This window comes from Triturus cristatus, chromosome 2_2 (genome assembly GCF_964204655.1).
Source record: "Triturus cristatus chromosome 2_2, aTriCri1.1, whole genome shotgun sequence".
Classification (NCBI taxonomy): Eukaryota; Metazoa; Chordata; class Amphibia; order Caudata; family Salamandridae; genus Triturus; species Triturus cristatus.
Window position 1 is genome coordinate 440,229,387 of NC_140582.1, and position 72,089 is coordinate 440,301,475.

A 72,089-nucleotide genomic window follows, 5' to 3' on the forward strand; every position below is an offset into this window, starting at 1 on the left:
CAGAAAGGTTAACAATGTATTATTAACTTTCAATCTGAAGTCCCTGCAAGTGCTATAAACACGAGGGACCAACACAAATAAGTCCTTTTTCGTTCAGGGCATCTCAGCTTAAAACTAAACCTTTACAACTTCCTTACTATTTACAGCCTTTAAGCACTTTAGAGATCATTTTCCCTCACTTTGTGTTTTCTGACTGTAGCTCTTGCACAACTGAATCCTCCCCACTCATAAAAAGACTGAAATAGAATAAAGTGTCACTGCGGCTATTTTTTAAATGCCAAAACTACACAATAAAGGCAATCTAATATGTGCCCTATTAGAGGATTAACATCCACTGTCAAAGTGGCCAAGTGAAGTAGACTAACTGCATAATTATTTCAAAACAGTTTGCAAAATCAAGAAGCCACACTGACCCAATGCCAAATCTGTGGTACAACCATGCTGTCAAAAACATTAAATTCATCTCTTGGTTAGCAGCAAGGTATTACGACAAGCACAGATTGAACAAGAAGGCTGAGTCCCATCTAAAGCACACAAGGAAGCTATATTGTGCAACCTTGTGGGCGGAAAAGGCTAAGTATTTGGAAAGTCAGTGGTTTGAGTATATACTCTTCTGGGTCATAACAATCAGGTGAAATGTTTGCACTATCATAATATCCTAAATAAATCACACAACCTAGGGATCAGTGTTACAGGAAATAATAAAGCCAAATGAGGACGGCACTTTAACTCAAACAAGGAAAAAACTATGGGCAGAGGATGTGGTCTAACGGATAGGGCGGTCAACCTCAAATCTGAGGAATCTGGTTCAAATCTCGGCAAGGACGCGCAACATCCTGTGATTCTGGGAAAATCCCTTAATCTCCCCGTGCCTAACAACAATAAATGTGTCCTTGTGTAACACAACTGGTGCGCATGTAAAGCGCTCTGATACCTGATAACTTTGTGTCAAGTTTGTGCTATATAAAACTCTGATGGAAAAAAAAAAACTAAACTGAATACAAGGCTTCAGAAGGCTCAATGTTGTTTTTTTAACAGCCCTGACTCACGCAGATCCCTCACCTGGATGGCCGATCCTCGCCCATTTCCAGGTTGACGACGCCACCCGGTGGATGAGTCACCAATTTCAATTCAGCTACTGCTATTTTTAGGTCTCGCCTGACCCAGCGCATGCGCTGGTCTGGCGAGACTTATTGAGAGGGCTCCAAAAAGTGCTACCAGGCCAGCCTAGGGCTACAGTGCATGTGCGCGGGCGCGCGCGCCGCGCTTTATCGCGATTACTTTCACTTTCACGGCCGCTTGTTTGTTTTTTGTTGCAGTTTTATAGGAAGCGATCTCGACCGATTTACATGAGCAGTGGTTTCACTGCACACGGTAACATTTATCTTTTTTGTCAGCTTGTCCATGACTCTTCTCCCCCATTTCCCGTGCTGTGCCCAACACCATCACACCCATCCCATTTGCCCACCCCATCACCCTCCGAGGTCGAGACCTCTTTCAGCTTTGTATTGATTCTCCCCCATTTTGTGTTTCGGCACCGGCTTCTGCCTTATAGCTTTGCGGCCTGGCCCTCTAATTTGCATACATTTACAATGTATTGTATTGGTAGCACTGTAAACCATCGCTGATTAATTTTCCTCGTTCTGTTCATTATTGCATCGTAAGCAAAAGCGAGGCTCTGAAAGGCGCATGTCTGGGCTTACCTTTTTGCAGCCCTTAGTTATCATAACAGAGGGACTGCAGCAGAGTGAATACTAGTGTCACAGGAGTTTCGGTTTTAGAGGACGCTGAATATGGAAGCCCCGCGTGATGCCATCATCTCTCACGGCCTTGTGAAATTTCCTTGTTTGCATCAGTCTGTCACCAATTGCAACCACGCTGTTTAGTGACTTACATTGTCTCTCGTGGACTAATGCCTGCGTTATAAAGCTTTAAGTGGAAGGATTACATATTCTAATGTAGTAGGCAATAAAGTAAGAAAATAATGGCTTATGTTTATTTAATACAGGTAGAGAATGTGGCCTTATGGCCAGACCTGCCGACATTGAAACCGGGGACCGAGGTTCTAGTCTGAGGCGTAGCCTCAACAGCCTTTGATTCTGGGCAAATCACGTAATCTACCAGTGTCTGAAACTCTACATAATTGAACTGGTGCTCATTTAAAGCGCTACAATATATACGGTCAAGTTTATGCTTTAAAGAAGTACAATTATTTCTAGATGAAGGTCATGCAAATTCTGTTAATGTGATTCCATCTGTTGTATTTGCGATTGAACTCCCTCTCTTTTTGATGTTCTATAATACTTGCTTTACTATTACAGCGTTGCCTTTCCTGGTGATAACTTTGCACATTCTCCTTCCTGTGGCGCAGCAGACGTTGCACTCGCTGTCCAATGTTCTTGGTGCACTTAATGGCTCTGTACACAGTGACTCTCGACCATGGCTCTCAACAAATCACGCTGAACAGTCTCCCCGTGCCAAAGCTATTTGCTTTGTCTACTAGATCAGATATGAAACATTTTGTCAACGTATGTTTTGTCGTCCCCAGGCTCCAGCGTCTGGTGTCCCTGGGTCTCGTCTGTCACAGAAACCAGTGCTGGTTTCTCTGAGCTTTTAGCCAGTAGACTGAATGGGTAAACTGTATAAATGTATACAGTATCCTATAGTGCAAACGAGGCCACAAAGGCAACATAGCGTTACTAAAGAGATGCATCTGCGGGAGAGAGAAATTGGGTGCAGTTGAAACACATTTGTAGTTAGGCATATAGTACATTTGGCCACTGGTGCTACTGTGCAGATAAATGCCAGAAGCCTCTCTACTTCCAAATGGGAGAGAGGGACCAGCTCATATTACCTCGCTCAGTGCAATTCATGATGCATGTTTTCGCCACACCACTTAGAAAATTCACCAGCTGCCACTGGTCTGTTTCTTCCCCATCCCTTCGACAAAAGCGGTGTCTTTATTATTCTTTATAGAACTAGCTCTCATTTTGAGGGATGTGATTGTTTGCAGTCTGTCTTTAGTTAGAGGAGTAACCACCTCAACCGCTCTACAAATGCCACCTGTCTAGCTGCTGCTGCAGCCAGGTTAGGGTGTTATCAGTAAAATAAAATATTTGCCTCATATCACACAATTTACTTACGCTCGGAAGCTGTGATTAATCCAGGTTTTTTGGCTTTACTTTCTGCCTCCTGATCCATCCACTTTATTAGCTTGCTTTTTGTTTAGATGTTTTCAAACCTGCTGATTGTAAACATCAAACCGCTCATGCATGCCCACAACCACTCGACTGCAGAAAAAAAACATAAGTAGGAAACATTGCCATTTACCTCGCCAGTAGCTCTAACTTTCACCAGTGCGAGACCTATTGCATTGCAAATGCTTGTTTAATATTTTCGCCTCCGGTTGCCCTCTTCCACCACTTTCATACAGATCTTTCCATCAAACTTATTACTCAGCTTGAATTCTTTCAGTAGACGAATATATTCAGTTTGGTCTTCCTTTTCTCGCAAGGCCCCCATGGACTCCTGCCTTGATTTCACAGTTACGCCCGAAGAAGGTGACACCCCGATATTGGGGGTGGCAACACCGAAACGCGCGTCGACGTGTCGCTTTGAAAAAAAGCCCCTGTTCCTTACATATGCATCTTATTGTTTGAATTAAGTACCATATATCCACATTGATTTGATCAACTTTTTTTACCAACTTATCCATGCTATTATTCTGACGTTTGATGTCAATCTTTACTAACAGTGGATTATGTACCAGGAATTTAATTGATTTATGAAAGGGTATATATACATATAAAAAAGGTTTTGTTGTGTTGCATCTGTATAGGGAATTGATATCACATTTGGGTACTATGCTCTATGAATGTTAAATGTGTTTTCACAGTTTGAATGGGTTATGTGAGTGCGAGAGTGTATGAATGAATTGTATGTAAGGTAGTCCATGGAAATTTTCACCATTGAGGGCCAATGTTATATTGTTGTATACATTTTAACATGATAATAGCAAAACTTAAATAAAATGTTTGATTAAACAACCATCTTTTCTTCCTTGGCTTGGCACATGGTATAGCTGGAGTGGTATATTCGATGACTTAATTGCGTTTTTTTGAAAATAGATAGGTAGTGCAGACTTGTTTCTTGATATTAAGAGAACTACAGTCTATTAGAGAAGATGGTGCACGTGACCCAAATAGTCTGCCAGGTTCGCTATTTAAAGCAGGCATAGAGTTCTGAATGCATTGGTTAACCCCTCTCAATTTGGCATCATTCTTAAATTCATATGTGCCCCAGTCATGGCGTGGCTCCATCCTTCACCCTATACACAACACAGGCAATAACATAGATCCATCAAATTATCAATTAATTGCATTATGGATATTGACACCAAACATAAGCTAACATTCTCCCAAGGGAACTGAAGGAAGGGGCTGAGAAAGAAAAACGATTATTGGCCAAAAAAGTAAATGGGGAATCACAAGCTCTACTTAATGCAATAGATGCTCTTTATTCGGACCCCTGGGTATGCATTCAACTAGGTGAAGACAAACAAATCACAAGACGAAAACACACAAACCAGGGCCTAAATCAGAGATGTGTCTTGGCACCTTTATTGTTTATACAGGTGACCTAGGGAGGGCTATGACAAGAGCAAATTATTTTCCTTCTAGACTTGCCTCACACAAGATTCACAATATTCAATATGCAGATGATTTGGTCATTCTAGACCAAAAAAAATAGGCATGCACCAAGCACTGGATGAACTGAACTACTATAATCGAACTAGCAACCTGATGGTCAATGTGAGTAAAACTAAGATGATGCTGTATGGTAAAAACAAAAACAGTCCTAGGCACTCTTGGACTTTGAGCCAGTAAACGATAGTACCTGCCCCAATGTATAACTATCTCCGGGTTTAGTCACTGACAAACCCATTATTCATGTAAACTATATCATGAAAAAAGCTAGTACTATAAAATTAGCTTTGTGTAAACTAAACACAGATTTGTATAGTCCATCAGCAGAAGCAATGAAAAGAGTCATCAAAGCTAAGCTGGTACCAGCAATCTCCGATGGTCATCATGCTTTTCCTTAAGTACTCACAAGTCCTGGATATATTACAATGTCTCACATAAGGGTGGCTATTTCATCTGCCAAAGTATAGTCAACGAGCCCAGATCTGCCTGGAGTTCGGACTCGTCAGGCCGGACCAGGAATGCAAGTCAGCAGTCATTAACCACCATCACCTAGTTACGAAGACAAAACCAGATACAATTAAAATTGTGAATCAAAAAATCTATAATCAAAGAATAATCCATGTTCGAGATACTTAGCAGTTGCCATTAAAGCCCTAAATCTGATTGAGGATAATCTTACAAGAGCCCTTTCTTGCCCGGCCTTAAAAGCCACATTAAAAGGCAAGTCCTGGCACTATCAAGAGAAGCAGACTTAAGAGAACCAAAATCAGTTGCAAACTGAGCTCCAATCTGCGAATCGCACTAAACAAACCCAATGCAGCCTGACCTAAGGAAGGCACTAAGCAAGTCCTGCATCCTGCATGCAAGAGCCATGGCTGAGCCCATTGATGAGTACAGCGCATCTGGGAGGAATACATCCACTGTTAACATGCACTACAGCTCCTGTAATTATAAAAGGAAAACTACTTTACATTTACGTTGCTTCTGCTATAAACGTCATTTAGGGGTCATCAGAGGTCGAAGCTGCAACCCATGTCTTGATTTATGTGACCCTTGGAATTCTCTTTGAGACCCCAGGCTTCAGAGATTGCAAAGGCAGTGGCAAAAACAGAAGGAAAACGAGCTTGCATGAGCCCTGTTTATGTTCTGTTGTCGAGCATGAAAGGGAGGTTTAAAGTCATTAAAGGGACGTGCATGTAATGCTCACTCAAATAAATTAACACGCTGCTTTCTTGTAGGCGTATCACGAAATCCCTATTTAATTTCGGAGGTGCCAACAGCAGCAGAGTTCCTTGCACTTTCTCCGCTGCTGTTGAACCTTGCATGCACTTTTTCATTGCCTCTACCTCCAGGAGAGGAGAGAAGAACAACTAATCTTAGAGCTCACGCGGCAGGATACACCTGCATCAAAGAGTGGAAAGGAGATGGAGGAAAGACTATGGCGGCTCGATTAAAACCTAACAAGCTGAAATCAAAAGAGCACAAGCACTTCACTTTGAAGAGAACAGTTACCACTCTGCTAATTCTTCTCGCGAAATCTTACGATTTGCTAAAACATTGCTTGAACCTTTTTCTCCAGGCACACTAATAGAATCAACACCAACGCAGTGCAATCAACTAGCTAAATTTAATAAAAAAAAACAATATATTTATTATAGGTTTCACCTTCCTTCCTCTACTGATATCCCCTCATATGATCATACTGATGCACCCTACTCTGAGAACACCCTGGAGGAATTCCCTATCATGCATTCAGACAAGCTCATAGAAATCTTATTTCAAGTAAAGTCAGGCTTCCCTATAGACCCGGTACCTCCACGCTTTTTAGCTAAATTTACAGATTTGTTACTTCCATCCTTGCTCGAGCTGATAAATCTCTCTCACAACGGGACAAGACCCTCTGCGGTGGAAACGTACCATGGTCAAAGCACTACTAAAAAACCCCAATCTGGATCCCTCGATGTTAGGCAACCCCCGTTCTATCTCCCTACTTCCAGGGATAAGTATAATACTCAAAAAACATGCCAACCTGACTCTCTCAATTGTTAGAAAATCATAAATTACTTCACCCTAACCAGACTGGATTTCGACCTCTCCATGGCATAGAAACGGCCCTTCAGACAATGGTCTAGGAATCTAAAAAACTTTTCGATCAAGGAGGATCAACGCCATCATTCTACTGGGCTTGAGCTCTGCACTGGATACGGTAAATTATGGCAGCCTCATAAAAAGAATAGTGAATGCTGGTGCTGGAGTCACTGGAAGAGTGCTTTTCTGGCTACAGTCCTTTCTGGAAGATAGGACTTTCCAGTTCTTTGAAGGAGGCAGCACATCCGACACCCTGCTGCTAAAATGCAGTGTACCTCAGGGCTCATCATTGAGTTCAACTTTATGAAATATTTACATGAGACCACTCGCAGATAGTGTTCTAACTTATGGGATCACAATAGTCACTTATGCCGATGACACGCTACTTGTTTTTTCTTTGAACCAAAACCAGAATACCCTTCATCCTCACTTGATTTATGTCTAGGGAAAGTGGCAAAATGGATGGAATATTCTTGTCTCAAGTTCAATGGAGACAAAACTGAGCTTATGTAGCTGGGTAATACCCTTAACTTGGATCTGGGACTGGACTGACCTAATTGTCTTGACCCTGTCCCTTCCCCTAAACCTACCAAAAGCCTTCATATGTGGCTAGACAAATCCCTTAAATTCGACCATCAAGCAGTGAAGCTGGTGGCTACATGCTATGGCTTTCTTAGAACACTTCACAAAATTCTTCCTCTTCTACTGTTTACTGCTAGGAGACTGATGGTCCAGGCTCTAATTCTTTCCCGCCTGGACTATGGTAACTCACTCTATTTAGGAGCACCAAATGTAACTACAAGGAAACGGGAGGTAGTATACAATTGTGCCGCCTGTCTGTTGCTTAACATACCCAGGACTCAATTGGCCAGTCAAGCTATGCATACCCTACACTGGCCCTCCATGGCTGAAACAATTAAGGGGCATATTATCAAGGACGGCATTAAAATTATTGCCGGTTTAGCGACAGAAAACTGCAGATAAAGCGGCGATAATGGGCTTGATAATATGCCCTGGAGAATTCCAATAGAAGCCCATGTTCACACCAGAACATGGACTTCTATTGGAATTCTCTGCGGCATTTCAAGTCCATTATCGCCACTTTAGTGGCAGTTTTCTGCCGCTAAACCGGCGATAATTTTTAACGCCGTCCTTGATAACATGCCCCTAAATCTCTATGCATTGTCCACTAGACACTATGGGGTAATGGACCTCTAATCACCAGCCCCTTGTTCTCCTTCTATTTTCCTAGAAGAATCTTGAGCTCTGCTAATATATTCTTGGCCACAGTACCTCGAATCAAAAGGGAAAGATATGGAGGTCGTTCTTTCTCATATAATGTTGCCCAGCTTTGGAACACACTCCCCCTGTCACTTCGTTCGACCAATCAGCTAGTCCCCTTCCGGAAAATGCTTAAAACCTGGCTGTTCCAGAACATCTCTTTGTAACATGATCCTCACTCTAATGAGATACCTCTGTGCTACACTTTCAGCGCTGGGATGCCTATGGGTAGCCATGTGCTCTGTAAGTGCTTATTGATCGGTTCATTCATCACGACTTATGCTCAGCCGTTTGGCTGACTTTCTCTGTTCTGCTCTTGCTCATGCGATGGATGCTTAAAATGATGGTTGAGCCTTTCATGTGAGGCCGTGTGGAACTGAAGACTAAGCCTTGGCATTGGGTGATGGGTATGGCCTTTGGCTGTGCGTGGGCATTTTCAGTTGTGTCTTGGCATATGGGCCTGTGCATAGGCATGTGAGGATGTGTCAATGCTGGCTGGATCTGGGTAGTCGGCTTCTACAAACCTGACATATCAAGGCATCACTCCTGGTATATAATGGCCTCATTCACAGCATATCACAGCACTATGTGAATATATATTTGTGGTACAAAAATAGGTTTGTAACTGCTCTAGAAATGTGCATTATTTTATAAATCTTACATTAAATGTTTACTCGTTCGTTTATTGTTGGTATTTGGAATGCAGCTGTCATAACCTCAAAGCCAGTATGTATAAAATCAAGTGACAACACTTTCTCTAATATCATCAGCATCAAAAGGTCATGTGAGGTCCCTTCCTGTGATGCCACTACCTGTGATGTCATTCATTTGCAGCTAACTGTTGGAATGATGTCATTTCCGCTACCTCTAGCATTTTGTCGAATTGACGTCCACGGCTGCTCCCCTGATTTTTTTAGAGCCACAATGCACTTTACTCAAACTGATATCTCGAAAAAATAGCGTCTCCCCCTGGAAGGAAGCCTTAACCTTTATTTTTAACAGGAGTGACTCAAGAGATCTTGCCCGGTTTGGAAAATAGATAAACATGATGTTTAATCAAATGAAATCTCTGAAAACCAGTAGCTAAGGTAAGCACTTGGGCTGAGATGCCACTCATTGATGCGCTCGTCTCAAGGTGGGATATTATGCTTCAGGCTGAATCTGTGGGACTGCCAGCTTTAAAGCCTGGGCTTGAATTTGAAGTAGAATTAACTGAGCCTGTTTGTCATACCGATTTTCATTAGCTCTAATTTTATTGTTTTTAAATCGATTGTAATTTTGTACTATCTAATTTATTTTAGTCTGGCTGTATTTGTTGTGACGATTGCAAATAACTGATTTAATAAACAATTCGTTGAGTCTTTCTTTTTGTAACCCCCACCCATTTCCCTTTCACAATGTTCATTAGCCTCTATCTCGTATGCCAAAATCTCACAGATTTGGTTATATATCTGGAGAAGTTGCCAAGTGACCTACTGCATATTAACTATTTTTTGTAGTGAATTAATTTAAGATTATACTTATTTTCACGGCATCTTTGTTTTCAGTTCTATTTTATGGCATAGTGCATTTTACTCGATGATTTTTTTGGGGGATCCTTGTTACACTCGTCTTCCCTACACCAATGTCAGCATGCCGCTGATAGGACATCTGCAACAACAGCAGGGAGACAGGCAAGGCTCCAATGGCAATGGCACCTTGTGTGGAGAATTATAAACGTTTCGGGATATTAAAAAATACTGCTGCAAGAACACCAATTCATCCAGGAAGGAGTACAATGAGTCTCATATGAGGGGCAGCCATCTTGAGCACACCTTCAGGGCCTTATTTAAGAAGGCCTGCGTCACTTTTGCGCCGCTGTGGCGTCACTTTTAGTGATGCAGCGGCGGCATAAATAATGCGCCATGCTGCAACATATTTACGAAGTGACGCATCTAGGCAGATGCGTCATTTCATAAACCCCTTCGCTACATTATACCTGTGTCAGGTATAATGTATGCAGAGTGCGCGTTCCCCCACAAGAAAAGGTCACAGGAGTGGTGCAGTGAAGTCTATGAGATTTTGCTGCGCCACTTCTAGGACATCAATGCGTCAAAACCTTACACCTGCCTCATGGCAGGCATAAGGGTGACGCAGACCCTTTCACATGGGGCTTGCCCCATGTGAAAGGAACATTGCTGGAGTTACGTCACACTTCCGACACAACTCCAGCAATGCGCTTGCACCGGCAGATATGTCAGTAATACTGATGCATCATTGGTGTCTCAAGGAAGGCGCACTGAAAAGTGTTGCATCGCTGATTTCACGCTGTGATGAGCCACTTCTCATAAATGAGGCACTTGTATTTAAACTGTGGAAATCTGGAACAAGCACTTGACATTATGCTCAAATGTCGCCCAACACTTGTTGTCAACTCATAAGTGTGTAAAACAGAGCATACCTACTGATACACTTGTTGTAGCATAGATGTGCTTCTGTATGGTATGTTCTTTTGGAAGATGTGGTTCAGAGGGTTCAATAGTATGGTGCATTATGATGCAGTTGCCATTTTCAAATACAGATGACTTCAGACACTATTCAAAATCTCTATCTGAATTATTCTCCATTCCGAGCCACAAGTTGTTATAACCTTGAAACTGTTGTGATCAAGAGATCGAGAGGATGTGTGGTATTAACATCACTCCTGCAGTGCCATTAGTTAGAGGTCAGTTTTTGGTTTTGACACTTGCTCCATATGTTCCATTAGATATTTGAAATCACATGCCTGTCCTTGTCAATTTATTGCTCCTGGTATTGTCCCTTTTCTGGGTGAATCAGTAACCTCACCCCCAGCCAACGTGCTTGGATGTGTTCAAAGTATTGTCCAACTGCCATTAGCAGTCGCCCCACACTTTCCTGAAAGTTAGTTAATCCCTCAGGTAGTCTTACATGACTTAGGAGGGGCTGATATCACATCTGCTCAAATGTACTTGTTATTGACTCTGTAGTTCAGTTTTTAAAAGGTACCATAAAAAACGCAATAGAAGATCTACCCACAGTGAAGGAAGAGTTCAGTAGCCATTCCTCACTTGTGCTTGTGTGAGGGTTGTATGATGGAACCACACATGTGTTTACCATTCATGCCTTTACAATGAGGGCAACACAATGAACGTGTCATTACCATAGGTTGCTTTACCATTAAACTCTTTACAATGACTTGCCTTAGGGAGGTGCTCGACTATGGAAAGTATAATTTACTATTCCAAGTACAGTCTGAGCAACAGTAGGGAAGGTGTTGGACCTAAAATCCAACACCAGTCCAACAACATGTCCCCTAAAACAAGTCGCTGTTACAACATGCATGGTAAAGGAACAAGTGGTAACAACACTTTTGTTGTATTGACAGCGTTGTACAGGCACAGCGTGGTTCCTGCTGCATGGTAAAGGCTGTTTTCCTGTGTGAGTGGTAAGGGTAGAATGGAAGAAAATTAGCGTTCATGTATTTCTTAAATATAGGTTATCATGTTTGCTTGGATTGATGCAGAACAGTAGTTTTGTAAGTAGATGTGGGTATGCCCTGCAGCAACATGTCCTCATGGAAATATACTAACTGTGTTATCGTTATTCATGCACAAGAGTGAGAGTTAAAGGAAGTGTTTCCTGTTTCCCACTGACCAAGGTAAAGGCACTACAAATGTCCATGATTTTCATTTAAAGTCCCTTAAATATTCATTGTACACAGACCAGAAATGTAAGCCTGCATTGTTACAAGTTAGCACCAACCACAGCTATGCTGATCATGAAGAGAGGTTATTACAAATATAGTGTTCAACCTGTCAGCCTTAGGGTGGTTTTTACCCAAATGTTTTGCCTTCAACCTCCTATTTTGCTGTATTTGTTATTGTTGGTCATAGGACTCTGTGCAATGTACCCCTGCTAACCAGTGCTAAAGTTCTTGTCCTCACTCTCTAAAACATGCAAAAATTGGCATACACCTGATTGACATTTTTTATTTATATATAAGTCCCTAGTAAAGTGGTATGCCATATACTCAGGGCCTGTAAATTAAATGCTGTTAGTGGGTCTGCAAAAACAACAGTTGATGGACAGAATGCAGAACAATGTCATACATTCACCCCAGTACCAAGATCTGGGCCTAAATCCGTCGTTTTTTTGCTCACCATGCCATTCCATTTGAACCCAGCCATATGCATATCAGTCTTGACCCTGTGCCTCATGGGAACAGTCCAGCCCGAACTGTTGAAAACTAAAACAGCGATATGATTAAGCATTCACTAAAGACATGAATTCTCTCTAGTTTAAACATGTTTCTTGTCTTATGTTGACTAAAGTCTGGACTCCATTTTGAATTGTCTTGTCTCCACGTGCTTTGCACGAGAAGAGTCCTACCTTTTCGCTAGTTGTTCTTGTAATCTGCCTAGTAACAGTCTATAAATAGCTCCTTTGTCCGTCTGGCGCATGCCCAGACTTGACCACATCTGTTATCAGTTAGTCCTTGTTTGACCATGTTTTCGCGGGCTCAGGAAATTGTTAACTCCGCCCATATATTGATCCTGTATCGAAAATGTCCATAAATGGTAATGAATTTTGCTCTATGTTGTATCCACCCACTTATGAGCCCCTCTGTTGTGTATAAAAGGGGACCACGTACGCAAGTTCTTTGTGCTACTCTATGCAATACTGAAGAGTGTTGTATAGGTTGTAGGACCACCCTTAAGGGTTAATAAACTCTGTCTTTGTATTTGCAGTTTCCGTGCCAACTTCCTTCTAGCTTTTGTTACAGGAGAGCGAACCCTTGTATTCTGCGGGCCTAGCTGGGGCCTGTACTCATCAATTGGCGCCCGTCACGTGGGGCTCATCGGCGACTCGGATGCTCGAAGGACTGGTCGTGATGAAGGTGAGGAATTTGGCCGGGGATGTGATCACTGCCAGCGGCGTCTTTTAGTCCTGGCATCCCGAGGTTTCTTCCTTCCCTTCCGAGCTGACCATCTGGGTGGCGCCGGTCCTCGACTGAGACCTCTTCTGTCGGTTTGTCGTGTGACAGCCGTTTGGGCGAATTTTGGAACTTGGCAGTTGGAATCTGGACACTCTTGATTGGTAAGAACCGTTGTACGGTACTTGCTCCGAGTTTTGAAGCCTGGGTTGGCTATTTGAGTTTGATTTGTGATGACCGGTCATATTTTGTATTGATTACTGTGAGAATATATGCGTTGCAAAACATATAGGCAGGTAATGTGGAGACATTTCTCCGGAGTTGTTTAAATTTGAACGGCGCAAAGTTTAAGTGCCATTTTTGATAATACTGCATATTTTGCATTATTTTTGAACATGCCTGCTTTTAGCGCACTCCGTAAGTGGTGCTGCTGTTTTGGAAACCGGTTAAATCTTGAGGAATCTGCTCCAGCCCCCCCAGAGGGGACTCCTAATAGGGATATGTATGTGAAGCATGGTCTTTCCTCTATAATGTACAGCACAGTGTGGAGGAAATACACCAAAAAGGATCCTGAGTTACGATGGCCTTTGTATGGATCGTTTGATATGCGTAAGATTGAGTATGTGGAACAATGTATGTGTAAACGGCGTGCTCGACAAGACATGTTTGAATGTGTACGGTTATGGGTGAAGGAAGTGCGTGAGCGAGAGAAACGTGAGAAAGCGCTGATTGATAAAAAGCAACGGAAAAATGATCATGTGAGAGCACAGGAAGCGAAGCGTCGGGAGGAAAGAGAACTGGCGGAGAGACAAGAGAAAGAGCGTAGGTGGCAAGTCTCGGGTCAATATGCTGTCCGCCAGCCACTTTATCCTGTCCTTACTAATCTTGAAGATGATTTTCATTTATTAGATCGCTCTCCGCCCCCTTATGTTGGTGCGTCTGCCCCGAGGTCACAGGATTCTGAATCGGTTTCGGATAAGGTAGACACGCGGTCCATGTTATCAACTGATCGTATGGGTGAGCTTCGGAAAATTTCTTTTCGTGTGCTTAAAGGCAAGCTATCTCTTACTGAATTATTGGAATTTTTGGAAAGTTGGCAGGATAGAGAGAAGTTGTATTTTGCTGAAGCTTTTTCTGAGGAAGTAATTACTGCTTTTTGGAAATATTCTGATGTTTTTGAGCCTGATGATGTAGTATCAGATTCTAAAGCATTACGTAACGGTGTCTTTTCTCCCTCCAAGGTACCCGATGCGGTTCGACGGCTGTTTACATTGCGGGACGCGATGCTTGAACTTAAAGAGAAAGCGTGCCAAAAGACAGGGGAGAAGGAGCAATCGGATTCACACGCCGGGGGGAAACAATCGTCTACCTCCCATTCAGATAAGAGCGAACTAGTGCATGCTAAACCGATGCGAGAGGCGGCACCTTTGTATGTTCCTCCTAAAGGAGCAGGAACTAGTCCAGACATGTCTTCCCCCGATGCTAGGGGATATTTTGTGTATAACTGGGTTTATACTCCCTGGCATAGGACTGATGTTATGGCATTAAAGAATGCATTGCCTGACCCCCGCAAGAATCCAGCGGCCTTTTATGAAGAGGTCGAAGGGGCCTTGAATTCTTGTACTATGACTTTAGCAGATATAGATTTGTTCTTTGGGCTCATTTTACCACCGGATATGTGGCGATCTGTGCGGAAGGTGGATGATCAAGCCGCTTTTAAGGCTAAGTGGTCTGAGATTGAGGATGAGGATAGGGAGAGGAAACCCGCGCAAAAACCGCCCCAGCTTATTTTAGATCTTCCTGCTGCTATCTTGACCAAGTTGAAAACGATTATTCCCCCTAAAAAGATTGACTGGAATATGTTAGCCTCGTGTAAACAGAAGGTTGATGAATCAGTTTCAGACTTCTTTACGCGCTTTGAGGAAACACTTCATGATTTCAGTGGTCAGTCACTTACGGATGATACGGGTCGACATCTTTTTGTCGATAAATATGTGGCGAATTTATTACCGGGAATAGCAGCTCGATTAAAGGCGAGTGAAAGTTCTTGGTCCACCTCGTCTCCGGCATCCCTCCTGACTATGGCTCGGTATTATGAGCGTCAGGAACAAGAAGCGAAGGGGAATGAGGAGAAGAAATCGAAAGATTTGAAAACTAAGGTGATGTTAGCACAAGTGTATGGTCCGCCTCGTCGGGGTGTTGAAAGAGGTAGAGGAGGATTCTATGGTCCCCCTTCGGGTCGGTCAGATGTTAATAGAAATCAATGTGCGTATTGTAAACAGTTGGGTCATTGGGCCAGGGATTGTCCGGTACTATATGCACCCCGTCAGGGACGTGGTCAGGGACCGTCGAGAGGTAGAGGGGGCTTTTCGAATTTCAGAGGGAATTCCAATGATCGTGCTCGCTTTGAGCCTAACGTGCAGCAACGAGATAGACCTAATGTATTTGATCGGCAAAATCAGTATCAAATGTCTGGGAATGACAGTTCTGGGTACCATGATTCCCAGCATGCGTAGGATTGCGTTGGATGGGGGTTGGAATCAGTTGAAGTGCCGGTTGATCAGAGGGGTCCTTATGTTTCAGCAAATGTTCTGGGTTCTACTGATCAGTTCCTAGTTGATACAGGAGCTACTCGCAGTGCGCTGTCCAAACAATTGGTTCCGAGGGCTCCCCCATCTGGCTTAATGGTTACATCGGTAGGGTTTGATGGTACACTCTCTCGAAGCCCTCTATCCCGACCGCTTGCATTTCGTGTTGAACAACTTTCTGCGCCTTGTCCGTTTTTGCTTGCTCCGAACACGCCTGACAACATTATGGGTCTTGATATGCTTAAGCACTTCAGAGCTACGATCCGCTGCTCCCCTACTGGAGTACGTGTGATATTAAACGATAATCACCCTATGCCAGAACGGATGTGTGTGGTTGCAGAGGATACTGTATTAGCTTCTCTCCCTCGTACTTTGTGGGCCACTTCGGATACTGATGTGGGACAGATGGTGATTCCGCCTGTCCACATTAGTGTCCAGGAGGGTGCGGTGTTACCACGCCTCCCTCAGTATCGTATTTCCCAGGAGGGGGAGGAGGCACTCATACAGATTGTGCAGGATTTGATTAAGGTGGGAGTAGTGGAGGAAGTTCCCTACAACGTCTGCAACAGTCCTATTTTACCCATTTTGAAGAAAGATACCGATACTAGGGTTTATCGTTTTATTTTGACTTAAGGGAGGTGAATAAGATAGTGATACCTCAGTATCCAGTGGTTTCTGATATCACAACGTTACTTACTCTGGTCCCACCAACGGCGACCACATTTTCAGTTATCGATTTGAAAAATGCTTTCTTCTCGATTCCTATTTATCCTGATAGCCGATACCTTTTTGGCTTCACTTTGAATAATCGGTCTTATAGATTTTGTAGAGTCCCTCAGGGTTATACAGAGAGTCCTAGTATTTACAGTCAAGCGTTGAAAAGACAATTGGATTCCTTTGTTCTGCCTGATGGTGTCGCCCTTATACAATATGTCGACGACATCTTGTTGGCGGCCGACACTCCTGAGCTGTGTGAGAAGTGTACGTTATCCTTGCTTTCCTTTTTGGCATCTCACAATCACAAAGTGTCGAGGAAGAAATAGCAATTCTGTAGACCAAAGGTGACTTATTTAGGTCACCTTTTGTCTGAGGAGGGGCGTGCACTCACACCAGATCGTATCCAAGCAATTTTGGACACGCCAGTACCTTCCACACAGAAGGATGTGCGTGCATTTTTGGGTCTTGCTTCTTTCTGTAGGCAAAGGATATTGGGGTTTTCACACATAGCTAAGCCATTGTTAGCACTTTTGACAAAAGATACCCCAATTCCTCTTCCCTGGTCAAATGAGTGTGAAATTGCCTTTCAGCAATTGCGACAAGCCCTTTGTTCAGCACCAGTGTTAGGTACCCCTGATTATACGAAGCCTTTTACACTGTATGTACATGAGAAAGATGGATGTGCATTATCAGTTTTAGTGCAGATGCACGGCGACAAGCAGCGCCCTTGTGCATATTTTTCGGCTGTACTTGATCCTGTTGCCCGAGCATTGCCTGGTTGTTTTCGCTCGGTTGCGGCGACAGCTGTGTCAATACGCCAAAGCGAAGGAATTGTGTTATCTCATAAGTTGTTGGTATTAGTCCCCCATGCTGTTGATGCCCTGCTTAATCAGACAAAGATGCAGCATTTGACCAGTGCTCGTTTAATGGGATATGAGTTGACGCTTTTGGCTCCTCATATTACGTTAAATTGGTGTGCAACGTTAAATCCAGCCACATTGTTGCCGTTCCTGGAAACTCAGTCTGAAGCACGGAAATCACACGACTGTATTCTTGTGACTGAGGAACAGACAAAGGGTCGTATTGATCTCCAGGATACGCCCTTTACAGATGTAGATGGAGAACTGTGGGTGGACGGATCATGCCTGAAGCTACCAGATGGTACGACTTCAGCAGCGTATGCAATTACCACATTACAAACAATAGTGGAGACAGCACGCATACCGCAGAAATCAGCTCAGGCAGCGGAACTGATAGCATTAACACGAGCATGTGAGCTCAGTACAGGATTGTGTGTGAATGTTTATACAGATAGCCGCAATGCCTTCGGAGTAGCGCACGATTTCGGCCTACTCTGGAAGGAGAGAGGGTTTCTAACGTCACATGGAGCACAGATAATGTATGGAGAGTTAGTTCATAACCTTTTGACTGCATTAACATATCCAAAGAAGATCGCTATAGTTAAATGTAGTGCCCATAAGAAGGTGGTTGATAAAATTGGAGAAGGGAATGCTTTGGCAGACCGGGTGGCACGAGAGACTGCGATGCAGCCTGACTCTACTACAATGTATGTTGTGAAGTCACAGGCAGAAAGATGGCACGATGCTAGGAGAGAAGTGCTGGAGATACAGAGGACCGCTTCCGATAAGGAACGGGAGAAATGGTCCAATGATGGAGAATTAGATGATGAAGGGTGTTGGAGAAATAAGCAGATGGATAAATGGAAGTTACCCACAGCTTTCGTACAACCTATGGTTCAGATGGCACATGGACTAGCGCATGTCGGAGCTTCCGCAATTGTCAAATTACTCACACGAGTTTGGGAGCATCCGGAGATCGCTAGTACGGCAAAGAGGGTAGTGCAGACTTGCATGATTTGCCTGAGGTATAACCCAGGAAAGGGTACACGAACTCCAGCAGGAGGATTTGCAACACCTACTGCACCCTTTGAGGTTTTGCAAATGGATTACATTCAGCTTGAGCGCTGTAATAATTTGAAGTATGTTCTAGTAGTGGGTTGTGTCTTCAGCAAATGGGTTGAGGCATACCCTACGAAAGACAATACTGCAATGACTACAGCCAAGATGCTATTGAAGGAGTTCTTCACTCGATATGGTGTTTGTAGATTGTTGTGGAGTGATAACGGACCTCATTTTATAGCAGACGTTATCAAGTATGTCCTGAAAGGACTGGAAATTACCCAAAAATTCCATGCAGTGTTTCACCCTCAGTCTGCGGGATTGGTTGAGAAATATAACGGTACTTTGAAGCTTAAGATCGCTAAGAACCAAGCTTCGACTTCTTTGACTTGGCCAGATGCTTTACCGCTGGCATTGTTGTCAATTAGATCGATACCGCATTCTCGGACCGGTCTCACACCCTACGAGATCGTGTTTGGACGCCCAATGAATATTTGGGGTCCACCGAAACCGAAGTCAGTGTATGATGTACCTTTTGTAATGATGAATGATTATCTGGCACAGTTAACGGATAATTTGGTTTCTATTCATCAACAGGTTCGAGAAGCGCTCCCTGATCGGTCCACAGGTGAAGGACATAACCTCCAGCCTGGAGACCATGTTATGATCAAGGTGTTTGAAAGGACGAACAGTTTGGAGCCGAGATGGGTTGGTCCTGAGCACGTCTTGCTCGCAACAAGGACAGCTGTGCGAGTCTCCAATCGGAAGAACTGGATCCACTCCTTGCACTGTCGTAAAGTGCCGCCTGGATTAGTGGAGCCTGCTGTATTGACCGACCATCGAGAAATCCTGACTGCAGAGAAAGGCCGTGTTGTGGAACCGAACGACACTGAGGAGCTCTTCCTGGACCAAGCAATTCCTGGAGGAGGAAGATATCATCTCAGACCGAGGAAGTGATTTCTTTTCTGTATCAGGACACGTTGTCAGAACGGCCCTTAGGTTAGTGAAACGGAGAGCCAATGAGGCAAGGGGGGGGGATCAGCCCTGCATTAGTGTAGTGACACCCGTCTTGGCCCGCTGGTGAAGAAATCAACGGCTGCCTAAGGGGAAGAGTTCTGACAACCTTTTAGTTTCAGGAAGATATTGACTTTTACTATAAAATGGAGAAGAAGAAGATTTTTTGTGTGACAAGCTTTATTATCATTTTAGCCATTGTTGGTATAACCACGTGGTTTGTTGAGGATGTGACTCCTGCCCGTGAGTTACTTGTTTTGACTACTCCAGTGCCTGAGGAGCACTACTTTTATACCCTTCCGTATCAAGAATTGAAGCATCGTCAGTCTCATTTGAATAATACTTTGATCCAGATGTTGCATCATACCCATGTTGCTACAAATGCTACGAACTGTTGGATATGTGGTATGATGCCAGCTCATCAGAAGAAAGGAGGAACGCCGTTTATACCTCTCCCTTTCTCCCATAATGGCTCTTGTAGAGCATGGTACACTTTGCTTTTTGCCACTCGGAAACCTACAGTGGGACGACTACTTTTTAGACTTAATAGGGAATGTCATCAAGATAAAGAAGGCTATCCACAAGCGAATAGGACAATATGGGAGTGGGAAGAATATCGACCAGACAATGAATCAATCCCCTATATCTTCACGAACACCAGAGACACTGCTGGGAATGAACAATTTGTGATTCAAGTGGCACAAGCTCAAGCGGACCTGTGTGTTCAGAGTGTGGGTCATATTCCTGTTGGTGTTAGTGACTGTATTATTGTTTTGAATATAGATGGATTAAATAATAGTACTTTCTTAGCTTCCCATAATACGTACTTCGTATGTGGGAATAAGGGTTATTATCGCTTACCAGCCGGCTGGTCCGGAGTATGTTATGTAGCGTTCTTATTGCCCCCTGTATTCTTAGCGCCTGCATCCTATCATAAAGATTTGAAGTTATTGAACAATGTAACTGTAAATAGGTATAAACGTACTCTATCTATTGATGATGTTGACCAAACTGACACTAGCTTACAGCAGTATGTTGATTTTAACTTAGGATTGTTTTTCTTTGTTGGAGCTGCTCTAAATAGTAGGAAGGTTCGACGATTAACAAGAGTTGTAGAGGCTGTAACGAATCAAGCCGCTGTCGCTCTTGGGAATCTTACGGAAGAATTGCAAATCACTAGAATTGTTGCGTTACAGAATCGTATGGTATTAGATGTTATGTTAGCAGACAGAGGTGGAGCATGTAGGATTATCGGAAGTAGCTGTTGTGTATTTATTCCTGACCACACGCCATAAGTCTATAATGCTATTAATAAATTGCATAAAATCGCAGCTGAAATTCATACAGAAAATGGCACTTGGACCTTTTCTGGATGGTTTTGGGCATTGATTACTACATGGGGATGGAAAGTTTTAACTGGTCTCTGTATTATTGTAGCAGTTCTGTTTTCCTGTTGCATCTGTGTTCAGTGTGGTCCTTTACTCTGTTCTTTATGTGTGTCATTCTGTATTCCTGATAAGAAAGCTATTGCCAAAGTCACCTATCAGAAACATTTAAACAAAGAGGTGGAAGAGATGATGAAAATTGACATATATGATGATTATCCTAACAAGCCGAATGTCTTCAGTAAATGCTGAAAGGGTCGTCTGTTGAAAACTAAAACAGCGATATGATTAAGCATTCACTAAAGACATGAATTCTCTCTAGTTTAAACATGTTTCTTGTCTTATGTTGACTAAAGTCTGGACTCCATTTTGTATTGTCTTGTCTCCACGTGCTTTGCACGAGAAGAGTCCTACCTTTTCGCTAGTTGTTCTTGTAATCTGCCTAGTAACAGTCTATAAATAGCTCCTTTGTCCGTCTGGCGCATGCCCAGACTTGACCACATCTGTTATCAGTTAGTCCTTGTTTGACCATGTTTTCGCGGGCTCAGGAAATTGTTAACTCCGCCCATATATTGATCCTGTATCGAAAATGTCCATAAATGGTAATGAATTTTGCTCTATGTTGTATCCACCCACTTATGAGCCCCTCTGTTGTGTATAAAAGGGGACCACGTACGCAAGTTCTTTGTGCTACTCTATGCAATACTGAAGAGTGTTGTATAGGTTGTAGGACCACCCTTAAGGGTTAATAAACTCTGTCTTTGTATTTGCAGTTTCCGTGCCAACTTCCTTCTAGCTTTTGTTACAGGAGAGCGAACCCTTGTATTCTGCGGGCCTAGCTGGGGCCTGTACTCATCAGAACTGCCAAGCCAGGTCCTCCCTGGATTGGAAACAAGCATCCTAGGATCGGTTTCGGGGTTTCACCGCTCTTCAGCCAGGATAGCTTGATTCCAGTGGCAAAAGACTGATGGACTAAACCCAGATCCTTGTGACTGGGGGTAAATGTTTGCATTGTCCAGCATTCCGTCCATCGATTGTTTCTTTTGCATATGTGGCCCTAAGTGGGAAGGGTATTCCCAGATGTGGGTCCCGTGCTCAATACACCACTGGATTCAAGCTAGCCTGGGTGATGAAGGGTGATGCCCAGAAACCGGTCCTAGGATGCTTGTTTCCGGTCCAGGGAGGACCTGGCTCAACAGTTCGGGTTGGACTGTTCCCACAAGGAACAGGGTCAAGACTGATTTGCATATGGCTGGGTCCAAACTGGAGTGGTGGGGTGAGCAAAAGATTGATGGATTAAACCCAGATCCTTGTGACTGGGGTTGAATGTTTGCATTGTCCAGCATTCCGTCCATCGATTGTTTCTTTTGCATATGTGGCCCTAAGTGGGAGGGGTATGCCCAGACATGGGTCCCATGCTCACTACACCACTGGATTCAAGCTAGCCTGGCTGATGAAGGGTGATGCCCAGAAACCAGTCCTAGGATGCTTGTTTCGGGTCCGGGGAGGATCTGGCTTGGCAGTTCGGGCTGGACTGTTCCCACAAGGAACAGGGTCAAGACTGATTTGCATATGGCTGGGTCCAAACTGGAGTGGTGTGGTGAGCAAAAGATTGATGGATTAAACCTAGATCCTTGTGGCAGGGGGTGAATGTTTGCATTGTCCAGCATTCTGTCCATCAATTGTTTCTTTTGCGTTAGTGGGTCTGCAGCACATACTTTGCCAGCCACTTAACTAGCCTTTTATAACATGTCCCAGGTCTGCTGTTGCAGCCTACGTGCAGTTTTAAACTGTCGAATTGACGTGGTAAAATAAACTCCTTACTAAGCCTTAAACCCCCCTTTTATTACATATAAGTCACCCCTAAGGTAGGCCCTAGATGGCCCAAAGGGGAGGGTGCTTTGTAATTAAAAGGGTGGACATGTACTTTTAAGTTTTACATGTCCTGGTAGTGAAAAATTCTCTACTTATTTTTTGGGTTGCCTTGTTACTTCTAATAAGTGCTAACTTTTGATTGGGAACAGGAGAACATTTCATGTTTGTTGACTGAAAAATTGTAATTTAAAATCATTTTTAATGTTTAAGTCAGATGTTAAAGCACCATTTTGAAAATGGCACTTTTAGAATGTTGGCATTTTACTGCCCTAACTATTTAGTGCTACAGCCTCTTCCTTGGTCATATGACTGGGTGTAGGTGGCAGTTGGACTTTGTTTATTTTCCCTAGACAGTCACACAATGGAAGGATTAGGTGTGCCTGGATGGGCCGTCACTGGCAGGTTGAGTGGCAGAGCTGGGCACAGAACCATTTGCAAATCAATAGGCTGTGCAATGTCTTCACATAAAGGACTAGTCACTATTCATTGTTCATGTAGCCAGCCAGGAGCCAGGGCAAGGGAGGCAGCAAATATTAAGCACATCAAAGGGAATTCTTTAGAAACATCTCCTACTTCAAAGAAGACACCAGATATAAAAATAGGACTCTCAGATCCACTCTTCTCTTCACTTTCCGGACCTGAGAATGGATTTTCAGAGGATTGCCTGCTCCTGTGGGCTGCTGTGTACTTCAGAGTACTGCTTTGCAACACCTGGAACGACTGCTCTGCTGCCTGAAGCCTGCCTTGAACGCTCAGAGGTCTGCCCTGCTGCTTGTGCCCAATTCCACTGCTTGTACCGAGGACTTCCAGGACGCCTTCAAGGGCTCGTTGGCTGGCCTCCTGATTAGAGCTTCAGGTACAGAAAAGGCTCCAACCATCTTGCACACCGGCACATGGACCCAGCTTGAGTGAGTCTCAACTCTCAAAGTTGTACCTTCCCAGCCCTGGACCCTTGTGAGTGAAGCTAAGGGTGCCCAGATAGCCAAAGTCCGAAACTTGGCTAAAAACTACTACGTTCTTCTCCACAGAATCAAATCCTGTTCATCCCATCTTTTCAGATGGGAATCTGACATCATGGAGACCTCATTGGCTACAGCCTCCAGCCTCATCCCACTGGAGATTTTCAACTTCCAAAAATTAAGTTCGAACATGGAAATCTTCATCGCTCCTTTGGCCAGCGCCTCCTCTAAGACAACGCCTCCTTCTCAGACAATACCTGCAGCCTTGTCCACTCAATTTCTACCTTATCAGAACATTCTTTTTGAAATTTCTCTTAAGTACGAAGGTAAGCGCCGACCAGGCCCAATCCACGTTTTGTATCTAACTCACTCTTCATCACGGTCGGCCATCATTTTCGACTTTGAGCTGGTCTCGCAAGACTGGATGCCCGCAGTTGGCACTTTGATCTATTAGGTACTAGTTTTTACCTTAAACTTTAAGCATTCATAGCTCTGATTCTACTCATTGGGTTTTTGCAGTTTTGGTGTTAAATTATTAATTAAAATGTAGTCTATTTTCTAAATTGTGGAATTTTTCTTGTGTTATCTTTTCACTAGAATTTATCACTGTTTGTGTGCTGCATAAATACTTTATGCACTACCTCTGAATTAAGCCTGACTGCTTTGTGCCAAGCTTCCTGAGAGTTAAGCACAGGTTAATTTAATGACTTTAGTGGTTCATCCTGACAGGGATTGTGGCTGTTTCTTGAGCAGGGTTAACACTCCACTCAACCAAACATATAGGAAAATTAAGGTTATAATGTTTAGCTCTTGTGGGTAATTGCAGAATATATATCCAGATCATTATCAGATATGAGTTCAATAAGAATTCTGTAATAAGCTTCCTGCCCCCATTAGAGCAATCCAGAATCATCTGGCCTTCCGTAAAGCCATAAAAACTTGGCTTTCCCCGGCCTCCTTGGTTAACACTGCATTTCTTTCTCCTAGGTTCTGGTCTTTGGTCTTTGGCTGCGCTGGGACGCCCCATCGCTGGGGCAGCCATGCGCAATAGAAATCTGACTAATAATAATAATAAGGGAGGTGGTGAGGATACCAGATTCTACAGTATATGTAATTCCCATGTAATGCTCTCACTCTCTTGAACATGTACATTTCTCATGGCACATTCCCATGTTCAGCTTTGGAAACAAGAAAATACTGGATTGAATTTATAAAACAGTGGGACAGGTTACAAAAGATTTTGTGACTTAGTCAAGGACTACCCCTGAAATGCAGATGTAAAACAGGAGTAATCCAATAGTACTTCCAATTTACTCCCTAAATTCATAAGTAAGTCAGAAGTACTAAAAGAGTAGGTTACAGTGACTCATACACCTTTGTGAATCAAGCACCTGTGTTTTAGCTGCAAGCGAGAAGACAGTTTCATACAATGAGACTACTTGAAGCTCAAAAGCAATATGCCCATGGGATTGACTGCCTTATAACGCTTCTTCCAGACAACCTTGGAAAAAGGCAAGCGGAGATGTGGGTACATTTCTACAGATCTTCAGCTAGCATAATGGTCATTTGTTTTGAATTGGGAGCAGTGTGGCAATTTTTGTGATGATGATTATATTGGATTCGGATTAGGAAGCACTGAAGCTGATAATAAAGTCTCAAAGAATTATGTTATTGGACGAAAACATTTTGCTATATTTCTGTTCAGTGAGCTGATCAATGATCTTGGATTAAAGTTAGCTGGGTGGCAGATGATATAGGTGTTTCTGGTATTTTATTGGGATAGACAAATATGCTTATTCATTGAGAGGAATTATTTGGCAATTTATAGACTCTTTGAAGATAATGGTGATGCTGTAGGAGCCGAACACCAATAATTGAATGAACCCCAATCATCTGGTCACCCCTTGTTTTGCCTCTGACAGTTTGGGTCTGGAAACTTGTTGATCTTGAGGCAAGAGACACCACCCTCCACACATTAAACCCAACAAATTAGCAGAGTAATAATCAAATAATCAAATAGTAACTCGGAGTACTTAATAATTGAGTTCTAGATCATAGAAAATAATACTTTCAAGATTGTTACAGAAATCTTTAATATAAGCGATACAGAAAAATGTATTGAATGTCATGAAGACCCAGATTCAGAGCACATCAGAAATCATTATATTAATCCCTCTTTAAGCAATTAAATCTCTCAAAATTCAAAACTCATTAAGAGTACTTACAGCATTCTAAGGAAGAAGTCACACCTGAACCTCCAAATTCAGGAGTTATTATACATATTATATGCATAAACGATTAGCAAAACTACAGATTCAGCAAGACATGATTATGACCTGATTATGGTCAGCTAACAGTAAACAAATCAAAAGCAAAATTGTAATAGTTAAAACCCTTAGCACTAGCCCATTTCTTAAGGTAAAATTATTCTTCCGTTTGCTTTCCCAGCAGCTGCAGTCCGGAGATCTAAAATACAATATGAAACATTCTCAAACAATGGCTCATACAATAATTGTCTTCTACAGGCCTATATCAGACCTTCCAGTGGAAGTCCTTCAAAATGATGCATAAGGATCACAATGGAAAGTTTCATTCACAACACGCGCTTTCTAAAACAGTTACTTTGTGCGTCATTGTACACTGCGATCTGCATAAACTGTGAGAAGAGAAGACTTGCAATGCGTCACGGTTTGTGAGGGGGATGACCAGAACCAAGATGTGCAGAACACCAAAGAAATGCATCCATTAAAAAAAAAATGGTGTCTCACACAAAAATGTGGCACGACTATATGACATTATTTTTCATACTTCTAAACAATATAATTAAGTGCAATGTCATTAATTCATCTGTTACAACAATAGCCAGCATAAAAAGCATGAATCTACACAAATAATTTATCACCCAAAATTGTGTATCATAAATTGTTTTTACAATGCTACCTCCTTGCTTTAAGTGTTTTTCCCTAAGTGACCCAAACAACCGTACCCATCTCTATGATATATGCACACAGCACTACATTTACTGCAGCAAGCACAGAGCACCCCTTAGGCCCTGCAGAAGTCACACAGCAACCTTACAGTTGTTAACAATGTACACAAACCATGCCTTTCAACAAATTAGGCAAGGATTGTATTGTGCTATGGGTCTATGTCAGTGCTGGTGAAGCACTAGAGAAATGCAAAAAACAGAAAAACAAAAAATACAAAACTAAATAAAACTACTTTGCATATAGGCAACCATATTTTGACATAATACACATTAAACTGATTAGAGGAAAGCTGAGCACCAGAGCAATGTTTTTGCCACCTATCTTTCAAATCCCTTCAATCCCTTTTTTTACAATGATCTGTTCCTTGGTAGCTGTTCGCACTCCATAAAGTCCATACATGAGCTCATGGTCATGATTTGAAAAATGACAGCGGGGTGTGTCATCTTGCTGGAGGTTGGTATTTCACATTTCTAAAAGTAATACAACAGTACGTAGAAATCCAAACATTGGGGAATCCAGTATCCATAATTATTTGTAGGGTTCCACAGGGAGTGCGACTCTCCTTGCCTCTTTAATACAGATCTCAAACCCCAATGGGTGTCTTAAGGAAAGGCAAACTAAAAATCGTGCCCTATGCTGATGATACTCAGATACATTTAAGAATAGGGGGATGTAGAAAACAAAATGTTCTAGATGCCAGTCAAATCTTAATGGAACTGCACTTGCCATTGATAAATAGCAATAAAGCAGTGACTTCTTTGGTCAGGACCAAACCTCAGCTGTATGACACCAATCCTGCTGGACCATCATTTAAGGGGTGTGTTTAATGGAATGGTAAATTATGGGAATTCCATTAGACACCACACTAACGAAAGCTCTTTGGCAGGCAAGCAAAATAAGTGGGACCCTTTTGCAACAGCGCTAAAAAGAACAGTGACGGGAAAAGTAAGGGTTTAATTTAAGTGCCTTTGAGTTTTATCTAAGTACATGATGTGCTCATCCCTGCAACTTCTTCCAGATAAGATTATACTTTGCAACCCAAAATGGATTCTTCAATCCTCAGTTGGTCAATGGGGGAACACCTGACCCAAACCACCTGCAAACGTACTATTGGCTATAACAGGTAAAGGTAAAGAAATGGGATATTTTGGGTTTTAGTGATGATAAGACAAATTTAGAAGACTAGACCAAAGCCACAAATAGCTTAACTGTAAATGAAAACTATTCTCATCTTGCTTCTGCTCTGGCAGCATTAAGTTAGGGGGTGCTTAGACACAATTTAATTGTTGCAAATACCTAATGAATGCAATTTAAAATCCTTACCATCATCATCAACATTGTCATTGCCATCATCATCAACATTATCACCATCATCATTATCACCATCATCATTATTAGAATCGTCTTCATTAATTATTACAAGAATTAAAATCTATAAAATAATCAGTGCTGATATTACAAAGGTATTATTAGTATTATCATTATTATGTCTATAATATAGTCCACAGTCAAGGGTATTACTGGTTGTTAAAGGCCCTGAACCGGAGATATAGGTCCGAACCACAGGCGAGGGCCTAAAATGAGGGAGAGGGCTTTTAACAACTTGAAAAGCCATAGGCAGAAGGTCTATAAGGCTACTAGATCATTTCACCCACTAAGGGTAGAATGTTGTAAAATAAAATACAGAGATCCCAACATTACAATGTTCTAATCAGACCCTCGAGGATTTCGCGATTTGCAAAGAATTATCAAAATCGGCAGTTTTGTAAAAAGGCCCCAATTTTTTACAAAACTGCCCACAAAATTTGGAAAATGCGATTTTTTTTAGGAGGCTGTGAAAACACAACAGATATTTTCATATGTTCACCTCTCAATTCCCAACTAACGAGGATCTCTTGTGGCCATCTTATGATGTCCACAATATTAGTAGTTTTTGTTTGTGTGATAGACTAAACTAATGAGCCTAACCAAATAGACATGGTTTCTTGTTATTAAGAGATCAAGGGGCATATGTATCAAATGATTTTGAATTCGCAAACGCTGCGAATCGCAAAAAAACAGCGTTTGCGAATACAAAATCGCAAAACGCGATATATGTGACATTTTCGCATCGCATTCTTAAGGAATCACTAATTTTGCGATTCCTTATTTTTGCGTAAGCATTTAAGGAATCGCAAATTGCGATTCCTTAAATGCTATGTAACACGCACCTAAGTTGTGCGAATTCTCCTTAAGAAATCACAAATTACCACCAACTTCAAGTTGGTGGTAATTTGCGATTTCTTTGAAAAATGAAATTTTTGGCATTTTTCAAAGTGCCATGTGGCACACATACATACCCATAGGGCATGTATGTGCGCCATATGCGCACACATGTTCATTTCAGGGGTGCATCAGGGTGTCATCATGACACCCTTGCACCTTTGAAATTATTCTCAATTTGCGATTAGCAAATTGCAATTCGCAATTTGAGAATTACTTCCCATTCATTCCTATGGGCCTCCTGGCCCATAGGAATTAATGGGAAGGTATTCCTTATTTGCGATTTCGCAATTTGCTAATCGCAATTAAGGAATATTAAGAATTCGCAAAATATGTGCAAATTTTTAAATACATCCCGTTTTGCAATTCTCAAATAGCGCTTCTAGTCCTGGGCTTTCATCTGGCAATCTATTCAGCTCTGGGAATTGTGATCTTGATTTTATACCATTTAACCAATTGGAGTGATATATCAAGATGCCTTTTGAGATGCCTCCGTTCTCCTCAGCTAGTGGTCAAGATTTGTAGTAAACTAAGCATATTTGTGTGGGCATGGCTAGCATGGAGTAGGTATTTGGTCCTTTATTCTCACCCTTCCAATCTCTGAGCATCTCTAAAATCACATGTGAAGGGGAGTGATTGCTCCCATGCTCCCTATTCATCTGCCATAAGAAAGAAATTGATCCTTTGCCTTTTTAACCTGTCTACTCTTCCTTATCAATAGAGCCATAGTCTTGGAATTTTTGCATGCTCCTCTTTTAATTTTGACCTGTGTTTTTATTGGTGTGGTGTCATTGTGTCCATATTAGGCGGCACATCTGTCTACAGGAAAATACATAGACAGACAAGCTGAAACTAAACCAGCATATCGTTCGATAACTTTATTTCGGCCACCAAGGACCATAAAAGTTCATAAAAAACATGTAATAGAAAATTTCAATTAATGAATAAAAATAGCATTTAAAATACGTTACATATACGAACTTTACATATACATACAATACTATATGTCGATTAAAACAATGATTAAACTTGAAATTCATTATCAAGCGTTATATTAATTTAGAGCAAGAAACTCGTGTACAGCACTGGGTTCAGTAATCAATTTCCTCCTTATGTGCCACATTGCATTAAAAAAGCGGGAGACAGCAAAAATTATGGGGGGGTGGGTATCCTTTTTTAACACCCTAAGTGCATGTGCACACTGGCGAAACCCTAAGTTTCTACAGATTGGAATTAGCCAGTGCTTGCGTGGACCCTGATATGCTGGGCAAATAAAGAAAACATGAATTTCGTTATCCAAATGAGAACCACAGTCAGGGCACTCCTTGCTCGTAGTTTTATCCCACTTGCTAGAAAGCACTCTAAGCGGGAGAGTACCTAGTCTAAGTTGCATATACAATTTTCGTGCTAGTGCAGGGAATATTAGGTCTAGGAATGCCTCTCTTTTATACTCTACTTTAATCTGGAGGAACTCAGTAGTCAATCTGCCCCTATCAGAACTCACATGCAGGGATGCTAAATTATAATTCTTATAACAGCGACTCAGGTCAGCTTTCGATATCTCCGGAGAGGCAACTTCCGGAGATACCCAAAGCTCAGATAGGCCTAGCCTGCAGCTAATTAACTTAATGTGGGCCAGCCACCTGATATTCCTGTTTCTCAGTGCATCCCAAACTTCCCTAAATTCGTTTCTATAGCAAGCGAGCTCAGGTACGGATCACAATCTTTTCCAATATAATAGCGGGCGTAAAGGCATAACCTCCTCAATAGTTACTGGAGCCGCAGGCTTAAATTCGGACTCTCTATGTAGCTTCTGGATCCCCCCCACCACCTTTGTTAGCTTGAGTGCAGCCTTGGCCAACTGCGAATCCCATTCGAAGTGTTCTCCCAAGGTGATACCCAGATATTCAAAGGACTTCACTCTCTCCAGTGGGGTTCCATCTAGGACAGGATTCGGGCGTGTCTGCATCGGCGGGTTGAAGATCATGAACTTGGTTTTATCTAGATTTATCTCTAGCCCCTAGAAACACAAAAATCGGCAAAACCATCAAGAATGCGTTGGATGCCAGTTGAAGTCTTGGACAACAACAAAGTGTCGTCCGCGAACAACAAAGCGGGCACCCGACCAGTGGCTAGCCTCGGGGCATCTATATTCATTGCTCCCAGAAGGTGATCAACCAGTCCATTTATATAAAGGCTAAAAAGGGTGGGAGCCAGGACACAACCCTGGCGCACCCCTTGATTGACCGGGAAGCGGCCTGATAATTCCCCATTCTTCCCACACCTTACCTGGGCGTAAGTGCCACTATGGAGTCTCATTAAAACATTAAGAAGATTGCGTGGTAAACCCAATTCTTGTAGTACCCTCCACAGTTTGTTTCTAGGCACCAAGTCAAATGCTGACCGCAGGTCAACAAAGATCATGTAGAGGCTGCCACCCTCTACCTTTACAGTTTTCCAATATAGGACCTGCAGTCTAAATAACTGAACCACCGTGGATATGCCCTGTCTAAAACCGGCCTGGAACGGAGATAAAATCTCACCATCCTCCATCCAACTCTCTTATCCTACTTTGAATGATTCAGCCGATCAATTTTTGCGTCACGTCTATGAGGCTAATTGGCCTATAATTAGATGGTTTAAGGGGGCAATCTTTTTTAAAAGTAGGAACTATTTCAGCTCCCCGCCATGTTTCCGGGGGATCCATACCATTCAGTATGGCATTAAAAGAACACGCAAATAAGGAGCCCATATTTTCGGTTCAGAACGGTATAGATCTCCCAGTATCTTATCTAGTCCAGGGGCCTTTTTTGGAGCTAATTTCAACATGGCATCCTCTACCTCCACCAATGTAATCTCCCAGGCCCCCTCCAGTCATGGGCAGTCAACCTACCCATAGACATTGGGGATACTGTACCTCTAGCAACCGCCTGAGTTGTTAAATAAGGAGGTCCAATATCTGCACCCATCCCCTGATTGCCATCCCCACTCACCCTAGCAATATCCCCTGAATCATTCCTGGCTATCCAGCCATCCAAGGCCAGCCCCTCTTCAATACGTGGGGCAATTTGGAGAGGCAGCCCTCCTCCCTTAGCCCCACTAGTTGTTTGTTTTAACCTAACATACTTATTAATGGACATGGGAGTCAGTCTAGACAACTAAATCTATTACTGAGTGGCACCATATATTGTAAGCCGTTGTATCCAGCCCTATTCTCTTCTTGTTGGTTACAGTTGGACAATTGATAAAAAGGGCAATAAAAATTATTTAAATTGTAGGCCCTGATGGTTACGCCAATGGGTCTCATCTGCCATGCACATATATGTCTTACAGCTCTCGGGTCCCTAAAATTTACAACAACACAATCACCTACTTCATTTTTAGGTTGGTTCCCTACCCAGTTGACTCTCCTCACGCACAGTATCTGGCTATAGACTTCACCCGGAAGGGGTCTATTAGAATTTAGCCAGTGAATTATTTTACATTTAAGTTGTTCGTGTGTTTCGGACATCCCCTGATCCAATTCTGGCACCCCCGTCAGTATTACCACATACGGCGCACAATCTGGCGGGAGGTCCAAATGGGAAAGAATGGGTTTGGCCACCATCCTACCCGGGATTTGCTGCCCAGATATTGGCTTTCTTTGAGTGCTTAAAACTCCCAGGGGCCTCTCCTCACAGTCCCTCTCTCGTGTCCCCACGATTATAAGCTCTAGTGCAGATGAATTGTCAGAATTTACCCCTACTTTCCTTACAACACTTGGGGCCATTACTTGAGCTTTCTGAGTAGAGATAGGTCCAGCAGGCCCCCTACCATCCACGAATCGCTCCTTCAGTGGAACGTTTGGCCTATCAAAATTTCCTCTAGTATTCCTAGTAATATCCACATTTGACAACATTGTTCCTACAATTTTGTCCAGCTTATTTTCAATGCATGTTAGTCGTTCTAGTAGTGGCTGCATGGACAAAGTGGTGAGACCCTCGATCCTCTGCCAATTAAAGTCCTCTGTTTGGAAAGTTCTCATGTCAGCATCGCCCACCTTTGATGTACCTGCCGCCACATTATTATGCTGAGCTACTTCATTGGCAGAAGAATCCAGTATAGCCCCATTATTACTTTTTTCAGATTTGTACACCTTTCCATTCTTCCCCTTTCGATGAATACCTCCACATTTCCTCTTCAGGATTGCTCCAGACGACTTTTCTGGGGCTATCAGTTTAGTCTTTGAAATATCCTTAGCCCGAGTCACAGGACCTATAGACAAATCTGATCCAATGTCTTTATTAACAGGAATCAAATTAGCCTGTGACCCCACCGAATTAGCATTAATATTCAGCACATCCAAGTCACCACAACTTATTGTTTGTGGCGGAGTAGTGCGGGCCAGTCGGACCAGTCGAGTCTCTTTTGTGGGAGATAAAACACTCAGGAGGCCCCTCAAGGAGGGGCGCTTGTTAAATACTGGATCCAACGAGAGACGCCTTTCAGTTATGGCAATCTCCTGTTCAAGTACATTAGACGCTCTTGTAATAAATTGGTCCAATGTACCTGTCACATATCCAGCACCAAGAACCTTCCTCCCCTTTTTTTCATTTTCTAGCATCTTTGTCGATAGATTATGGCAGAATATATCTCTCTTTCTCCTACCATCCGTTGCAACGAAGCCTCCTAGGTATAGTATAGTTGTTAAAAGGGGGGCCTGGCCCGGCCTCCTCTGATCTCTAACGGGCTCTAACGGGCCCGCCCTTGGCCCGGGCTTCACCCGCGCGTGTCCCACATAGGCAATTAAGTAAAAGTAGGTGGGGGCAGGGGAAGAAGCACACAGCTGCACAGAATTACGGGGCTGCTGGTCCTCGCAGTCCCGTTGTAATCACAGGGTCCAAGTCCACTGCTTGCCCCTCAACACCTCAATGTCTCTACACTTGTAGCGTGCCAGCAAATTCACCAAACACCCAACTCCAACATTGGTGCAGTGCAGTTAGGGAAGAGAGGAGCGGCACTCCCCTCACCTTGTACATACAGCTCCCGGCTCCCAGCTCCTCCCGGCTCCTCTCCTCTCCTGCTCCTCAGCACCTGGGACCAGGGACCAGACTCAATCCCCGCGCCGCGGCACAGGCTGCTCCAAGTCCCCAGCTGCAGCCGGCAGATTCCACTCAAAGCACAAGATGCCCTCGAGTCGCTGCGAGTTTGCGGGAGCCAAGGCAATCAGAAAGCCTCCGCCTCCGCCTCCCGCGGCAAAATTAGGCTGAGCACCGCAAGTCCCTTGAGGGGTTTGGCGGTGGTAGCAGCAGTTTAAAGGCACCGGAGAGCAGCGCAGTGTTCTCCACCTCCTTGCGCTCGCCGCTTGCAATCTCACATGCAGCATCTAGCGTCTAGCGGCAACTCGCAAACCAATCAATCAAAATTCAGGGAACCCCTAGTTCTTTGTGAAGTTCAGAATTCCCCCAAGTTTGCCCAAGTAGGAGGTTTTAGAAATCGTTTTACCCACCGCTAGTTATTTGCTTCTTAAACAGAATTAATCTGGCATTGATACTGCCTTGTAGTGCTCTGGGGTAGTTCGTATGTGTCTTCCCATTTGTTTTGAGTTTGTGGTGAGCCAGAAACTTATTGCTGTATTGATCACTGTAGTACAATAGAGGTGGTCCATTTGATTTCAGAAGAGAGTTCATAAGTTTGTCCTAACATAGTTCCTTGTGATTCTACTTCATGCTTTTGGTAGTAAACTGCAGTGTATTTGAGCAACATAATGTAGTCTGTGTGGCCTTACTCAGGCACTTGCCTTTATTTAGAGTGTTGCCTTTTTTTAATCCATTTCATGCCCTTTGTTGGCAGTTGCTTGTATTGCTCACTTGCTTGTAAGCATTTGTGTAGCTGAAACCGGGTCAGAGTGGCAACAAGTGCTATATATTGTTATGTTATGCTGATTTTTAGAGCGCGCTAATCATCTGTGAGGCTATCAAGGCACTTGAGCAGGTGTGGAGTTCGCACATGTTTTCTCAGATAGCCAGGTCTTCAGCTTTGTGAGGAGGCTTCTCTGAAGTGCTGTGGGAGTTTGTTCCAAGTTTTCAGTGCGATGTAGGCGAACGCAAGCCCTCCTGCTTTGCTTATGTGAATTCAGCGAGTGTGTGCAAGTGAAAGTGAGGCTTAGCTCAGGTGTCTGGATGGCTGATGGAAATGTATTCAGCTGTTAAGGTATACTGGTACTGTGTTGTGCAAGGCATTGTATGTGTGCGTGAGGAGTTTGAATTAGCTGTGTTTGTGAATGAGCAGCAAGTGGAGCTCTCTGTGGTGACGGGAGAGGAGAGTGCGGCATGGGAAGTTGAGGATGAGTCTTGCGACTGCATTCTGGATGATCTGAAGTCTTTGCGAGAGCTGCTTGGAGATTCCGGTGTATAGTATGTTGCTGTATTTGAGTCAGGTAGCGATGAGTGCTTGTGTGATGGTTGGTCTGGTATTCTGTGCCAGCCATTTGAAGATCTTTTGAAACATGCGTAGGATGTGGGTATAGGCAGTGCTCACTGTTGAGCTTGTTCTCAAGGGTGCTTGCCAGGTTTCTGGTGTGGTCAGTGGGTTTTGGTCCTAGCTCGGCCGGCCACCAGGTAGTGTCCCAAGGGAAGGTATTGTTTTTGAAAATCAGTACTTCATTTCGTCTGAGTTAAGCATTAGGCAGTTAGTTCTCATTTATTCTGCTATCATGGTCATGCAGTTGGAGAAGTTGGTTTTGGTGGTGTTAGTGTTGTCTTTCAGGGAGAGGATGAGCTGGGTGTTTTTGGTGTAGGAGATGATGTTGATGCCTTGGGATCAGATCGTGTTGGTGAGTTGTATCATGTTGATGTTGGGCTGAGGAATGATCCCTGGGTGGCTCCGCAGATCAGGTTCTTGGACTCCAATGTGAAGGGTAGCAGTCTGACTCTTTGGGTTCTTTCTGTGAGGAAGGAGAAAATCCATTTGAGTGTAGGTCCTTGGATGCCGATCTCAAGAAGTCTTCTGATGAGTATGTTGTGGAAGACTGTATTGAATGCCACTGAGAGGTTGAGTAAGATGAGAGCCGATGTCTCACCTTGGCCCAGGATGCTCCAGATATCGGTGGCTGTGATGAGGGCTGTTTTCGTGCTGTGGTTTTTCCTGAATCCTGATTGAGTGTTGCCCCTGAATGGATGGATTTCATGATCATCACGGACTCTTCTCTGGTGAGAGTTTCCCCATGTGGTTGTCTTGGTTGGTGACGGGCAGGCTGGTAATGAGATCACTATGGCTTAGTTTAGAGTTTTTTTAAAAAAATAGTGTGAACTAGAACCGAGAGATTGGGTATAAGAGCGCTTTACATGAGCACCAGTTTCGTTACAGATGAACACATTCATTTTTGTTAGGCTCGGGTAGATTAAGTGATATGCCCAGAATCGCAGAATGTTGAGCGTCGTTGCTGAGACTCGAACCCGGTTCCTCAGGTCTGAGGTAGACTGCTCTGGCTGTAAGGCTACATCCTCTCCCCTTAGTTGGTGTGTGAATTTGCTGTATGCCTGTGATTTTGTGGTTCAAGAAGTTTGATAGGTTGTTGCAGGGTTCTTGAGAGGGTGTGATGCTGTTAATGCAGGCAGATGGTGTGGGGAAGTCCTTGATGATGGGGAATATCTCCTTGCAGCTGTTGGTGCTCCCTTCGATGCATACTCTTTTTTTGGCATCTCTCAATTGCTGGTAGTAGTGTCTGAGTGCAGCTTTGTAGGTGGTTGTGTCGGAGGTTTTGTGGATAGCTCTCCATTTCCTTTCTAGCTGTTTGCAGGGTCTTTTGGAGTCTCACAGGTCCTCTGTGTATCAGCTGGTGTGCTTGTTGGTTCTTCTTTGCCTGTTGTGTTTGACGGGTGCAATGGGTGTCTCCACAGTGTTTGATCCAGTTATTGAAGTTGGTGAAATTCTTTGTTGAGGTAATCAATGGGGTTTTGGTTGACCTGGGCTGAGGATATTAGCCAATCTGCTTCTGAGGCTGGCATTGGTGGTCATGTTGATTTGGAAGTGTAAGATGCAGTGATCAGTCCATGTGAATGGTGATGTGGAGTAATACTTGATGCAGTAATTTGTGGTGAAATAGGGGTCCAGTATGTGTCCTGCAATGTGTTGGTTCAGTTACTAGCTGGGTCAGTCCAATGTTTTTGAGGCTTTCAAGGAGTGTTGTGAAGCAGGGGGCGATTCTGTCTTCTAGGTGACAGTTGAGGTCGCTGAGGAGTATGAAGGCTCTAGAGGTGATTGTAAGTGGAAGCAATGAAGTTGGTGATGAGGTTGGTGAAGGTAGCTCATGGTCCGGGTGGTCGGTAGACAAGGGTTCCTTATATGGCGACCGTGCGACGCAGGTGAGTGTGACCCACTTGTGGGACACCCCCGCGCCGCACGGCCAGCAGCTGCTGTGTGTGCCCCCTCGCCTTGCCCTCTGCCTCGCTGCCTGCCTCGCTGCCGGCTGACGCCGCTGGCGTCTGTTTTTGCTTGTTTTGTCTAGCATTTGTGCTTGTTGAACTGCATTTTCCTCCCGTGTTAGCAGCTTTTGTCTGACTTTTGTGCCTGTATTTTTTCTAGTCAGTTTCTGCATTTTCCTCCCGTGTTAGCAGCTTTTGTCTGACTTTTGTGCTTGTTTTGTCTAGCATTTGTGCTTGTTTGAACTGCATTTTCCTCCCGTGTTAGCAGCTTTTGTCTGACTTTTGTGCCTGTATTTTTTTCTAGTCAGTTTCAGCCCTTTGCGTTCTCCTGCCTGTCTGCCCGCCTACCTCGCCACCCTCCGCCTTCCCTCCCCGCTTCCCGCTTCCCGCCACCACCGCTGACCACGCCCCTTTTTCCTTTCTGTTCCCTCCCCGCTCCCGCCTCCCAGCTGCCCCGCCCACCCGCGCACTTCGCCTTATATGGTGACCGTGCGAACGCGCAGCGGTCACGCGCAGCGGGCGCGCCGATTGTGCGCCGAAGGCGCGCCAAAGGTAAGCCCGTCTGCGCCCGTCCGCGACCGGACCGCGCCCAGCGCCAGGACCCCTGGCCAACGAAGATCCCGACCGACCCGCCTGACGTACTCCGCCGCCACCCTCACCGCACTCAACACCGGCCCACTCCCAGAATGCCATCAAGCTACTCCACGACGTACCCACGGACCTTTCAGCTGCCACGCCTGCAAGTTCACCTGCATCCGGACCAGCCTCGCACCAGCACCCACCAAGTCGAACACCAGCAGCACCCACCTCAAGTGCATCCTGCTCAACACCCGCTCCGTCCACAGACACGCCATCGAACTCTGGAACCTTCTAGACGCCACAGCCCCTGACGTCGCCTTCCTCACGGAGACCTGGATGAACGCCTCTTCAGCTCCCGACATCGCCATCGCTATCCCAGAGGGCTACAAGGTCGTCCGGAGGGACCGAAACGCCAACCAGATGGGAGGAGGCATCGCCATCATCCACAGGAACACCATCCGTCTCACGACCAGCACCGGCAACACCCTGACCAGCGCCGAACACCTGCATTTCCAGATCCACACCAACCCGAACACCACCCTCAGAGGCACCCTGATCTACCGACCCCCTGGACCACGCACACAATTCAGCGAGGACATCGCCGACTTCGTCAGCCCGCATGCCCTCCCCTCCGCCGACTACATCCTCCTGGGAGACCTCAACTTCCATCTGGAGAACAACAACGACCGCAACACCAGCACCCTGCTCGACAACCTCGCCAACCTGGGACTCAAGCAACTGGTGTCCACCCCCACCCACCTCGCCGGACACACACTCGACGCAGTCTTCTCATCCAGCACAGACATAGACTTCAGCCACGCCACAGAGCTTCAATGGACGGACCACAGCTGCGTCCACTTCACCTTCAAGAGAACGACGACCCACCAACACCAGCAACAGGCAGCCCGCAGAAGCTGGAACAAGATCACAGCAGACCAGCTCGCCACCTCCCTGAACCAGCACCCTCCTGCCAGCTCAGCGAACCCCAGCCAAGCCGCCGACAACCTCACGAAGTGGATCAGCAACTGCGCGGACGAACTCGCCCCACTGAGGACCCCGCCTAGCAGACCCGGCAGCAAGAAGGCCCCATGGTTCACCGACGAACTCAAGAGCTCCAAGAAGAACTGCCGAGCCCTCGAGAAAGTCTGGAGAAGGGAACCGACACCAGACAACAGGACCTCCTTCAAACTTGCCACCCGGAAACACCACCAGCTGATCCGCGCCGCCAAGAAAACAGCATTCAAAGACCGGTTGGACAACAACGCACACAACTGCAAGGAACTCTTCAACATCGTGAAAGAGCTTTCCAACCCCAGCGCAGGAAACAACGACATCACCCCATCGCAAGACCTCTGCAACTCCCTCGCTTCATACTTCCACAACAAGATCGCGGACATACATAACAGCTTCAACAACCAACCAACGCACACCACGACCGAACAACCACCCCCCACCACCACCCTCCACGCCTGGACCCCGATCAGCACCGAAGACACCATCCGCACGATGAACTCCATCCACTCCGGATCACCGACCGACCCCTGCCCTCACCACGTCTTCAACAAGGCCGACGCTGTCATCGCACCCCACCTGCGAGACATCATCAACACTTCCTTCGACACCACCATCTTCCCTGAGAGCTGGAAGCACGCCGAACTCAGCGCCCTACTAAAGAAACCTACAGCGGACCCCACCGACCTCAAGAATTACCGCCCCATCTCGCTCCTCCCGTTTCCAGCCAAAGTCATCGAGAAGACCGTCAACAAGCAGATGGCCGCCTTCCTCGAGACAAACGGATCCCTCGACCCCTCACAGTCCGGCTTCCGAGCCAATCACAGCACCGAGACCGCCCTCATCGCCGCCACCGATGACATCCGAGCCCTGATGGACAATGGAGAAACAGCGGCCCTCATCCTCCTAGACCTCTCTGCGGCATTCGACACGGTCTGCCACCGCACCCTAGTACGGCGCCTCAGCAACATCGGAATCCAGGACAAGGCGCTGGACTGGATCATCTCCTTCCTCGACGGAAGAACACAGAGAGTCCGCCTACCACCGTACAAGTCAGAGGCCTCCGAAGTCACCTGCGGCGTCCCTCAAGGATCATCTCTGAGCCCCACCCTCTTCAACGTCTACATGAGCCCCCTCGCGGCCATCGTACGCAAACACAACCTCAGCATAATCTCCTACGCCGACGACACCCAACTGATCCTCTCCCTGACCAACGACCCCGCCGCCGCCAGATCCAACCTGCACGAAGGGATGAAAGAGGTAGCCGAGTGGATGACGACCAGCCGCCTGAAACTGAACTCGGACAAGACGGAGGTCCTCATCCTGGGCTCCTCACCCTCCGCCTGGGACGACTCCTGGTGGCCTCCCGCCCTGGGCACCGCACCCAAACCGACAGACCATGCACGCAACCTGGGCTTCCTCCTGGACTCCTCCCTCTCCATGACCAGGCAAGTCAACAACGTCTCCTCGGCGTGCTTCAACATCCTACGCATGCTACGGAAGATCTTCTGGTGGATCCCCACCGAGACCAGGAAGACCGTCACCCAGGCCCTCGTCACCAGCCGACTGGACTACGGCAACGCCCTCTACGCCGGTACCACCGCCAAGCTCCAGAAGAGACTCCAGCGGATCCAGAACGCCTCAGCCAGACTCATCCTCGACATCCCACGAACCAGCCACATCTCCGGACATCTGAGAGACCTTCACTGGCTCCCCGTCAACAAAAGAATCACCTTCCGCCTCCTCACCCACGCACACAAAGCCCTACACGACCAAGGCCCGAGCTACCTCAACAGCCGAGTCAACTTCCACGCTCCCAAACGCCACCTCCGATCAGCCAACCACGCCCTCGCCGCCGTCCCCCGCATCCGAAGAGCGACTACAGGAGGAAGGTCCTTCTCCTACCTGGCCGCCAAGACCTGGAACTCCCTCCCTACCGACCTGCGCCTGACCCAAGACCACCTCTCCTTCAGGAAGAAGCTGAAGACCTGGCTGTTCGAGCAGTAGCGGCACCCCCCCCTCCGCCCCCCCCAGCGCCTTGAGACCCTACGGGTATGTAGCGCGCTTTACAAGTGTCACTGATTGATTGATTGATTGGTTCCATTTAGGGTTAGGTTTTAGAAGATTTGTAGATTAAATTGCAGGTGAGTTCATGAGTGTGGTGGTGCTTTCCATGGACATTGAACACTCACTTGATGGAGCCTTAGAAGAATATATTCATATGCTCTATCATTTTTTAAAGGGGAAGATCGCACCTGATAATGTACATTTACAGAAATTGGTGAAATAATCAGTTAGCAGGAGGTGACCGCCCTATGTAGTCTGTCTCACTTATTTGGATCAGCCACTACGATCCTGTGCCCTAGAGTGCTTGAGGAAGAGGTGTCCTGCCTAACGGATCCGGGAGGCAGCGGTGCCCCGGCAGGGGTGCATACATGGGCACTAGAACATCCCAGGGAGAAATACAGCTCCCTCCCACAAGGTTATGACTCGAGCTGTGCTTCCGTAGACCTGCAGACACTTTAAACATGCCTATTGCAAAGTGGAATAATCTGCTAACACAGTTTCCATTGATTTCATGCTGAAAATGAATGATTATGAGTAAAATAAAGTGCTGCTCAAATGCTGCTAAATTTCTATATTAGTGCCGCTGAATTTCCATATTTGTGCCGCTAAATTTGCTAATCCATGCCGCAATATCCTGGGGGGTCTTTCTCATTATGGTTATTAGTGTGACTAGGGCTAAGATCATGTTCATATTTTGATTCGGATTTTGATTATGATCATGACTATGATTGTGATTGTGATTCTGATTATGATTGATGTGGAAGTAGGAGGAGCAGTACAAATGGAGGAATTCGCAGCAATGATAATGATACCCAGAGCTGACTGGCCATTCTTCCACTCTGGCAGTTTCCCTCTGTGCTGCTAGGTTAGGGGCTGCTTGCAGAGCAGGTCGGGCAGCCATGACGTAACCACGCCAGCCCCCATGGCACCCATCTACTCACTGCTGCCTACAGATTGGGGCTGGTCTGAACATTTTTGCCATTGCTGATTTTGGTTTCCAGTCATAACACTAACACAGATTAATAGCATTTAATGACCGGAACACTTAAAGTATCTCATTATTTTGAGAACAACGTAAATGGATAATTATCCTTTAATGGCGTGTTTGCTTTTGCCTGGCTGCATATGTGTGTAATCCTAAGGAAACTTTCAAAGATTGGCTGTGTCCCTCTGTGGAATTCCTTTTTATTGCAACTGTCTATTTGTGGAAAGGGATGGCGAATGGAAGAAATCCAGTAGAATTAATGCAAAGGAAACATACATACAGAAAGCGCTATGGTGACACACACCATCACACGGAATAAAGAGCCTGGGGGCATATGTATCAAACAATTTTGTATTCGCAAACGCTGCGAATCGCAAAAAAACTGCGTTTGCGAATACAAAATCGCAAAACGCGATGTATGTGACATTTTCGCATCGCATTCTTAAGGAATCGCTAATTTTGCGATTCCTTATTTTTGCGTAAGTATTTAAGGAATCGCAAATTGCGATTCCTTAAATGCTATGTAACACGCACCCAAGTTGTGCGAATTCTCCTTAAGAAATCGCAAATTACCACCAACTTCAAGTTGGTGGTAATTTGCGATTTCTTTGAAAAATGCAATTTTTGGCATTTTTCAAAGTGCTATGTGGCGCAAATACAGGCCCTTAGGGCATGTATGTGCGCCATATGCGCACACATGTTCAATTCAGGGGTGCATCAGGGTGTCATCATGACACCCTTGCACCTTTGAAATTATTCTCAATTTGCGATTAGCAAATTGCAATTCGCAATTTGAGAATTACTTCCCATTCATTCCTATGGGCCTCCTGGCCCATAGGAATGAATGGGAAGGTATTCCTTAATTGCGATTTCGCAATTTGCTAATCGCAATTAAGGAATATTAAGAATTTGCTAAATATGTGCGAATTTTTAAATACATCCCGTTTCGCAATTCTCAAATAGCGATTCTCAAAAAATCGCTATTTGAGAATCGCAAATACGTTTTTTTATACATATGCCCCCTAATCTCGCAAAGATTTAACATGTGATGCGAAGTGGTGTAAAGCAGCACAAAGCGGCTGCTGTGGTTTACTTTCCAACACTGAAAAGTGCTGTATGGTTTATGCCAAGGGGGTGGATATTACTAGGGAAAAGCAGCACAAATGCTCACAGGTTTTGCACAAAACTCGATCAATTAAAATAACGCACGATGACAACAGGTGCAAACGAAGGGGATGCATTGATTTCCCCCAGAATGCTACTCATTGCATAGACGCATTGCAAATCAGCACGTATCCAGTGCAGCTAACCTTTCTGCCTTTGTACTCACTTAGGAATTTGAACCGGAAGAGTATCCTCTGGAGTGCAAATCCTGTGTAAAACAGTTCACATTGTCTTCCCCACACCATGGCGCGAGGCTGTGAGTTGTATAAAACAGCCCAGGCGATGTCACCAGGAGAGGGTAAGGTCATTGTGGACCTGGTGCTGCAGTTTTATTTCTTAAATAGTGCAACTCAGCACAGCATGTAAGAATGCTGCGCTGCGTTGTCCGAAACGTTAGTATATTTGAGCTAAAGTGAGATATGTGGAAAATGGCCAAGGACAACAACATTGCATATGAGATTCCAATAACTCTCCTTACAAGAACTCTTGCTTAGCTGGCCACCACTGAAGCAGTTCAAATAGGGCTGAAATGAAGGTTGGTTCTGTAAAATTGACTTTTACAATCAATAACCTGCACATTCCTGCAAAGCCCCACCCACCCTTCCCCAGAGTGAAATGACTACATTAACAATAGGCTACTGAGAAGGCACGTTTCAGGAGGGGGCACGGTTATGTTGGGCCTTCAACATGAAGGTAAATGTTTGCATCCATATGGGGTTAATAACGAAGCGATCTCAAAGGAAGTGATGAAAATGGAAGAACTCCCATACTGAAGAACAGTAATGAGTGTGATCGGATATGTGCCTACATCTTGGTTTGATATTTCAAGAAATCTCTTCTGTAAGAATTTTTCCGACAAAAGAATGATTGTTCACGGGCTACAATTATAGGCTCATCACACTTTCCTAGTGACCACAAAGCCCAACGAGAGATGAACGGTGGAGATTCTTCTGACATCTCCCCCCTGCACCACTACAAGGACTTTTCTATAAAAAGAAAGGCCAAAAGATGCATAGTTTGGTTTGAATATGATAGTTCCATATATACATATATCTAAAAAAAATATCACCACTTATTTATTTTTCATATTTCCTACCCATAATAGTAGGTACCACAAGGTATGTGGTGCAGTCAATTCTCAAAGGAAAAGCAAAGTATCTATGGCAGAATTGACAACAAGTTGGAAAGCAAAATTGTAAGACACCGAACATGTGTTTTCAATAAAAGTGATGTAAATGAAAATATCAGCGGCACTGGGATTTGAATCCATCCTGTTGTGAGAGACAACCCTTGAAATGGAGACCTCAAGCCAGACAAGAAGGTAGTGTTGTGGTCTGGCATGTATGGAAGCACTTGAAGGCTGCCTGATGATTACTGATTAGGTTGCATCGCATCACAAACCATCTCAGATCCCCTCACGCTATGCAGTTGTCTGAAGTACATATCGATGTTTAACATTTGCCTCATCAATACATTTTGCAACTAGTAAACATTCATTAAGCCATTCTTTAGTGGTAAGAGAGGTCAGTGTATGAGATACTCCTTGCTGTCACATGGTCTGATGGGCAAGCCAGAAATTCGAATACCTGTGATGCTATTTCTTCTGAGTTAAAAAAAACAATATTTTTAAATTGGATAATAATTACAGTTGTTCGTTTGCATGCTTAGATTCAGCAGAACCCCATAGTAAAAAAACATAATATTTTTTAACGTAGAAATCTTTGAGAACCGCACAGTCCAATAATATTTGCTTTTGCGGTAGAGTGTCCGGCTGTGAAAAGAGATCATAGACGTGAACTTGACAACGCAAACACTTACATAACATTCAAAGCACCTTCAAATCTGTTTTTCCTAAGAGGATCATTTGCTTAGCTTGCGAGTTTGACATGAACAGCAACAAATCATTAATTCTGTTAAAATAAAGACTGTTGTTGCTCTTTTAAACGTAATTTGCTATTTGAGTCAGGAGCACACGTAATGGAAGTGGTAGGCACGTTTTTGAAGCTTCTTGTAACTCAGTTAGAGATGGTTTGATGTCCTGTGCAAAGTTATCCATAGACTGAAGTAGGGTCAATGTGTAGTTTGTAGTAGAATGTGCACCGTTTTGGGCAGGGTCTTGCATTTAATATTTGAGATTCGTGGCAATTAATACTTTTTGAACTTCTGTACAGTCTCTATTTGATTATGTCTAGATTGTTTAGTTTTACTATGTTTTCTTGTATCTAAGCGAGATTACTGAATTTTGCAGGGAGCATTCCTTCCCTATTGACTCTATCACCATTTCAGCATCTATTGTGAAAGCTGCTTACACAGTTCCGTCGGGAAGTTTTGCCAGATTTGTCCTTCTCAACCAAGATTTCCCCCTATTAATTATCCCTCTCTTTCTTTGAAACCCTCCTAATTAGAGAGAGCGGAAAGAAATGTGACCAGTTTCCAGGAAGGTCTTTTAGGGCCTGGTGCACAGAGCTCCTGCAATAATCCACATGAGCCCCGATCACATCTTCAACAGAAGCAACCCACAGCATTCAGAAATGTACTCACATATCCATTTCCTTCCTTTTTACTTAACCAGTGTAGCAAGTAACCCAACTTACCCCAGGGCTTTTAAATATAGACCTCGTTCATGCCAGAATAGAGGATTGGAGGACCTGAGGTTTCTACAGAATGATCTCCAACTCTCTCAGTGTCAGTGTCTCTTCGCTCCCAGTGGTGAAATGTCTATTTTATTTACACAACTTCTCCTTATCTTATCTTTCTTTCGGAGGTAGGTCATGACTCACATCTGGAGCACTGATTTTAAGGCCTCTTATAGAGATTGGTGTTTGTTTTCTCACCGAACATTGGCCTGGGAATAGAAGTAAGCCTCATACCAGAGGATTATCAGTTAAATGACGTATGTTTAGCCACCATACCACGGGAACCCTCATGTCACCCTGTCAATTGCAAAGGTCTGGTGGCCAGTATACATGGCCAAAAAAATGGGTTTCTGAAGTGACCAGAAAGCAATACTCAAGTCTAAAGGTTTAAACACTGCAAGATAAAAGTTAAACATATTTGTGATGGGTGCCAAATATGCCAAACCCTAGGATGACGCCATGTCCAGTTAGGGGCAATGCTTTTGGACTTATACATGTCTTTTGAAGTAAGAAAACCCTATTCTCATTCCCTACCATACAGATTGTCCCCAGAAACATCTGCCACACAAATCCTTAACCCTTACTCCTAAACTGGACAGCATTATCTCAACCATTATTAAGATGACTAAGACCCCTCCGGATAGAGCATCCCAACAGTAATAGAAAGAACAAGGAACAAAGCAAGGTGAGCCCTGGACAATACAGTTAATCACCACAATTTAATGTAGAATATGAAGTGCTGCCAGCACCCAATTTTTAGCCTTTACTTGTTCATCATTTCACCAGCTGGCCTCAGGAGAAATCACAACTAGCATTGGTGTAAGGAGGTGCACCAGGAAAACAAGTCCAGTCTCATAAGTTTCATAAAGAGATCCTTTATTTTATCAGTCTTCAAAATTCTTTTTAAAACAAGTTTAATCCAGTCAACTCGTTTCGTTAAAAAAAATAAAACTCCTGGAACTTTGTCAGGGCTTTATAATTGAATAGGCTAATATCTCCAATAGTTCAAATATCAGTCACATAAAATGGACTTACAACTGTCAGTACTCCAAACCCTGGCAGAATTCACATCCGCTATCGACACTAAGCTGGCCGACCTAAACGGATTAATTAGAAGAGGACAGGAAGCTGTTCTAAATGACAAACTCCTCCGGCAAGATTGTACCTGTGCTCCAATAATAGACAAACTCTCCATGTTACCATCACTCCTTAGTGACATATTGTCTATAGCTGCTGTCACATCCCAAACAAGACAAAGTCTAGTTTCACCTCTAAAGGAGACAACAAATACAGCAGCACAACACCCGGAGAACGCACCCCTAACTGAGAGTCTACCCCCGACTAAGACGAACGGAATGGACGAGCATAGGGCGCCGCAACCCTCCGAAGATTCCCCCTTAGGGAAAGCTCCAACAAACCAACTGTCACCTAGCAAGGAAAACACAGGGAAAAACACTGGTCACAGAAATAAAAGGAAGGGGAGAAAAAAGAAAAACACGGCCCATGCTCAACCTTTGCTTACTTGGCTGTCACAAGACCATGTAGCAACGAAACCAAAAACAACAAACAACCGAAACTCAGCCTCGTTGCACTCAGTCGAAATCCCCACAAGAAACCCCACTTCAATTGGTAAAACGACGCAAACTGACTTACAAACTTGCTTGAAAACAAACCACCCACGGGCAAGTACAACAGACAGCGACAAGATCAACGTATGTTCCATACCAGACACCTCCTTAATCCTTGCAATCCAGGAGCCCCACGATAATAAGGAATCTTCGACCACGCAAAAAAAGGCCTTAACATCAAATAAGGCAAACGATAGCCTCCAACATTTGTCTCTTCTCAGAGGACTAGAAGACAAAGATTGGAACCCCCAAATCAAATCATTAAAAGAAAATGAAAAAAGTAGCCCGGGTAATCTCACACAAGATAGCCCAAGAGCTCCCCAAGTTAGAAGCGTGACCTCCCCAAGAAGACATCAAACCGACGATCACATCGAAGTAGAGGTCTCCGATACGATCATTTTTGTCCCCAGATATAAGTCGCAAGGACGGATAGATACTCTAAATAGGGGGAACATACTACGCCTCTTACAAGCCATTCCATCCTTAACAACGATCCCCAGCTCCGACCTACTGTTTGTAGAATTCCTACCAAATTACAACTTAACACACTCGGAAGCCTCCAAAACAACTTGGAAAACACCGGAGATAGCATCTAGAATCAGCAAAGAAGTAATAATATTTCAAAACTGGGGGATAGCACTAACTAAAGTGCCTAAACCACAATACCCAACCCCATTTTTAACTCCAGACAGCCCACAACGCACAACAACGTCAATCTTAAGGGGCGCAAGAAGCCGTACTCCAACAGCCAATCAGTTCATCCCAAAGGATTCTCTGGCCATGAACGATAGGCAAGGTTTACAACGGACAATATTGCTAACACATTCAAACTGACAAAAGACATCGCCAAAATTATTCCCTTATAAGGACCTTCACCTGGAACATCAACGGCCTAAATTCCAAGCAATGTGACCCGGATTTTCTGAACTACCTTAAAAAGTTCGATATCATACTACTCCAGGAGACCTGGGAGGACACATCTTTTGACCTCCCCGGATATATTTCATGCTTCAAACCAGCAATAAAAAACACCAGATTCGGCCGCCGCTCGGGCGGCCTACTCCTCTTCTCCTCTATATTGAAATTCGGTGAGACGCGCCCATTAACAATGCAAATCACTTCCCCAAGTTGTATACAAGCCTCAGCAATCCAAATGTCCCTTGACCAGAAAATTCAAAAGGAAATACTGATAAACGTTTACCTTCATCCAAAAAACAAAACACAATCATCTAAGGAAGTAGTCAATGAACTATCAAGAATAATGGAAGAGGAAAATACCGACAAAGTCATTCTGGCAGGAGACTTTAACATGCACCTCTTAGGTACAACACGGGAAGACGATCTCTGCCTCGACTTGACTGGCATCTGGGGAGTTCCTAACCAAGGCCAAGCATCGGCAAACAAATCTACGAAGAGCTCAATACTCTTCCTGTCAGAACTCGAACACCTAAATCTGAGGGCAGTTAACGGCCGATTTAAAGAAGACAACCCTCCAGCACCAATGTATCATTCATCTAAAGCATCAACGACAATTGATTTCACCTTCACTACATTAGCCATGTTCAATAAAATTGTATCATTCAGTATAGGTAATAACACTTTCAGCGACCATATGCCACAAGAGATGGTACTTCACTCTACAGCAATATTGCACCAGGAGGCCGAAACATCAATCATCTCAGTGGGAATGACAAACCTTCACCGCATTAGGTGCAACCCAACAAATATAGAACATGTAACTGTTCAGGCTAAAGACGTGCTGAAGGAAGCTCAAGACAACTTAGCCCACCCATTGGAAATATGGGAGACTTTCACCGTCTCACTCGGAAAAAGATTCCCTGTAAACAAAAGTCCAAGGACACATATAAATGTCCCTCCTAACTGGGAAAACATCAGTCCAAACTCAAAAAAACTTAAAACAACAATAAACTCCATATTAAGACAACTACGGAGACGACCAGATAATCAACATCTGCGACAGTCGCTACGAGAAACCAAAGCCCTCCTAAAAAAGAGAAGATGGCTAAGACGCACAACAAAGAACAACGATTTTTGGGCCAAATTGATTCATGATGCCAAACAAAAAAATAGCGCTAAATTTTGGCAATCAATAAATAAACTGCAACAACCGCAACACTGCGGAATTAATTCTAATATTTCCGAAGAGGCCTGGGCAAACTTTCTTTTTAATCATTTCAACAAAAACGATGAATTAACAAGCCACCTTAAACCTAAAGCTTCTGGGAGCTGCATCAAGATTAAAAACCAATTATTCCCCTACAGCCAGCACCCATCTGATAACCTTAAAGGGACAGGGCCAAACCAAAGTATAGAGCTATCCACAGATCTCATAGCAGAACTACCAACAAACGGAGAGAACACGGCCCAAAAAACCAAACTGATAATGAATCAAATAGCAAAGGGCCGATCATCAGGAGCCCCGGGCCCTAACGGGATCTCACCATTATTGTTTAAAAGCGACCCGGTCTTCTGGAGCAAGGCACTGGAACCCATCTTCCAATACGCAGCAATACATTTCACAACTCCAGATTCATGGAAAGGCTCAATCATAAGCCCAATCTATAAGCAAGGGGCAAGGACAGACCCAAAAAATTACCGTTTAATTACCCTGATTGACATAGAGGCTAAATATTTTGCCGGGCTCCTCTTAAAAGAATTATCTACTTGGGATGAAGATAATAAGATAATTCCCCTGACACAAACTGGCTTTCGAAAAGGTCAAGGAACTATAACCAATATAATGGCATTGACCCTGCTCATGGATGCTGCTAAACAGGGAAAATACCCACTTTTCCTATGTTTTATAGACTTCACCGCCGCATTCGACCACGTCGACCGTACCAAACTATGGCGAAAACTTGACAATTGGGGAATTCCTTCCAACTTACTCTCCCAACTAAGGAACCTGCATACCAACACATGGGTTAGGATAAAGCTTACAGATGGTGGTAAAATATCGAGAAAAATTCCTACCTCAAAAGGCCTTAAACAGGGATGTGTTTTAGCGCCCATGCTATTCAACTTATTTCTCGCAGATCTACCAGAGAAACTGAGTAGCAGCGCAGGCCACGCACCAAAACTTGGGAACGTCCACTTACCTTGCCTGCTATATGCAGACGACCTGGTTTTGATAAGCAGAACTCCAGTTGGCCTACAACACCTACTGAACGCCACTTTAAAATTCTCGCAGGACAACGCATTAAAAATAAACTATAACAAAACAAAAACCATGGCGGTTAATTATCACAAGAGGAAACAGCACAGTTGGTTCCTAGAAGGACATCGCCTGGATCAAGGTGTTAACTACAAATACCTAGGGGTCATATTGGACCAAAATAACTCAGCAAAACCACAACTAGAAGCTGTGCGGAGAAAGGGGGTACCAACATACTTAACAATTAAACCCCTAAAGAAGCACTTACCGGATCTGTCATTTGACCCCCTGCTTAAAATCATACAAGCAAAACTCCAGCCAACTATCTACTACGGGAGTGAAACGCTGAAAGGAAAAGACGCCGCAACCCTCGAAAACATAATATCAAAGGCATACTGCGCAATTTTCCACCTCCCTAGAACGGCCTCCCCCGCCCAAATTCGATTGGAATTCGGACTCCAAAAACAGACCTTGGAATGCATGGGAGCCTACGTGAAATGCTGGCATAAAATTAAACTTGATGCCAAGGGAACCCTGAACGAGCTACTCTGGACAGAACTCTCCCTCTCAAGGAAAACCCCGGCAAAAGCATACCTTCAGGAAGCAATAAAACAATTGGGGCTAACAGAACTGTGGGAAGTCCAGAGCAATCATCAAATTTAAAAAAAAACAGTCACAAAGGTATCTCGTACCCTATCTGCACTAGAGGACAAAAATACCCTAGCTAAAAGATCGCATGGCTGGATGGTCTTACACACTTACAACAACCTAACACCTCAACCATACTTGAAAGTGGGTTTGAAAACTATTGTAAAGGAAAAATTCCTCAGACTAAGACTGGGGGCAGGCCCTTTTAATCAATTCTTGCCTCCCTGGGAGAAAAAGGACGAAAACGATCAATGCCGGCTATGTAGTAGCGGTACAGAAGACGCAATTCACATATGCATTTGTAAAAAGCTAAAAGACATCAGGAGTACCCTACTAAAACCCGTCTTTAAACAACATGGAGCCAGAACATGCAGACAAGCACTAATGTTGTGCTTTAACCCCGCCTGGGTTCAGCTAAATTGTAGGTTAATTACATTTCTTGATATTACCGCAAAGAGACTAAAAGAATTCCGGATCGAATTGCTGAAAGACCAAGCTTAGATGAAACCCTGACCAAATCACCTTCAGCTATAGTTGCTATAACTACAGCTAACTTTCGCAAAATTGTGTTAATTATTTTATTGATTGTGATAAAAATGTTTTTATTGTACATAGTGATTTTAGTATGAAATGAGTGGAATTTTACCTCTGTATATGCAAAGGTTTTAATTAATCAAGCATAATAAATAAACTAAACTAAACTAAACAATAGTTCAGCAAAAGACGCTAGTTTGTAAGGGCATTCCCAAGCCCCATTACTGCCACCATTATAAGCGAGCCTTCTCGTGTGGCTGCGGTCTCAATTGAAGTTCCAGGAGTGTGATTGTTTGGAACGAAAAGCGTTGGCTGGATTGCACTTATTTTAAAAAGAATTTTGAAGACAGATAAAATAAAGGATCTCTTTATGAAACTTATGAGACTGGATTTGCTCTCCTGGTGCACCTCCTTGCTCATAACTACTTTGGAATCTGTCGAACAGTGGCACTGAAGGGCGACAAGTGCAGGAGGATTTATGCATAGGTCATCTATACTATGAGTGATGAATAAATGAGGTGCAGCTTGGATAGTCCGTTGCCTCTTTCTATTTCTGTGTTCTAACAACTAGCATTGGTGGAATCCTCTACACAGAAGATTTTTTTAGGATCTTTCATGTAAGTAAAATGTTTTAGTTTTCATATTACAACAATAGGTCCAAATATTATGTTTGTTAATGGGAAAAAGGCACATGTTAGGAAAATATATATTTGTGAATGCTAAACAAATATTTTGTTTAAGTCAGGAAATGTTATTTTTGAAATCTGCTATTCGAATAACATTTTTTTGAATTATCGTTCTCATTCTTTCTCTTACTCTTGTTCACAACCTACCTCAATATCACAAAATGATGTGGTTGCCATCATGCAATCACATATGAAATCGCATTGAAATGCCTTCTCGAATCCTGTGTGATTTTACACAGCTTGACAGATCATCAGTCTTGCCATAGTAGCTAAGACCCAGGTGTACCAATCCTTTTAACAGTCGCATATTCTCCAATTAGGTGCTTGTGACTGTTAACATTTATTTGGCTTTTTATTAATCCCATTTTCGGAGTTAGAAAAGGTTTTCTGACTCCTAATAAGGTAATTTGAATTGATGCTGATTTGGTCTGAGGAAGGGATGTGTTTAAAGCGTTTCTTGCAAATACCAAATCATTATCATAGGTATAAAAAAAATTCTACTGAAATCGGTTCACAAAACAGAGACATTTTACTGTTCCCTAGTGGGGGTGATAACTCATTCGACCGATATGTATGTAGGTTGGCTCAGAAAGTTATTTACTGGGTGCAAACATACTGGTTCCAAATTGTGATCAATATTTTACAAGCAAGCAGTAAATAGCACTTCTAACCCTAAGTTCTATGACCCTCAGCAAAAGGTTCATCGGGTCAAGTCCTGCTATCACTATAGGTATGTGTTTGCTAGAAAGTCTGTTCAATAACAAGGTATTTGAAGGGCTCAAAAAAGTTGATAGCTCTCATGTTGCAATTATTGGGTTCCTTTTTCTAATATGAGTCGAGTGAGAATAGGGAAAATATTTTTCATGCAAAGCAAATATTTTTGTTTGCAGTCTCGCACGAGTATTTTTATTAGCAGATAGAAATAAAATATCTTTTCTTTTTCTCACTGTTTCAATCTCTCTCCCTAAGCCTACATAAAATTCTCTAAATGGCATATTTGCCAGATTATAATTACCTACGCAGGCTTGTTGGATTTTTTTTATTGTATGGCATAGGTATGTTTTCATACATTTCTAGGTATGTTTTCATATAGTTCATGTGTGTGGTGCCTGTGGTCTAGTTGCTAATATCTTTCAGTTTCAAACGCAAGGTTGAGGGTTCGAGTTCTGCTTCCACCATGGTCATGTCTCTACCTGGAGAATTGTTCAATCACAAGATGCTTGAAATATCTCTAAAGTAGGTGTAAAGTCAACAGATTTCACATTGCAAAAATAAATTCACATTTTTGTTAATTGCAACTCCCAATGTACTTGGCTAAAGGCAAAGCAAAGTAGATTATGCCTCCCAGGGTCCAAAGGGTTTAGCCAAAGGTAAGGTGACAAGATGTCTCCAATGATATCATTGAGGATGCCAATGGTGATGGTATATGTTATGCCACCAGTAATGCTGTCAAATATGTTATTTGTAATGTGTTCAGTCACTCAGTTGTATGAGGAGCTCACCAGTTGAGTGGAGTGAGTAATTTTCCATTGAGTTGAGTAGAGTTTTTAGTAATGTTTTTCATAGTTGTGTTTTTATATCAAGTTTAGTGTTGTGGTATTGTATTGGGGCATTGTTAAAAAGTATTTTTTGCATTTCTGGTACATGGTGTTACCTGATGTTAGGCTGTGCTAGGTTATGTATGTTAAAAGGTTTTCGGTAGTTATGTTCATTTTTTGGTAACAGTACGCTTTAATATGCCTATTGCATACGGTGTATCTATGGTATAAAAATACTACTTAAAACTTAGCATTGATTGTGAGCAGTTTGCAGGTATATTTTCAAAATTACATTGTTTTAGTGTAATTTCTGATTTTCTCTTGTGGTTGTTTGATTTAGAATGTTTTGGTCCTTTTCTTTTGTTCTCCTTTTCTGTTTGTGTGGCAAAAAGTAAAAATAATTGGGGCTCCTATTTGATGATTTCCTCAGTTAGAAATGTGGGAGCCCATTCACAAAGTTGTTTTTGAGTTGGTGAAGTAGTACTCTAGTAATATTACTTATTGTTATACTAAGTGCATGTCACTAGGGTGCAGCTGCATATATCCGCCTACACCCATTATACACTTAGGACCCAATTCACAAAGAGCCCAGCTCACATAGATTTACTCATCAATTCCAGGAGTAAACTATAAGTGGTTCAGGACTAAGGGCCTAATTAAAAGTTTGGGGTCCTTCTGCATCTCCACCACCGCTGCGCTATCAGGAGGACTGCAAAGCCCGTGGTGTGCCTGCCCGCCGTATTCTGAGTTGAATTAAGGGCGTGCGGGTGGTGCTGTGGCGATCTCACAGTGGTGGCTGTGTTGGGCTCATAGGAAAGCATTGACAGCAGTCCACCACCGTGACAGCACCTGTAGCATACAAATATAACAGATAGGTACCCCCTGATTTAATTTTAGGTCCAAAAGGAGGGGGAAAAGGCAATCAAAACCTGCAAAGGACCTTTTGCAAAACCTATATTTCTTTTAACAATAGCCTTATACAAGCCCCCAAGAAAACCACTTACTACTTCTTTAACAAAATCTTTTTTAGAGATGGCAATTTTTATTGAAAAACATTATTTTTTATTTTTTTATTTTACTTTTCAGAAAGTGAAAATTCATATATAAAAGTGCAAAATTCACAAATCACAGAATTAAATCATGAAATTAATTCGATAAAATTAAACATAGATACACACATTTGAAATCAAGAACATATCCATTCTTTGTTGCTGCCCTGCCCCGACAAGCTCATACAAAACAACATACACACTCCAATACATACCAATCATTCACTCTGACATACAGCATGTAATTTAAAAGTACAAATGTGCTACACTGATGGAATCAGACAGTGTATATAGACAATACTTCTTTTCATTTGTGATATTGAAGCTATTCGACAGTTCCGACAGTGTCTACAAACTCAATATTTCATTTCTTTGTTGTATATGAGCATCACAACTGTCTCATTTCCTTTACATATCTCATGTATTTCACTGAACGGATTCCCAAAGGTCAATGGCCGATGTTTCGGTGGAGCACACAATCTTTAGACCACCTTCAAGAGGGCCGATATTTCGATTGTACAAATGTTATATTAAAATAAGGGGGAGAAGGAATATCTGGAAACTCGTTAGTCCAGTCCTAAATAGTGGCTTTAAAACATCCTGCGAGCCACTGTGGAAAGATGGAAAGTCTTCTGCATAATGCCCAATCAGAAAGTAGTAAAACACTATGGACCATTTATCTTTGTGGGTTTGCACCCCTCGATCATTTCTTTGTTTGGAAAACAGGCCCAGGATTCATTCCATCCTATTTGGTTAAAAACAGGCCTTCGTATGAATCCGAGTGCTGGCATCATCCGGTGTGCGTGTATGAGACGTAGCTTCAAAGTAATGGCGTGGCATTGGCAATGTCCGTAATGCTCAACCACCTGTAGCATATTCCTGAATGGTGTGGTATGCACCATGTCGTGCATGCCACACCATACATCAACAGGGTGCAATTCCAGGGGGGCACAACATGTGGCCCCCACATGCACCACCAGGCCAGAAAACAGCAGGAGGCTCTTTTAGGGCCCCCTTAGTTGCATTTCTGCCACCCTTTTCAGGGTGGGCTCACCACCATGAAATGGGAGGTGTAAATGCAACTCGGAATATGCTCGGCTAAGTTACACATCACTCAAGTTCATTTACAGGCAACCACATGCAAATCAATTGAGACAGGGAATAACACTACAATTACAATGCCGAACACCCAAAAAATTAGAAAGGGATAAAAGAAAACAGTGGTCATATTAATTTAGAAATTGTAGACACCCATATACACCACATTGTACAAATGCTAAAGATATATTTAAAAAAATACAGTAAATTTAAAAAGACATTAATTTCTATATCACATACAGCTTCATACATTATTGCGCACAATTACTATAAATGAATACATGTAAAATATAGTCATATAGCTGTAAATCATGCAGAGAACTATAGAACTCACATCATAAAAATATAAACATATGAGGTGTGCATACATAGACATTTACAATGACAGTGGATTTAAAAACAACATGATACATTCCACATCTAACCATATTTTTCACATCTTTAGAGAGAAATCATAACACATTTCATGCCCCAAACAGACAAACACTCAGACACAAATTGTTTTATTACTTACCGGTAATCTTCATTACTCCGGGTCCCGTTGTCCTCGTCCCCTTCATACTAAACAAGAGGATAATCTATCTCACCGACAGAAAAAAGAAAAGAAGGAAGGCTGGTACACCCCTCCCCCCCTCTACTGGGAGACATAACAGTACTCTACCCAGAATCCTCCTGAACCACTAAGCCCCAGATGAGGGCCGGGAAGCCCGGGAGGGAGGGAGAGATGCTGTAAAGGGGACAAGGACAATGGGACCCGGAGTAATGAAGACTACCGGTAAGTAATAGGACATCACCCCTTCCTGTCCTCTTCCCCTTCATACTAAACAAATGAAAATACCCAAGCAGCAACCGGCCATCATCACACAACAAACCACCAGGACACAGAGCCATAACAAACCCAGCGATTTATTTAAAACAGCACATAAAGAAAAGAAAGGGGAATCAGGAGCACACAGCCCTAAGCACCCAAGCCAAAGTTAGAATCATCCCCCAGAACATTCTGAATACGGTAATGCCTAACAAAGGTATTAGCAGACGCCCAAGTGGTTGCCCACCAAATCTCAGAAAGGGACACCCCACGAACTTCCGCCCAAGAAGCCGCTATCTCCATGTCAAATGCCCCTGAACCTTAGCCGGAGGAGAGGAGCCAGAAAGGGAGTGGGCCAATATGATGACTTTCTTTAGCCAGCGACCAATGGAGGAAGTGGAAGCTCTGCACCCCCTGGAGCCCACCCCAAAGGAAACAAACAGGGAGTCAGACTGCCGAAAAAGACGAGCACAGTCCACATAGATCCATAATGCACTGCAAACATCCAGCAAAGACCAGGGAAGATCACCCCCATCCACCTGTTCCACACACACAGCAGGCAAGACCAGCTCCTGGGAGCGATGGAATTGGGATGGGACTTTGGGAACAAAGGACAAATCCAAATGAAGAACCACACCATTGTCAGAAAAGGAAAGAAAAGGTTCCCGAACCATCAACGCCCCTAACTCCCTAAGGCGCCTAGCCAAAGTAATAGTCACTAAAAAAAACACTTTGAAAGTGACAAACTTCATATCACCATCCTCCAAAGGCTCAAAAGGTGCATCCACCAAAGCCCTCAACACCAAAGGAAGGTCCCAAAGACAAAAAGAAGGCTGAACAACAGGACGCGAAATGGAAAAACTGCGTAACGAACAAGAAATCAGGTCATCAACATCAGGCAAATTTCCAAAAGGCGAACAGAAAGCCTGAATAGCCGCCCAATGGGCCAGCAAAGTGGAGACAGACAGACCCTTCTCAAACCCCTCCCAGAGAAACTGTAGAATATCAGGTGAAGGACAAACCAAAGGAGATAACGTCAGACCCAGACACCAACGCTTGCAGTTCCCCCAGTGACGACCATAGGATTTAAGAGTAGATGGTTTCTGGGACTGCTGAATCGTCAAAGCTAAATGCTCGGGGATACCTCTATCCCTCCATGCCTGCCTTTCAACCTCCAGACCGACAGACGAAGCAGCTTGAGGGACAACATGGGAGTGGACCGTAAAGGGAGACAGAGGGAATGGGAAGAACCAAGGACCCTGAACAGCCAACAACTTCAGAGTGGGAAACCACAACCAGCAGGGCCACAAGGGCACCACCACCTCCCGATCCTCCATCACAACTGAGACAGAAACCAAAGGATCAGAGCAATGGGAGGAAAGGCATCAGGCAGCTGAGATGGCCAAGGGAGGGTCAGAGAATCCACCCCCCAAGACCCCGCCTGAGGGACTCGGGAGCAAAAGTGGGGAAGCTGAGCATTTAGCTAGGAAGCAAAGCGGTCAAGATAAGGAAGACCAAACCTCACGCACACCAGACCAAAGGCCACCAGAGTCAATACCAACTCCTGGGAGGTGGGGAAGTACTGACTGAGGACATCCGCCACCCCATTGTCCACCCCCTGGATATGAACAGCCGCCCGAGACAAGATGTGCCCCACCCCCCAGCAAAACAATGAGAACACCACGGCATTCAGGGACTTGGACCAAATAACCCCCTGGTGATTCAAGTAGGCCACCATCAACATGTTGTCCGAATGAACCAGTACATTGCGGTTCAACTGCTGATTCCGGAACCCCATAACTGCCTGAGACACAGCAGACAACTCCCGCAAATTCGAAGAACGCTGACTCGCCAGAAGTGACCAAAGACCCTGAAGGAAGTCCGACCCCAGAGTTGCCCCCCACCCCACTGCACTGGCATCCATTGTGAGGACAACCGGGGGGTGGACTGCAGAGGAAGACCCCTGGTGAGATTGTCTGACACCGTCCACCAGCGCAGAGCAGGGAGGATCAAGAGAGACTCAGGAACCATGAGGGACAAATCGTGAGAAAACGGATCCCACTGAGCCAACAGGAAGGATCAAAGAGGCCGCAGATGGAAACACGCCCAAGGCACTGTGAACACCATAGCCACCATCAGACCCAGAAGGCTCAACCAGAGAAAGGAATGACCCTCCAGAAAACAACAAGCAAGGGAGCACAAGGTCACTGCCTGAGCCACTGACAGGAAGACCTGATTCAGATCGGTGTAGAAACGAGCCCCTATGAATGTTAAGTCCTGTCAAGGCACCAGCTGACACTTGGGGAAATTCAACAGAAACCCATGGGCCCTCAATGCTGAACACACCAACTCCTGAACCCTCAACAATTGATCCCTGGAAGGAGCATGAAGGAGCCAATCATCAAGGTAAGGGTAAATCAGAACACCCTGAAGATGAAATGAAGCCACCAATGGCACCACCACCTTGGTGAAAACCCTGGGGGCCGACTGCAAGCCGAAGAACAGGACCTGAAACTGATAATGCCTCCCCCGAAGACAAAACCTCAGGAATGGACGAGACAGGGGCTGTATCAGGATATGATAATAGGCTTTCCGAAGGTCCAGAGTGCACATGAAACGACCCTGAAGAACCAGGGGAATCACCCACTGGAGAGTCTCCATCTTGAATGGTAGATGCACTATAAATTTGTTCAGGGCCTTCAGATCCAGGAAAAGACAGAAATCCCTTGTCACCGTGGGGACCAAGAAAATTATGGAATAAAACCACCTACCCCTCTCCACATGAGGGACTTCCTGCGCCGACCCCTTGTCTAGCAGAGCCTTGACCCCCAGACACAGCTCTGACCTCTTGGAGGGACAAGGCGGCCAGGGATTCGGACGGACCCCAGAGTCCGGAGGAGGAACAGAAAATTCGATGAGGTACCCCATCTTTACAATGCCCAGCACCCACATATCAGCACAAGAGTGCATCCAGGCTGGAAGAAAGAACCGAAGCCGACCTCCGACCAAAGATCCGGCAGCGGCTGCCAGATAGGCAGGAACGAGGCTTTGCACGAGAAGACTTTGCTTTCTTGTCCTGACTTTTACCATACTGAAACCTGCCATGAGAAAACTGCCTGCGAGAGGGAGGATGGAAGAAGGACTTGGGTTTTGAAGAAACTGCCACAGAGGGAGGCTGCTTGAACGAAGAAGAATGTGTCTTTTCCTTAAAAAGATGATGCAGTTTGCCCTCCAATTTTTCCCAAACATCATGGTACCCTGAAAGGGCAACCGCAGGGCAGAAGCCTTCTGGGCCAAATCTGTTTTCCAGTCCCTCAGAACCAAATTGCAGCGAGCCGCCACACGAGCCCCACCAGAAAAGGTTGAGGCTCTCACAAGGTCGAAGGAAACATCAGACAGGAACCCCACCTGCCGCTCAATATTTTCCAGAAGCCCCTAACACTCAGTAGAATCATCCATTTATCCGTACAGGGACTTCATATCAGAAATGCAGAGTCCAGAAGAATGCTGCAGACAGAGAAGCCCAACCAGCAGTGCTCCAACTAGAACCCTGGGCACACTAAACAGCAGGCAGACCTCCTTCAAATCCAAAAAATTGAAGAAAGAGATGGACACAAAGCAGACTGCTCAAGGCAGGGACTGCAAACAGCACAGCACAACTTCTTCCAGGACTGAAAGAACAGCAGGCTCCAACAATGCAGTATTGGGAAGAAAAGTAACAAAAGCATGCTTTTCAGTACTTACAAAAGGGCTGGCAAGCACCCCACGCCACCGCCGCCAGCTGAACATGAAGAGGCGCCTGACTTCGTGCTCCAAACCCAGGAAGTCAGGCTAATTCCGGACGGAAGCGCCCCAGCCACCCGAGGGCCGTCGGCACGCCGTACACTTTAGTTCTGTGTGCAATACTCAACCAGGAACGCCGCACCCCCGACGTGCCCGGCAACCCGGGAGGCTTGGCATAGACACCCTCAGCAGGAGGAAGCTGTGCAGGAAAGACAACAAAATGCAGCACACCTCCCAAAAACAGGAACCACAGAGGAGCCATCAGGACTTCCCCCAAGCCCGGCAGGAGGGAGTCCAGGAAGACCAGCTAGACACCCACCGCCCAGCAGCAGGTAAGCCCACAGGAGCCTCCTGGATCCTGACCCTTCATACTGTCGGAAAACAGAAAAAAGAACAGGAGGAATGCTGAGTATAGTACGGTAGGACAGGAGGGACCTGGGGGTAATGACCAGCGGTGGCTCCTCTGCTTAGGCTGAGGAGCCTCACCCCACTGCTCTGCAAGCAGTAGTTAAAGGAAAACTACAATTATAATAACTACCATTATTAACATTTTTAGTTTTCCATTTCCTAGTGCGGGTGGGGCTGACAGAGCAGGGGCCAGGGGAAGGAGTGGTTTGCCCCCTCCAAGTGCGCATGAATGTTTAGCCGGCTGTCTTGGGCTGGCCAAACCATCATGCACACTTTGCATGTTCTCCACCCAGGCTGCACTACAGCCTGGGTGGAGAAATGCCCAGGCTCCTATTCCTCGTCTGAGTGCCGAACCACGGTTCTCAGACCAATCAAAACTCTGCATTGCAGTGTTGTGATTGGCTAGGGGAGTCAGGAGCTTGGGTGCTTCTTGGTTCCTGCTTCCTGCTATCGAGGAGCCGAAGAGGAGTGAGAGGCGGCGACTGGATTGCCTGCAGGTAAGTGGTTTTTTAAAAATTTCATTTACCACCCCCTGACCTCCCCCCACCACACCATTCCCATTAAATAGCGGCCACCACTGAAAATGACACACAGCACAAATCTATCTGGCTCGACAACGTATCTCAATATAAGGTAAACTGATCTGAGAACTGGGTGTGGGCTCTATTTATGTGCATCCAATGGTCATGTTTGTAAGGTATGTCTTATTTTCTTTAGATAATGCCTGTGCGCCTATCCTGCCTATTCTGTGTACAACATTCTGTGAGTGATGCACACCTAAAATGATCACAAAATGTGTGCAGAGATCTTCACATGCAGGTTAACCTTTGTGAATTGGGTGCTGAAAGTAAGCCAGGAGCAAGCTGGGAGTATTTCTGTAATTCAGAAAGAAACAAAGAGAACTACTAGAGAAAGTCCCATCTATTCATAGAAAACTCTTTGTGAATCTGGCCCATGGTCTTTACATGAAGTTGAAATTCGGACATTTGATTTGCAATTACGTATTAAATTGTCGAATGTTGTGCAAAAAATGATTGACAATGCTACTTAACCTATCTGGTGTCACTGTAAAAAAAGCCAAAATGTAAACTTGCATGACTTTGTGTTTTATATGTACTGCAGCAATGTGGACTTTGGCTTCATAGCAGTATTCGTAATCCAGCTGATAGTTACTTTCAAAGGCATGATCCTGCTAGCTTAGAGACCAGAACAGAATTTTATGTTATGACATGTTATTTTTATGATATATTGTGTTATGTAATGTCACGTTATGCTAAACTCCACGTGTAAAGAGCATTGCACTTAATTTCTTCTCCTTTTGGCACTGATTGTATGGTATTCCAACATATTGGGGCATTTATAATAAAGCAAGGCCAGGTGAGATGACTGATAACATTAGCTTACTGCTTAAAAACAAACAGTTGTAAGCACTTTTCAGAAACATAAATATGCTGATTTCAACCCTGCTCAGAGGTAGCGCTGGGAAACCCTTCCTGGGTAGTCGTGCACTTAATAAATCAGGTAACTAGAAATAGAAATAGGTAAGATGCTCCCTAGGGAGCCGTCTGAACTAAAATAAATTTGCCACTCATGGAAATGTTGGAACAGTTGAAAAATAAGAGTGGTCCAGGGAATAGGTATCTGAGCTGGTAAAGCAAAAAGCTAGTTATTCAAAAAGGAAGAGCTTTTATATATAGAAAATTCTGGGACCTATTACCAGTGCCAGAGAGGCGAGTCTCCAATGCAAGAGCACCCAGTGTAGTGTGTTGTGGATTCCTTTTGGTTGAGAGAACCGTCAGCAGAAAGTGCTCTTTGTGAGCTTCGGACAGCACACTGTTCTGTCAAGACCTGTGACTATGTTTCTTTGACGTACAAAAATGGACACATCTATTTAACGTTTTTTTAAAACCAATTAAAGCCAGGGTTGAACAACCAAGAGCATTGCAAAGAAAATAATATTGAAACTCGTCCAAGATTCACTTCACTACTTTGATAGCCCGTTTTAGGTGGGTATTGTCTCCATCTTAACTACCAGAGTGTGTTTTCACTGCTCACTTGTAGTAGGGCCAGACACTTTTTTTGGGCTTGAGGGGAGAGGGGAGGAGCAGGGGGGGACATACACTTCCAAACGAGTCTTGCAGAGTGTATAAGATGCTGTCTGCATGACTCGGAGTGAGCTGAAGGCCGGCACAGGCCAGGGAGCTTGGAGTGATAACACAGACAGGAGTCCCTGCAGCAGAGTTGCATGCCCATGTCTCTCTTCTCTTCTGAACACCAGTCTATTAACTTGTCTCAGAAGCTTGCATAATAATTCTTGATTATTCAGCCAATACACTGTCTTCTTTTCATGCACAGCTTACACTAATTCCTGGAATTTGTGGCCTAGTAGTGAGTCTAATATAATATAATAAGGGAAGGTAATTAATGCCTAAGGGAAAGGCTGTGCTACTACATCCCTTTTCTATAATCTCAAGTTTCATATCAACAGCATCAAATGAAGTTAATTTAAACAAGGCATTGTCCATACATTTTCAATTATCTTTCGTGCAGCATTGCTAGGGGACAAACTGAGGCACAATCTCCCTCAAACTGAAGCTGCAGCACTTATTAAACTTGCATCCGACCCCAGAAACCAGAGGCAGACAAAGGAAGAGGGAACCACTACTATCTCCCTTCTGCATCTTGCAGACTCAATTAATTTATTAATGAAAGCAGTGCTATAACTACATCACCTAAGAGATGGGTGACTCCCAGTATCGTATCGCATCTGTTTTATTGAGATCTACAGACCTGGGCTGCTGAAACAACCAAAATCAGGAAAACGGAGCAGGAGTTAATACCAAGATTCTAGCAGCCTCCAAACAAGCTGCAAGACTGATACCATTAAAACTCCTGTGTTGGCTGTCAGAGACCCCAATTTTCGTTCTTACTTCTGCAAACTAAATCGCAGGAAAGCCAAATCTGACATATAGATCTTAAGCCCAATTAACACTAATATAAACTACAACATCTAGTAGAAGTCAGGAGGAAACTAGAGAAACACTGCTGGCTCTCGCAACCAAGTGGAAAAAAAGTCCCTTAATAAGGATATTGGAAACTTTGCAGGGACCCTAGACTGTACAACAGCTTTATTACAAATTTCAGATTGAAATTATATATTTGTTTTCTTAGGCATACCTATGGTATACTTTAATATAATACTAGAAATATTTGAAGTGCTTACTAGGTAGGCCCTCTGACCATGAGCCTGTTAGACTGGATAACGTTTGAGCTAAACTCCTGTTATATATCTGTCACTTAGGGGGGATGTTTCAGAATCCACTGCTGAACTTTCGCCTGATATTTCGGCTTACAAAAAAGGTTCTTCCTTCAGTCCCATGCATATTGTAGTCAATGATGTCATTTCAGATGATGCAGTCATGTTATCAATGATTTTATAGAACATGTCATGAGGTAATTAGCAGGGCATGGCTAGGGCGAGAGATATAGTTACTTTAGGACTCGAGTTACAATTACTACAAATAACTGGTGAGTTTCAGTGGTTTTGTTTGTTAAAAATGTTATGTCTTTACTGGCATTTTCACCAGACTATAACATTCATTTAGCCTTTGTTTTTTTCAGTAAATTTCTAAAATGTTCAATGCAAAAGCAGTGTGTAGCTGGCCCTGGTCTGTGGTCAGGTCCTTCGCCCAACCCCTCACTGGCAGCCAACTGTACATGATGCATGGTCTTTGTAGATTGGGCTGCACCCAGCCCCCGCTGATGCACAATCCCCCAGTGCACAAGATTTCACCTGTCAGCCAACTCCTCAGGTAAGCCTAGCTGCTTATAAGAGGTGTCACTTTAGGTAAGGCAGAGCTACTGACTAGGGGTACCACCAAGCTAAAAAAATAGAATAAACAAAAAGCCCTCACAGGCCAAAATGGGGCTCTCCTTGAAAGAGCAGTCAATAGTAAATGAGCAGCAGGCACCATTAATTTATTATTCATCTTCTTTTGTGGGAAACCTGCATTTCAAATTATGTTTGGGAGCTCAGGGGGAGTCCCATGGCAACCACTGCGCAGCCAGAACCCATCGTGGGTACAAGCGGGAGTCAGCATTTTGTTCTTAAGTGGGTACTCTGCTGTCCACACAGAGCACCCACAACTCAATTTTTTGTTGGGGGCTGCAGGCAGAGAACCAGGAGCCCCTGCCGGCTCCATTTGTTGTGGGAGCCTTGGTGCACACCCATGGCACCCACATTCCTGGGCACTTTGGTGGTCACCTTGGGCTATGGAGTATTAAGGGGGCAGAGCATCACTACCCTGCCCCAGTGTATCTTTTTTCTTGTTTTTCCGAGAACTCAGGACTCAGTCTCGAGTCCTCAGATGACTGCAACCACATCGCTGTTGATATGGTGGCAGCCAATCATATCTGTCTGCTCCATGCATTCTCCACAGCGTGGAATCTACGTAGTTTGTGAGCATTATTTGCTCAAAATATCTGCACAGATGACTGCTCTTAAGATAACAACTAAGATGTGACAGCAGCCATTTTAGGAGTTGGGGACTCAGTCCTCTGTCCTATAAAAATGTTTAAAAAAACATATGGGGGCAGGGTAGGGATATCCTGTGCTACTATCCCTAGTGCTGGTTCCCAGAGGTACACCTGATCAAAAAAGAGATGGTGGTTTGCTGCCTTTTTATTTTGAAAGCCCTCAGCGTGGGCCAGGCCTGGGGCAATAAATATAGGGTTAATAGGGGAAGGGGAGCATGTGAGCTCCCCTCCATGAGCTTTAACTAGGCCCCAGGCTCCTTATTCCCCCGGGTCCACTGTATCAATATTAAGGAGAGGTGGGAGGGTTGGACGCAATGTTTCATTCTGACCCTGGATTGGGCAGAATTTGGAGATTTATTTTTCCTCGAGGCTCCAGAAATGCAAGTGTGAATGATATGTATCATCCCCTAGCACCAATTTTTAACACAGGCGGTCACAGGCAGACGCGAGAGGTTTCAGTCAGAGGGTTTGTCCTCGAGTAGCTTTACTGTCGCTTTACTGTCGCTAGAGCAAATTTTCTACTTGAGTGGCAGAAAAATCAACTTGAATAGCCACACTCTCTTGCATACTGCATGGTGCCATTAGCACTGAATTTTCAGCACTGCTTGCACTACTGTGCTGCAGTGCAAGCTCCTCGACATGCATATTTTTCCACCTGTTGGCGGAACTCTGCAGAATCTTGCTGAACTTTTATGTAACTCAGCGGAAAGCCATGGAGTGAAATGCTGCGAGCTACATACACCCCTAGAGGTGCGCGCACAGACCCCATCCCGGAGCCTTCAATGGGTCCCCAGGATGCCATTCTCTGGTGCCAATAAATGATTAGTAAGATGAGTAGGAGCAGCCCCTCACCCAAGCCTTCAACAGGCCAGCAGGTTTCATGCACGTTATAGTTAGGAATTGGCATTTAAAAAACCTTTGAAATTCACTGAAAAAACCAAAGGTTTCAGGGGCGTTATAGTTAGGAATTGGCATTTAAAAAAACTTAGAAATTCGCTGAAAAAACCATAGGTTTCAGGGGCGTTATAGTTAGCTGGACATTTCCCTCGTACAAAACCCTATAAATTCCCCTGTTATAGTTAGTTCAGTTAACTATAACTCGCACCCCCGCAATGCACTGCTGATGACGTCACATATTACATCACTCATGACAGGTCAGTGACATTACTGATGACATCACTGATGACATCTCAAATGACTTCACTGATGACATCACTGATGACATCATCCAGTGAGTATGTGTTTCTGTACAGTTTTAATATGTTTAATATATATAGGGAAAGGCCTGTTGAAGAATGAGTGGGTGTACAAGTGTGTGAATGGATGATTTGCTAGGTGCGTAACTGACTCTATAAGTGAGTCATTAAATGTATCTTACTGCAGACTAGTGACTAAACTGTGTGAATGTCTGTATGTGTCTGTGTGTTGGTGTATAAGTGGCTGCATGGTTTTGTGAATAGCTATATGAGTGTCTATATGGGTTATTGATTGGTTGTCTGAGTATCTGTATGGGTGCCTGAGTGTTTGTGTGGGTAGGGTGTGTGTGACTCTGTGCATTGATGTGTGAGTGGGTGTTTCTATGGGTGCATGGTTTTAAGAGTGCAACTGTGATGGACTGTATGGTTGGGTGAGTGTATGTATGGGTGTGTTAGTGATTGAATGTATATCTCAGTTGTACATGTGTCAGTATCTACATATGTGAAACGCAGTGTATATGTGTGTAAGAGTATATAACTATCTATATGTGGGAGTGTGTGATTGCGGGAGTTGCTGTATGGATGAGTGTGTGCTTGTATTAGTAATTGTATAAGAGCGTCAGAATTTGATAGTATTTTTATGAGTAAGTGAACTTGAGTGTGTTTAACTGTATAGGTGAGTAAATTGGACTGTGTTTAATTATTTGCATGACTGACTAGGTGTGTCAGTACCTCAATGGATGATTGGCGGTGTGTGAGTGTCTATATAGGTGTATAAATGCATATGATAGTCTTGTACGGAGTGACTGTAAGTATGAGTGACTGTACAGGCGAGTGAGTGGAGATGTATGTAGACCTAAGAGTCAATGAGTGGGTATGTAGTTATTGGTATTGGAGTATCTATGGTTTTCAAAATGGCCGTCTGAAATTTTGAGCCGGTGTATCAAAGGTTATATTAGGGTGTGAGAAGATGCACTAATTTATCACACGGATGACGTCATCAGTGATGTCTTTTGGGATGTGTCATCAGCTAACATGCTGCTCCCCATGTGGAAAAGCAATCTGCTTTCTTCATTGAAGCGAGAGCAGGTTTCCCTGCTCTCGCTTCAATGAAGCAAAGGTGTTTGCAATGGCAGGGTGGGAGCCGCGAGGCTCCCGCCCTGCCATTGCAAACAGCAGTGTCCCGGGGGTGGGCACCCCGGGACACTGCAGGATCCGGTACTGGGGGTGGCAGTCCCCAGGGCCTGTGCCTGGCACCAGGAGGGGGGCCGCGCAGCCCCCCTCACACATATTAAAGTTGCCCTAGGGTGGTGGTCCCTGGGGCTGGGGGGCCTGAGAGCCCCCCCACCTATTTTAAAATTGCCCCGGGGGTGGCGGTCCCTGGGGCTGGGGGGCCTGAGAGCCCTCCCACCCATTGTTAAGAAGCTCTGGGGGTGGCGGTCCCCGGGGCTGCGGGGGGGCCGTGAGCCCCCCGCCTATTTTATATGCGTGCCTCGGGGGTGGTGGTCCCCGGGGCTGGGGGGGCTGAGAGCCCCCCACCCATGTTAACAAAGCCCCGGGGGCAAATTAGCATATTCAGCACGGGAGCCCGAGCTGAATGTTTTTTATTTTTTCGGCCGAAATTCGTGCTGGGTGCGTGAATCTCGACGATTTAAAAAAAAATAATCTTATTTTGGCCCTGGGGGTCCTTGTGGGACCCTCTGAGCAGGCCTAGGGGGTCAGGGTGTTTCTACCCTGCCCCCTTGTCACGTTTTGCACCTTTTTTTTTGGTTTTCTTGTGCTTGGTTCTACCGAGGCACAAGATGGCTGCCCACACTTCCTGATTCCGAGTGTTGGCAGCCAATTAGCATACAGATCATGCTCGGGAGGGTGCGGGGAGGATGCGCGGATCATCTGAGGCCATAGATATATATGTACATTTAACTCTAATTTTCTCAGGAACTACAGAACAGATTTACACAATTTAAGCAAAAGGCACGAGTCTGAACTGAGGACTAACTCTTTGCCAAATTTGGTGTAATTCCGTTCAGCAGTTGGGGCTGTAACTGCGTCAAAAGGTCCTATGGGAAAATGCATGGGGAAAACGCGTTTTGGGACCCCCCTTTTTTCTCGGCCCCTGCTTGACAATCACCATGAAATTTTCAGGATAGGAGTGGACTGGAGCTGGCCAAAAGTTTGGAAAATTTCGTGAAGATTCGTCAATCGGCGCCAACGTTATTCCAAATAGAATGTTGCAGATTTCCCATGGAAAATAGATCCTAACTATATCTACCTACTGGCGACCTGCAGTAGGTAATATATATATATGTACACACGTATATATACATATATATATATTCAAAAACTAATTTGCGGGTCTCTCTGCCACTAATGGTGGCGGGCTGGATCGAAAGGCGCGAATCCTCAACAATCACAGAAAGTTTCTCGTCGATGATGACAAAAAAAGGGAAGTTCCAGCCCAATTCCATATACGCAAAGTATTTATTTTAGTATGGCATTCCTTTTTTTGTCATCATCGACGAGAAACTTTCTGTGACATATATATATATAATTCACTTAAAAAACCATAGGTTTCACACATGTTATAGTTAGCTGGACATTTCACTCGTAAAAAACCATTGAAATTCCCCCGTTACAGTTAGTTTAGATAACTATAACTCGCGCGCCCGCAATCCACTGCTGATGATGTCACATATTACATCACTCATGACATGGTCAGTGGCATCACTCATGACATCATCCTTGTGATAGAGTGGCGGTCGCGCGAGTTATAGTTATCTGAACTAACTATAACGGGGGAATTTCAATGGTTTTTTAAGAGTGAAATGTCCAGCTAACTATAACATGTGTGAAACCTATGGTTTTTTAAGTGAATTTGCAAGGTTTTTTAAATGCTAATTCCTAACTATAACGTGTGTGAAACCTATGGTTTTTTAAGTGAATTTGTAAGGTTTTTTAAATGCTAAGTTATGTATGTTTTTTTATATTTTTTATATATTTATTTTACAATAAGCTACCTATGTATATAGTTATAGATTGACTGTATCCTGAAATGTGGAATGGCTCATTTAAAATGTTTTTTTTAAAGCGGTGCGCGCTTATAGATATTTATGTGCTTTTAAATGCAATTTTCTCAGGAAGTACTGAACAGATTGACACCATATATGCAAAAGGCACATGCCTGACCTGAGGACTACCTCTTTGCCAAATTTCAAGTAATTCTGTTCAGCCGTTCGGGCTCTACCTTCGACTAAATGTCCTATGGAAAAATGCATGGGGAAAACGTGTTTTGGGACCCCCCTTTTTTCTCAACCCCCGCTTGACGAATCACCCGAAGACTTTCAGTGTAGGAGCTGAGCGGAGCGCCCCATTAGTTTTGAAAATTTCGCGAGGATTCGTCAACCGGCGCCAAAGTTATTCAAAATAGAATTTTCAGATTTCCTATGGAAACACGGTCCTAACTATAACTATCTACTGGCGACCGCCAGTAGATAATATATATATATATAGATATAGATATAGATATAGATATATTCACTGTAAAAAAAAACAATGGTGACAGGGGGATGATATTTTTAGGGAATAGAATTAAAAAACCTCACAGAGTCACTGAAAAAAACAGAGGTTGCAGGGACATTGTAGTTAGGCTGTGATTTCACACGCATAAAACCAGTGAAATTCAGCAGTTATAGTTACCTGACCTAACTATAACTTATGCCCCCGCAATGCTCTACTTATGACCTCACATATTATGTCAAACATGACATGGTCAGTGACATGACTGATAACATCTCAAATTACGTCACTGATGGCATCTTCCAGTAAGTGTAAGTGTTTCCTAAACATTTCTGAGACTTAAAGATGGATACTAAGCAGCTGCATAAGCTAAATTACTATACTTTGGGTACTACTAATGAGTGATGCTATTTGTAATATATTTCATTTGAGTGGCTGTGTGACTGAATCAGTGTGTGAGTGGGTGTCAGATTGGCAGTATGGGTGTGTGAGTGACTGTTTGGATCTTTCAGGGTGTGTGTGAGTGGCTGTATAGGTCTGTCAGTGTTATGTTATGCTATGTAAGATTTGCTTATAGAGCACATGTGTCACCCCAGCTGGGGTCTCTCAGCGCTATAGCAACTCCAAAGGTTCTAACGGCTCATAGAGGAAGAGTGTCAGAAAACTAGAAATGTCCAGTCGTAAGAGATTTTTTGAACTATTTCAAATTGGTACATGCACACAGATGCAATTGGAGCAGATTCCAGTGCTGTAGGGCTAAATGTGAAAAAGAATGCCCACCATACCTGGTGGCGCGAATGCACAGAGGAAGTAACAGGAAATTCCCTCTGGATCTAAGACTCAGGGTGGGGGAATACCACTGCAACTTACCCTGCAGATAGAGACAGCCCACTTCCATACAGGGTTTTATGAACCAAACATATGAGTTTACACGCCCCGCTTTTTTATGGGCAGCCAGTGGAGAGTTCTAAGAATGGGTTCTGAGGGTGAGCGAGGCTGGAGATGACTGATTAGCCGTGCCTTGGTGTTTTGAGCCACCTGGAGTTTAGAACACAGTCCTTCATTCATGTCGACCATTATCACTTTTCATTAGTCTAGGCGGCTGATTATGAGGCCTTTACTAGGGATTCCCTTGTCTGTAACAGTAGCTGCTGGAAGACCTTCCTGAAGAGTGGGTAGGTGAGTGACTGTGAATGGGCTTGTGAGTGGTTTTCTGGTTGTGTGAATGGCTGTATGGATGTGTAAATGGGTGTTTTAGTGGTTAAATGGGTATGTTAGAGGATGTGTGGATAGTTGTATGAGTGTGTAAGAGTTTTCAACAAAGATGTTGCAGGGTGCTCCTGTGTAATATTGTTATAAATTTTGAACACAAAATCGAAAATGGTGCTCCAGGGTTGAAAAATGGCCATGTCGTGCTTTCAAGTAGGAGTGAAACTTCCCCGGGTCACATTCACGGGTAGCCCCGAGCCCCAATGTTCCAATCACAGTTCTCCACAAACAGTTGATGTAGTTTGTTCTTTTTTTATTTCAATCTTCTTATACATCCAATACATCAAATAGGATATGTCGCCAATGCATCCAACATGATATGTAGCCAACACGTGTTTCGTCTATGGTAGGTATACCACTGACTTCCTCAGGGCTATTAGTTCTATTGTAAACTGCCTGTAGTTATGTACACACCATATTGTGGAATGTCTTCCAAGGTCCGTATTTATAAGTGTGGCTGCCAAACTATTACACAGTCAATATTCCTTAATCATAAGGTCTAAATGTAGCATCCGGAATTACAAGTTCCTTCCCGTAGAGTACTCCAGCAGAAATATCGGCATGCAACGGCATCCCTGCAGCCTTTGGTTTTTCAGTGAAAAGGATTTTTGATTGGTATTTCATAACTATAACGTCCCTGTAACATTTGTTTT